Here is a 72,089-nt window from a genome sequence, read left to right as displayed (position 1 = left end):
TGTCTTTGACTGAGAATCATACCCAAGACTCTTTGGTTCATGGGCGGATGACCTAACTATTGAAACACACCCTCTGGCCAGGTCAGGGGGTGGTATTTTTTTGATTGCTTTTGAGGGGCTGGGTTTTCATATGGACTACCCTAATGCTTAGTACTCTTTGGCTATTTATAACCCTCTTGAAAGAGGCTAAAGCATTTTAGACTGTGTTTATGGGGATGGTAACTGTCAGGCCTGGCAAAGATGTGAAAATCCTGCATTGGCTGGGCCTTCTCCAAGTGAGGACAGTGTGGTTTTGCTCCGAGCACACCAGCTGTCAGCAGGACCACTGTCTCCCCCAAGAGACAGTTAGAAGTATCAACACACAGTTTTTTGTTTGTTTTTTAATATATTTTTTATTGATTTCAGAGAGGAAGGAGAGGGAGGGAGAGAGAGAGAGAGAGAAACATCAATGATGAGTGAGAATCACAATCGGCTTCCTTGTGCACATCCCACACTGGGGATGGAGTCCATAACTGGGGTATGTGCCCTGACCAGGAATTGAATCATGACCTCCTGGTTCATAGGTTGATGCTCAATCACTGAGCCACACCAGCTGGGGCCCATGATCATCCTTTAGCAACAGTAGGCTGCAGTGCCAGAGCAGAGCATCAGATGAGAGAAAAAGGCCACCACAAGGATCAGAGCAAGAAGGGGCAAATGTGGGTGCTGGCAGGGGGTGCAGGACACCCCTCATAAGGTTTTATTTATTGATTCATTTTAGAGAGGGAGGGGAGAAAGAGAGAGAGAGAGAGAGAGAGAGAGAGAGAGAGAGAGAGAGAGAGAGACTTGTTGTTCTGCTTACTTATGCATTCATTGGTGGACTCTTGTATGTGCTCTCACTGGGGATGGAACCCACACCCTTGGTATATGGGGATGACACTGTAACTAACTGAGCACCCAGCCAGGGTAAGGGTGCCTCTCTCCTAGACAGTGGCACTCACATCATCCTCATACACCTTGGATGTCGCCAGAGGAAACCATGTGTCTGCACTCAACTATCCCAGGCAAAGTCTTTAAACATCCTTACTATTGAAGTTCCCCCCTTTTAGAAACCCAATTCCTTAGCCTTGATGAAAGTCCATCTGGCAAGTCCTGACCTTGTCCCCTACCTTGTCCTTTAGCTGCCTGTCTCCCTGGCTAGTATCCTTCTGAGGGAGCCATCATTTGTTGTAGTCCTGGGTGCCGGGTGATCGTGGGTTGGTGCCCATAATTGAGGTTCTGGCATTTTTACAGGAGAGAGGAGCCGAGCGTGCCTTCAGCCATGTCCCTGGCCACCAATTCTGCATACTAAAGCACATTGTCCCCCAAGGCAGAGCTGCTGATTAAGATGAAGGACCTGCAGGAGCAGAAGGAGCCCGAGGAGGACTTGGGGAGTGACCTGGACAATGATCTGTCTGTGAAGAAGGTAGGACAGCCTGGGTTCCCCATGGCAGTACCCACAGAGGCAGGTGGGGGCCTTTCCACCAGAATGTTTGCCACCTTTTTGTAATGAGATCCATTGTCAAACTAGCTAATGGACACCATTCTCTTTCTTTTCCTTTTTAATGTTTTTATTGATTTTAGAGAAAGAGGAAAGGAGAGGGATAGAGAGATAGAAACACTGATCAGCTGCCTACTGGGGATCAAGCCTGAAACGGGGGCATGTGCCCTAACCAGGAATTGAACCCATGACCTCTTGGTTCATGGGTCAAGGCTCAACCCCTGAGCTACAGCAGCTGGGCGCATTTTAAATTCAGCTGATATGTCTCTTTATCCTGTTTAAAATCTGGGGAAATAATTGTCTGCCCTTCAGAATATCAAGTTCACATGTCTGTAAGCAGATGATCCCAACTCCAGCAATGGGCTGGAAAGTGCTTGCTTAAACAAACAGCATTGTTGGATCAACTCCAAGACCCTCCCCACTGCCCCATCAATTCCCTCCCTCACCCCCTGCACTTGAGGGTATGGCCATGGACAGAACCAAATAGAGCACCTTCCTTGGGGGTTCTCACAGGACAGGTGGGGTGGCAACCAGCACATAGACAAAGAAACATACTACATGAGGCCAGCTCACACGACCTTGACCGGAATCAAACCTGGGACCCTTTGATCCATAGGCCAACAGTGCTCTATCCATTGAGCCAAACCGCCTAGGGCTTAATGCCACCATTTAACAGTGGGTAAGACAGTAAATTTTATGTTATATCTAGTTTACATTAGAAAATTAGTCCTTGATTTGCATTTTGGTCAAGTTGAAATCAACAGACTTTTAAGTTCATTGATATCCCTTTATTTGTCTTAAGTTTTCATTGCTATGCAGAGTACATTTTTAAAATATTTTTTTAAAATATGCTTTTATTGATTTCAGAGAGGAAGGGAGAGGGAAAGAGAGATAGAAACATCAATGAGGAGAGAGAATCATGGATCAGCTGCCTCCTGCATGCCCCCTACTGGGAATGGAGACTGCAACCTGGTCATGTGCCCTGACCAGGAATCAAAACCATGACTTCCTGGTTCATAGAACGATGCTCAACCACTGAGCCATGCTGGCCAGGTCAAGAATACTTTTTAACCATGGAATTGAGTACTGGCTGTGAGACTCAATTCCCTCAGTACATGTAAGCCTTGAGATTGGGAACTTCCAAAGTAGGAAATATAAAGATTCACATAGACTCTGAGAATTCCTGCAAAGATTCAGGTTGAAATGAGGTTTACCATATGTAGCCTGAAGGGACCCCCTCCTGCATAACCCAATAGGACTTAAGAGGATGAGCATAGGTTTCTTTTATTTCTAAATTGTCAGTGATTTAACCAGGAGTCATTATCCTTCCTTATGGGCTTGTAAATACTCTATATTTTTTGTTTGTTTGTTAATCCTCACATAAGGTTATTTTTCATTGCTTTTCAAAAAGACAGTGGAATGGGGAGAGAGAAAGAGAAACATAGATATGAAACATTAATGTGAGAGAGAGAGACATCGATAGGTTACTTCCCACATGCACCCCGACTGGGTGCGGTGAGAAAACTGCTACCCATTATGTGCCCTTGACCAGGAATTCAACCTGAGACCTTTCGGAGTACAGGCCAATGTTCTAACCACCGAACAACACCAGCCAGGGCTGCTCTATTATTTGATGATGCAAAATGAACTTGCATCTAGTGGGGTGACTTCCATGTGCCAAGGCCCCGCAGTGCCCCCGTAGCAATGGGTGGCCCAAGTTGCACACCCCTGACCCCATTTTCATGCTGCCCTGTGCCCCAAAGCAGGAGCTCATCAACAGCATTGGCCGAAAGCTGCAGGTGCTACAGGGAGCGCGGGAGAGCCTGTTAGAGGACACACAGGCAAACAGTGCCCTTGGGGATGAGGTGGAGGCCATTGTCAAGGGCGTCTGTAAGCCAAATGAATTCGACAAGTTCTGCATGTTCTTCGGGGACCTGGACAAGGTGGTGAACCTCCTGCTGTCCCTGTCAGGGCGCTTGGCCCATGTGGAAAATGCCCTCAACAACTTGGACGACATCAGTTCTCCTGGCGATTGGGTATATATGACCCATGGGACCTGGAAATTGGGAGGGCTGAGGGCTGTGGGGGGCTGGGGGAGGATCTACAGGGAGGTTCTCCTTGGGCATTTGAGTGAATGCCTCATGGTGCAAGACGCTATTGTGCTCTCCTGGTATAATGCAGTGATGGTGTGGTCCTCCGGGTATCAGGCTGCACTGCCTGCCCAGCATCCCAAGGCCCATTGCAGAGATGCAGAGTGGGTGGGCCAGCCATTATCCCCTAAGCTGTGCAGGGCTGAGGCAACTCCCCATCTCATTCCACCCCCTCATTTGGTGCCACTCAGTGTCCAGGTGTCAGTATAGCTGGTGGTGGATGAGAACCTTGTGTCAGGCATGGAGAAGCCCAGGCTTTCAGACGTGCTAATGCAGTAAAAAGCATGGCACCAAGTTGTAGAATGTGCCTTCATGTTTTCAGGTAGAAAATTAACATGTGGACAGAGAAGGGGAAGGTGGGGGGGTCCTGCCCCCGATCTCAGCAGCTTTGAGCCCAACTGCTTTGAGTATGAACCAAATTTGTAGAATTGGTTACGATCCGCTTCCCTTTCTGTTTGGAACCCACTGGCTTTGCTTCACCTCTTTCTACCCAAGTGCATGGTCCTTTGTTTCTCAAGTGCCTGGGGCCATGGTGTCCCAGCAAGGTTGGTGGGATATACTGACCCCAAGCTGCCCACAAGCCAGGAGCTGGCTGTTTGCAGCCAGGTTGAATGTCAGCTCTCCTTCCCTGAGCTCTTCTCTGTGTCAGCTTTTTTGCAACGTGCAGCCTCAGTCTGGATGCCACCATGTAGCCCTGCAAAGCAGCAAGATGGCAGGGAACCTGTGTCCAAAAGTCCCACAGAAGGAAGGGGTTCCTTGCACCCCCAGCCGACAGGAACATGATGCATTTGTCTCCTCCTTTCTTCTGATCCTTACACTGGGAGAGTATAGAACACAACTGCATGCTCTGCAGACACAGAGGGCGAGAGTGAGAGCCATGTCTGGCAGTTGGTGGTCTTGTAAGGGGGGAAGGAACCTCCCCACAGCACTGCATGTATCTCTTACCTCCCTGCATCTTTGTCTACAACCACTCTGGGCTCTGTGTCCTCCTGCAAGAAGGATTTAAAATCCTGCCCTGAATTTCTTTAGAATGTATTCCCTTTGCCACAATGTTGTCATGGGAAGGATGCTAACACAAGTAGGATGACTAAGTCCTTGGCACCTTTTTATTTTTTTTTAATTGCTCATATATTTGGAAAGCAACAGATAAAGTGTGAAAGATGCAACCAGGATGGCTAGGGTTCAGGATCTGGAGAAGGGCCATGCACAAATGAAGGCACTAGACAAGAAATAGAAATTTGGAAATCACAGAGGGCCAGGCAGAACACCCTTCTCTAGAGAAAAGGCTTCACTGGGGCCCAGGCCCTGTTAGCTTTTATTCACTTTTAGAATACATATGTTGCCCTTAGGCAGGCAGACAGTCTGGTAGCAGACAGACTATCTTAAAGGTCAGTAAATATTAGTGAAGATTTACTTTGAGACCATTAGGTCAGGAAATTCCTTGAGCCACCATTGTCTTAACAGAACAATCTGTGTATAGCTTTTAGCCCTTGCTAAAGCTCTAGGTATGTCAGCCTCCCTGTTTGCACTTTCATGATATTGTAGACAATGGATAGCTTCAAGAAACAAGGGTTGCCCTGGCCGGTTTGGCTCAGTGGATGGAGCGTCAGCCTGCGGACTCAGGGGTCCCAGGTTCGATTCCGGCCAGGGGCATGTGCCTTGGTTGCGGGCGCATTCCTGGTGGGGGGTGTGCAGGAGGCGGCTGATCGATGTTTCTCTCCCGTCGATGTTTCTGGCTCTCTGTCCCTCTCCCTTCCGCTCTGTAAAAAATCAATAAAATATATTTTTTTGAAAAAAGAAACAAGGGTTGTTTTTTTTGTTTGTGTGTGTGTGTATGTAAATGTACATATACATATCCTATATAAAAAAGAGCTAATATGCAAATGGTCATCATGCCATCATGATGTAATGGCTCAGACACTCAACACTGGGAGAGAGGAATGGGGACCAGCCAGGCACAAATGAGATCATGAGAGGAATGGGGATCAGCCAGGTTGCGGCCCAGGAGAGGTACAAGCTATTTGCCTCAAAGTCCTGGGCTCCTGCGGCCTGGGAGGGGGACAAGCCGCCCACCCCATGGTCCCAGGCGCCAGCGCCTGTGGCTGCAGCCCAGGCAAAGCCACCCACCCATGGTCCCCTATGTCTGTGGCTGGCCCAGGCAAAGATGGCCTGGGTCCTGTGTACCTGTGGCTGGCCAGAGGGAGGGAAGCGTGGGTCTCGGGTGTCTGCAACTAGCTGGGTGAGGGAATCCTGAGTCCTGGGTGCAGGGTGAGGCAGAGGCAGTAAAGGGAAATTAAGGCCGGTAGTGGAGCAGTTAGGGGTGAATAGGCAGGCAGACAGAGGTGGTTAGGGGAGATCAGGCAGGCAGAGATGGTTAGGGGTGATCATGCAGGCAGGCAGAGGGGTTAGGGGCAATCAGGCAAGCAGGCAGGCGAGTGGTTAGGAGCCAGCGGTCCCAGATTGTGAGAGACAATCCACATACCCCAAGGGGTCCTGGATTGGAGAGGGTGCAGGCCAGGCTGAGGGAACCCCCACTCCATGCATGAATTTTGTGCACCTGGCCTCTAGTGTGTGTGTGTGTGTGTGTGTGTGTGTGTGTGTGAGTGTGTTATTGATTTCAGAGAGGAAGGGGGAGGGAGGGAGAGGAACATCCATGATGAGAGAGAATCATGGATCTGCTGCCCCCTGCATGCCTCTTATTTGGGATAGAGCCCACAACCCGGGCATGTGCCCTGACTGGGAATCTAGCCTTGACCTCCTGGTTCATGGGATCAATGCTCAACCACTAAGCCATGCTGACTGGGCCTTAGCACCTTTTGAGTATCCCAGAATTCTGTCTCTCTCTCCACAGCAATCACTGCTTGAGAAGCAGAGGGTCCTCATTCAGCAGCACAAGGGCACCAAGGAGCTCAAGGAGAACCTGGACCGCCAGGAGCGTGTGGTGTTCGACATCCTGGCCAGCTACCTGAGCGACGAGAGCCTGGCCGATTATGAGTACTTTGTCAAGATGAAGTTGGCCATCATTATCAAGCAGTGGGAGCTGGAGGACAAGATCTATCTGGGCGAGGAGCAGCTCAAGTGCCTGGTGGACAGCCTGCAGCCCAAGAGGAGCAAATGAGTGGTCTCCTGGGGGCAGAGCTGGGCCTGCGTACCACCTTGGGTGGCGGACCCCAGCCTGGATGGATGTCCAGTAGTGAGAACCCTCTCATAGACATGGCTGTTAGAAAAGCGATAATTAGTGTTTGGGGTGATGCATTGGGTATTTAGTTTTCCTTTGGATGCTGAGCAGAGTGGTTCTCTGTGCGGTCCCATGTAGCACAGGCTCTGGTTGCTGGCGAGTTTCTTCCTCAGAGACCACAAGCTCCATCCCATGCAGCATGCAAGAGCCCCTTGGAAGCAGTCGCTCTGGCTTCCTATATCTCCTGCTGCTGACCTAGCCACTCAGGCAGAGCTCAGAGAGTTCCCAGGGTGCATGGGAGGGGCACTTGGCTCACAGCTTCTCTTGTGATCCACGGTGAGTGTCCTGCCATGTTTTATCCATGTCCACCCAATGCTGTTAGTGTTCACTGTCTCATATAATGTGCTCTCTGACCCAGCACAAACCTGTGATGGTGATGATGGTGGTGACAATTCATTAACATAGTAGTTTCCAAGTGGTTAGAAACCAACTGTGAAATGCATAGCCTGTGTGTTGTCATTCTAAAAGTGCCAATGGAGTCGTGTGCATGCCTTCAAACCCACACACCAAGTGGACAGCTTCAGTCTGTCTCACCCAGCGGAGCGGGTCAGGTGAATTTCTGCAAAGTGAAATGCCTGGTAAAAGGTGTGTGCGGTAGTCCTGTGCTTGCTAGGTGTTTCCCGAGACCAATGGATGGTTCTTAAATTCCTTTCTCCCCAGAGCATTTGTGTCATGTGCATATGGTCATTAGTGGTAATTGGCCACTTTCCTCTTTTTTACCTCTTTCAATCTGTCAGCATGCCCTGAAGGCCCATTTTGTTTCCTAAGAGCCTGCCTCTGACTTCCGGAGCTCTCTCTCGAACTTTGCCACAGAGTTGACTGACTCCAGGCCCTTTTTATTGGTTGACATTGCAAGATTCTGAAGAGTCTATTCACTTAAAACAACAACAACACTGTCACGGTATCAATTTGTAGTTGACAAGTCAGGCTGGGAGAAATGATTTGTAAATCAAGTATGTGACAAAGGAATCATCTCCAGAATATATAAGGAACTCTATACAACTCAACTGCAAGAAAACCAACAGTCCAGTTGAAACGTAGGCAAAACTTTTCACCAAAGAGGACATATGTGTGGCAAGTAAGTATAGGAGAAAGATGGTCAACTGCCAATGGCTGGATGGTAACTTATTTTTACCTAAATCACTGTGGAGCCAGTATATTTCTTCTCAAATGCCCATGTGATTCAATGTGTGGTTAATGGTGAGAGATCCCCTTGGATGAGTTCATGTCAGGGTAGCGTGGACATTTGTTTAATAGAGGGGTTATTTGAATCCGTTTCCCCTTATTCCCTATAAAAGAAATTTTCCAGCAGGTGGGGAGACCTCTCTGTCAGCAGTGACTGCCACCTAACCAAACCACACACACACCAGTGTTTTAGGACCATGGTCCATGCTTCCTGAGCCACAGGCAGCGAGCCAGGCTCTCAGGATGCAGTCTGGATGTCGACTTGCCATGTTGAAGGGTCTGCATGGGCCAGCTTCAGGAGCATAGACAGTCACCTCTCTTTTTGGCAACTGAACCATGCCAAGAAGACAAATGCCTTTCCAGGAGTGTTCACTGCTGTTAGTTAAGCTGTGATGTGGGAATCCTACCACTTGCAGTGAAAAGTGGCCACGTCGGAGAAGGTCCAGCTGGCTGCTCGCAGACCCCTGTGGTCCTCTCTTGGGGGACCACAGCCATTCTGTGTGTTTGATTTTTAATTTGGACAAAGCTTTTACCTGTGATGCTTTCCCCTCCAATACAGTGTTGTGGCCGTTTTGATGCTATGTATGTAAATATGAATATAGAAAATGTGTGTGTGTGTCTGTGCCAGCCTTTTGATGTCTTTGAGGACTTTCTTCTCCATGGGAATATGTAGTGCAATTTCCCCTTTTAGCAAAGCCCTTGTGCCCACACCATCCTGTCCAGTCCCCATATGCCTTTTCAGTGTCTGGTTGGCAGGACCCAAAGATCCAGGAGTCCGTGTACATACTTTTGTATATAGTAATATCATCTATAATAATAAAAGTGCAATATGCTAATTAGACCAGATAGCCAAACGACCTTTTCGACCAGTGGTTCTCAACCTATGGGTCGTGACCCCTTTGGGGGTCGAATGACCCTTTCACAGGGGTCACCTAAGACCATCGGAAAACATATTTTCAATGGTCTTAGGAACCAAGACACGGCTCCTCTATCCATCTCCAGGTGGGTCTGCCCACATGCATATACACCTACATATGAGTACCTGGCATGATGACATCATTGCGCCAACCCCATCACATACACCCCATTCAAATACAGGTGTATGGGAGAGGGTTGGCACCATAAGATACTTATGCGGACCAGTCACACATGTGTAGAGAGCAGCTACTATGTAGAGAGTAGCTGCTGTGTTGAAAGCAGCTACTCTGTTGAAAGCAGCTACTGTGTTGAAAGCAGAAGTATTGGCGGTAAAACGACACTTCATGAATTATAATTACTAGGTAAATGTAAAATCATGTACTGTAAAAATAACTACTGCAAAAAAAAAAAATATCTGTACCATGGGAACTTAATCTGGATGCTGATCGGTTTTTTTATATTCAGCTGTGGTTGATGTGAATACTGCCCCCTTGTGATAGTAACAGGTATGTAAAAAAACCCAACAAGAATGGTAAATCATAGGAAACTTTAATGAACTGTATTGACTGAACTATGCCATGTATTGGCATGCCCAGATTTCAAGATCCCCAAAGAACCAACAGGGAGCACTGAGTCCGATGCAAAATCATAGAGCCTTTATTCAAGCTCAGCTCGGTCCCTCTGCCTCCATTACCAGCGCAGCAGCAGGATGTGAGAGAGCCCCAAGTCTTGAAAGAACAAAGACTTTATAGGGATTGGGGTTCGGGGGGGTGGGGGGGCGGGTGAGGGCCCACTCAGACTACTGATTTGGCCAATTCCGGTTGGTTGAGTGAGGTCTGGGGGCTAGTGATGCAAGGGCAGGGTGCAGCTAGGGCAGGGTGGGCAAACTTTTTGACTCGAGGGCCACAATGGGTTCTTAAACTGGACCGGAGGGCCGGAACAAAAGCATGGATGGCGTGTTTGTGTGAACTAATATAAATTCAAAGTAAACATCATTACATAAAAGGGTACAGTCTTTTTTTTCTTTTAGTTTTATTCATTTCAAACGGGCCGGATCCGGCCCGCAGGCCGTAGTTTGCCCACGGCTGAGCTAGGGTCTGGTTACACAAAGACAGGGGGGTGGTCAGCATACTTTTGGCCTTGGGTTTGTTTCCCTTGCATTCCCATTGGCTGAGATAAGGGCAGGCTGAGTAACTGATACATTCTGTGGCTTTTTCTTGGAAGAGGGGTCAGGGACACAGCTATCAGTCCCATTCTGTCCTTTCAGTATCATCTTTTGTATTATTAAAGCTATTGTTATATATTTTCATTAGCAAACCATCCCATGACAATGGATTGTGTAGAGAAGAACTTTAAGAAAGGAAAATATAGTGAGGATTGTTTACAGTATGGTTTTACCTCAATAATTACAACAGGAATTGAGAAACCGTAATGTGTTATTTGTTGTGAAGTTCTATAACTGAATCGATGGAGCTGAACAAACTAAAATGCTATTTTGATAGCAAGCATCTGAGCTTTGCCGGCAAGGATACCAACTATTTTAGAAGCAAAGCTGATGGACTCAAGAAAGCCAGACTTGACACTGGTGGCAAGTACCACAAACAAAACTTAGCAGCCATTGAAGCTTCATATTTGGTGTCTCTCAGAATCGCGAGAGCTATGAAACCTCACACCATTGCTGAGGATTTACTGTTGCCAGCGGCCAAAGACATTGTTTGAGTTATGATCAGAGACGAATTTGTTATGAAATTTTGTGCAATTTCCTTATCTAACAACACTGTCCACAGAAGAATAGATGACATGTCTGCTGATATTCTTGATCAGGTAATCCAGGAAATTAAATCTGCTCCACTTCCAATATTTAATATCCAGCTTGATCAATCTACAGACATTGCAAACTGTTCACAGTTACTGGTTTACGTGAGGTATATTAATGATGGTGACTTTAAAGATGAGTTTCTTTTTTGCAAACTTCTTGAAACAACAACTACTGCACGTGATGTATTTGACACAGTTGGTTCATTTCTGAAAGAGCATAAGATCTATTGGGAAAAGGTTTGTGGTGTTTGCACAGATGGTGCTCCAGCTATGCTAGGATGTCGATCTGAATTTCAATGTTTGGTACTGAATAAGTCACCAAAAGTCATCAGAACTCACTGTACGATTCATTGGCAAATATTAGCAAAGAAGACGCTGCCACAAGAGTTACAAGAAGTAATGCAAAGTGTCATAAGTTGTGTCAATTTTGTAAAGACAAGCACCTTAAACAGTTGACTGTTTTTGCAACTGTGCAATGAGTTGGATGTGCCAAACAATGCTCTGCTATTTCACACTGAAGAGAGATGGTTGTTGAGAGGAATAATTTTAAAATGTGTTTTTGAGCTTCATGATGAACTCAAAACGTTTTTTAATCAGAAAGAAAGACCGCAGTTCAAAGCACTTTTCAGCAATAAAAGTGAACTGCAGAAATTAGCTTACTTGGTTGACATGTTTGCCATCTTGAATGAGTTAAATTTATCACTGCAAGGACCAAATGCAACATGCTTCGATTTGTTTGAAAAGATCTGATCATTCCAAATGAAACTTTAGCTTTGGCAAAAAATATTAGATGAAAATAAAATTTACATGTTGCCTACCTTATCTGCTTTCTTTCAGGAACATGACATTGAACCAGAGAAAAGGATTATGATGATAATTTCTGTGAAAGAACACCTGCACATGCTTGCAGTCGAAATTTCATCGTACTTTACAAACCTACCTGACACCCCTTTTGCACTTGCCAGAAGCCCATTCACAGTCAAAGTTGAAGATGTTCCTGCTACAGCACAAGAGAAGTTCATTGAACTTATTAGCAACAATGAAGCAAGAACTGATTTCTCTACAATGCCAGTTACAACATTCTGGATCAAGTGTTTGCAGTCATATCTTGTTCTGTCTGAGACTGTGTTGTGCATTTTTCTTCCATTTCCAACAACATATCTTTGTGAAACAGGGTTTTCCAGCATGTTGGTTATCAAATCTAAATACAGAAGTAGACTTGTTGTGGAAGATGATCTTCATTGTGCTCTTGCAAAGACTTCCCTGAGAATATCTGATCTGGTGAGAAAGAAGCAATCTCAACCTTCTCACTGATATTGACTTTTTACACATACTGTCACAAAATGTAGCAATGGAGTTTACTGTTGTTATATTAAGACTGTTACCCATGATACAACATGCTTCAAGACAAAATTTCATTTATTTCTAATTACAAATAAACATTCCACAATATATAATTACACTAGACCCCTGGTGCACAAAAATTTGTGCACTCGGGGGGAATTCCTCAGCCCGGCCTGTGTCCTCTCACAGTCTGGGACCCCTCGGGGGATGACCACCTGCTGACTTCGGCCTGCTCCCCGGGGTATTGGGCTTAAGCTGGCAGTCAGACATACCTCTGGCAGCCTGGGAGTCCTTGGGGGATGTCTACTTGCCAGCAGGGACCAGGCCTAAGCTGCAGTCAGATATCCTTAGTGCTGCTGAGGGGGCAGGAGAGGCTCCCACCACCACCACTGTACAGGCAGCTGTCAGCCTGGTTAGTGGCTGAGCAGAGCTACCCCTGTGGGATCACACTGACCACCAGGATCAGCTCCTGCATTGAGCATCTACCCCCGGGTGGTTAGTGTGTGTTATAGTGGCCAGTCATTCCCAGTGGTTCTGCTGTTAGGGTCAATTTGCATATTACCTTTTTATTATATAGGATAGAGGCCTAGTGCATGGGTGGGGGCAAGCTGGTTTGCCTTGAAGGGTGTTCTGGATAAGGGTAGGGGTTCTGTTGAGGTGCCTATCCAGCCTGGGTTAGGGGCTGAAAGCCATTTTCAGACTGTCCCTTCAGAGTGGAGGGTCCTGCTGGGGTGCCTGGCCAGCCTACATGAGTGGCTAATGGCTGTTTGCTGGTTGGCCACAACCCCTTCAGGGTGGGGGTCCCCTCAGGGGTGTCTGGCCTGCCTGTTTGAGGGGCTTATGGCTGTTTGCAGGCTGGCCATAGCCCCTTCAGGGTGGGGGTCTCCGCTGGGGTTCCTGGCCAGCCTGGGTGAGGGGCTGATGGCTGCAGGCTGGCCACAGCCCCCAGCCACCCCCGCTCCCAGTGGAGGCTGGCTGGAAACAGGTATCTGGGATTTATTTATCTTCTATAATTGAAAATATGTTGTTTTGAGGAGACCATAGCTGGCCAGGGCAGGCGGGAAGCTTGGCTTCCTCCATTGTCAGGGCAACCAATCCTCCTGCTTGCTGCAGCTCAGTGGCTGCCAGCAGCCATCTTGTTTGGGTTAATTTGCATATAGTTGCTTTGATTGGCATGGCTTGGGTGTAGTGGAGGTGCAGTCAATTTGCATGTTTCTCTTATTAGATTAGATATTGTTTTTGTGATCAATCACTATGCTTTAATTATGTTCAATTTGTAACAATGAAAATACAGCCTGCATATCAGATATTTACATTATGATTCATAACAGTAGCAAAATTACAGTTATGAAGTAGCAACAGAAATAATTTTATCGTTGGGGGTCACCACAACATGAGGAACTGTATTAAAGAGTCACGGCATTAGGAAAGTTGAGAACCACTGTTCTAGACAAAGCTGAATCTAAGAGAGCCGAGGCAAGCTTCTCTGGTTGTGAGGGCCAAGCCCCTTGCACAAATTTCATGCATAGGGCCTCTAGTCCTATATAATAAAACTAGAGGCCAATGCACAAAATTCATGCATGGGGGGTAACCCTCAACCATCCTGCACCCTCTCCAATCTGGGACCCCTTGGGGGATGTCTGACTTCTGGTTTAGACACAATCCCTGTATAAACTGGCATCCCTCTCACTGTCCAGGACCACTGGCTCCTAACCGCCTGCCTGATTGCCCCTAACCCCATCCCCTGATGGCCTGATTGATGCCTAACTGCTTCCTGTCTGTCCTGATCTCTCCCAATGCCCTCCCCTGCTGGCCTGATCTCTCACAACTGCCCTCCCCTGCTGGCCTGATCACCTACAATTACCCTCCCCTGCCAGCCAGATCTCCCACAACTGCCCTCCCCAGCCAACCTGATGGTCCCCAATTGCCATCCCCTGTCAGCTTAATCACCCACAACTGCCATCCCCTGCCAGCCTTATTGCCCTCAACTGCTCTCCTCCCTGTCATACCCCGCCTCTTCCGTGTGAGCTGGCAGAGATGCCTGGACCAGCCTCCTCTGCTCCTCACAGAGCCATGGGACCCCCAGGCCTCACCATGTGATGCAGCCACTGGGGCCTGCCTCTGCTGTGTGTGCAGCCATCTTGTGTGACATTGTACAAGGGCATAACACCACCTAGGCTTTTATTATATAGGCTAGCCTAATGTGCTGAGTGCCCAGTCGTAAGGTCAACCATTCAACCAATCAAAGCGTAATATGCTAGTGTTATGCTAAGGCCTCTCAACTGCTTGGTATGATATGCACTGACTACAGGGGTGCAGACACTCCACCAGTAGGTTAGCTTGCTGCTGGGGTCCAGCCAATCGGGACTGAGCGAGATGGGCCAGACACACCCTGGAGCCCTCCCATGGTCTCTCCCCTTATGGCCAACTTCCCACATCCCTCCCTGGCCCCAGTGGGGTCTCTGGGCCTGGCCTGCACCCTCTTGAAATCCAAAACCCCTTGGAGGATGTCGAAGAGCCAGTTTCAGCCCAATCTTGCAGGCCAGGCTGAGGGACCTCAATAGTACATGAATTTGCACACTGGGCCTCAAGTTGCAGATAAAAACTGTCTGGTGCTAACATTCTGCCCTCTGCACATGGGTGGTGGCTGTTCCAGACACTCTGTGAAGCTCAGCCATGGAATCCCCTGAGTCGCAAGTTTCAGCCAGGCCATCACTTGCAGTTAACTGTGGAAATGTGTACAGATTCGTGCTTAGGGCTGACCACTTACCTCGCAACAGATCATCCTGCCTGACTTTAATGAAATAAATAGTGTCTTTGAGTGCATGGAGCCTGTCTTTGATTTACCTATTTTATCACAATTTTTGTTTTCATTCTTTGTGATTCTCATCCAAGGATATTTTTTTCCATTGATTTGTGGAGAGAGTGGAAGGGAGGAAGGGAGAAAGAGAAACATCTATGTAAGAGAGATACATCAATTAGTTACCTTTCATACATGAACCAACTAACAGGGACTGAGAATTGAGCCTGTAACCTAAGTATGTGACCTGGACTGGGAATTGAACTCACGACCCTTCAGTGCTCAGGCCGATGTTTTGTAACCACTGAGAAACACTAGTCAGGGCTATTACAACATTTGTAAAGAATCAGAATGTCATATCAGAGAGACAAGATGGTGGGGGAATAGATGGACGTGTCCCAAGGTTTGTCCCAGAGCAAATAGAATGAGCAGCTGAAATGAACAACATCCACCCTGAATTGGCAAAGGAGACTCAGCTGGTGAGACAGTTTGCATCCAGGAAGGGCAGAGTTCCCCTGGAAAGGTAAAAACCAGGGATCTGGGCAGGAAAGTTTGCCAGATCTCTGAGCCCACAAAGTCATAGGGAAACCGCACTGCACTCAGCCATGTCCTTGGGACGGGCAAGCCTCTGACTGGGGAAAGGACTTCTGGTGCCAGGGTATTTGAGATCTGGGTTCCATAATTACTGAAGACTGAGCCAAGAGGGGGAAGCCTTGAAGGGCTGACCAGACCACACAGTGCCAGTAAGAGAGGATCTCACAGAGACTCAGTTCTTCCTGTTTCTGTGGCCGGCGATTTTTTTTTTTCACTGAACTCTGTTCATAGGACATTTCGGATACAGACACTCACCTTTACTGAGGTGCAGGAGAAGGTGCGGACGAGTGGAATCTGGGGAGAGGCTGGGGTCCAGGAGAGGTGGCAGCAAGTTGAGTGCTGAGTCATGGCTGAGCCCAGAACCTGGGCAGTCATTTTCTCCTGAAGATATAGCCCCTCCCTCCAGTCTCCAGGCAAGGAATATAGCCAAACCCAGATTCCACTCTGAATGGTACAAAGGATTAAAAAAATTTGATTAGTTTCTGGTAGTTAATAGGATCTGGCCTATACAGACACCTTCAGTTCCAGCAACAGAAAAAAAAAAAAAAAGTCTCAGACATTCCAGAAACCTGGGATGTTAATCCAGTCAAAGGAACGACATTTCAATTTTTTGTTTTTATTTATTATTATTATTTTTTGGCTCCATTTTTTTTGCTCTTTTCTTTCTTTTCCTTTTATTAGTTTGTTGCTTTATTTTCTAATTCTTTTCACATTATTTTTCTAACATTCAATTTTATTTTATTTTTACTTGCTATTTTCTATTTTTATATCATTTTTATTTATTTATTTATTTATTTATTTTTATTTTTTAAATATATATATTTTATTGAGTTTTTACAGAGAGGAAGGGAGAGGGAGAGGGAGAGAGAGTTAGAAACATCGATAAAAGAAACATCAATCAGCTGCCTTCTGCACACTCCCCACTGGGGATATGCCCGCAACCAAGGTACATGCCCCTGACCAGAATTGAACTTGGGACCCTTCAGTCTTCAGGTCGGCACTCTATCCACTGAGCCAAACTGGTCAGGGCTTATACCATTTTTTAAATCAATTTTTTTGTAAATATATTATTTTGTTCCCCTTCTTTCTCTGCTTATCCACTCATCCCTTTTCTACTTCCTCTATACTGAGTTGAGGTCCTCCCCATATTTATCCAATTCTTAACCTTATTTTCTGTAAATCAGCTCAGCCTCTACAGATCCTGCCCCCACCCTTTTTACTGGGTGTTTGGTGTTTGTATTTGTTTGGTTTATCTATTGGTTCTGTGGTGTTTTATATATATACTACAGGCCCGGTGCACAAAAATTTGTGCACTCGTGAGGAGGGGGACCCCTCAGCCCAGCCTGTGCCCTCTCGCAGTCTGGGACCCCTCGGGAGATAACGACCTGCTGGCTTAGGCCTGCTCCCGGGTGGGAGAGGGCAGACCCAATCCCTAGGTGCAGCCCCAGGTCGGGCTCAGAGCAGGGCTGATTGGGGAGCTGGGGCACTGCCCCCTGTCATCCACAGAGCAGGGCGATCAGGAGGTTGTGATTCCACCCTCAGTCATGCTCAGGGTAGGGCCGATTGGGGGGTTGGGGCACTGCCCCCTGTCACACTCAAGGCAGGGTCGATGGGGAGGTTGCAGCGCCACCCCCTGTCATGCACAGAGCAGGGCCAATCAGGGGGTTGGGGCGCCACACCCTGTCACAGACAGAGCTGCAGGGCGATCAGGGGGTTTGGGCGCTGCCCCCTGTCATGCTGATCCCGGTGCCGGGAGGCATATTACCCTTTTACTATGTAGGGTAGAGGCCTGGTGCATGGGTGGGTGTCAGCTGGTTTGCTCTGAAGGGTGTCCTGGATCAGGGTGGGGTCCCCATTGGGGTGCCTGGCCAGCCTGGGTGAGGGGATGATGGTTGTTTGCAGCTGGTCACACATCCTTCAGGATGGGATTTCCCACTGGGGTGCCTGGCCAGCCTGGGTGAGGGGGTGATGGCTGTTTTCAGCTGGTCACACACCTTTCAGGGTGGGGGTCCCCACTGGGGTGCCTGGCCAGTCTGGGTGAGGGGCTGAGGGCTGTTTCCAGCCTGGGGGTGACTGAAGCTCCCAACCACTCCTTTTTTCTTTTTCTTTTTTATTCTGGGCCAGCTTTAGCTTTGAGGCTTGGCTCCAGCTCTTAGGCCTCTGCTGCTGAAAGTAGATTTCTGGCCTTTGCTTACAATGTTGCAATCCTGCTGGCTGAAGCTCGGCAGGTTTCTGGGGTTTTGTTTAGCTTCTATGTTTGTTACATAGTTGCTTGCAGCTTAGAGGCCTGCAGCCCAGGTGGGGAATGTTGGAGTCCTCCATCACTGAAGCAAGCAAGCCTCATGTTAGTTTCAAGCTGCCTGGCTGCCGGCCACCATCTTGGATGACAGTTAATTTGCATATTGCCCTGATTAGCCAATGGGAAGGGTAGCGGTTGTATGCCAATTACCATGTTTCTCTTTTATTAGATAGGATATTTTCTCCTTTTTCTTTCCTGTCTTATCTTTTTTCCCCTCATAGATATCATTTGTGCTCTCTTTTCTCTCCCCTAATTCTCTTTTCTCAGGTGGTCACTTATATTGGGGTTATCAGTGTTGTGAGTACATTCACTCTTTGTTCTCTTTGGGTCATGTCTTGTTAAGGTGAATTTTATCCTGTCTGGCTAAAGTGCTAGAGAGTGTGCCACATAACCAGACATGTGGAGAGGAAACTTCATCCACGAATGGGTCACACACCCTAGACCTAGCTACAGAGGCAGGAAGAAGGGGGCAGTGAGGGAGCAAAAGAGGAGTGTGTGGTTGTGATGTGTGTGTGGCACAGTTAGACCCCTCAGGACCTTCAGGGGAAGGCTAACCGGGCTAGCCTAAATAGGCAGCCTCCGCTACCATTGCAAACAGTACCAGGAGACCAGCGCTTCTTCAGAGGCCTCACCTTTTCAAAGGGGAGAGCTGATGTAACTGAGAGGCCAGCCTCACCTCCACCCAGGGTGCCCTCAGGTAACACCTGGATCTCTACAGCCACTCATGCCAGGGACCTGCTACCTCAGCTGTGGTCCCATGGTCACTGACTCTTCAGCCACTCTGGGTGAACTCTCCTGTGAGTTCTGAAGCATGTTCCCCTATGACAGGCCCAATGCTTTCGTCCAGGGCACTGCAACCACTTGATCAGCAGACACGTGAGCAGCCCGCTCCAGTCCAAGGAGCATCAGCCTTCCCCAGGCCTAACAGCAGCAGCCTCATGTGGCCTGACACAATCCAAGGAACAGCAGCCACGTGAGCAGTACGCCCCATTCCAAAGAGTAGCAGCTGTGTACAGCTACCATCCATACAAGGAACAGCAGCCTTGTGATCAGCACCCCCACTGTCTGAGGAACAGCAGCTGTGTGAGAAGCTTCCCCCCACCAGCCAGAGGAGCCACCACAGCTGCGAACAGCACCCAACAGAGGAGCTGCTGCCAACTGAGGAGCAGCTGCTACCTCAACTTCCTGAGGAGCAACCGCAGACCGAGGAGCCACTGCCACCCAAGGAGCAGCCCCTGAATAACTCAACATCTAGATCTGTCAGTGAGATCAAACATGGGTAGACAAAGAAACACCCAAAAGAAAGGAAAGGAGGACTCATCAGAAAAGCAGCTAAGTGAAAAAGAGGCATGCAACATGACAGAAAAAAAATTCAGATTAAGGGTGCTAGAGTGCATAAACTGGATGGAGGAAAACATCAACAACTTATGCAAGAAGCAAGAAGAAACAGATGAAAAAATCAATAAATTATGTAAGAACCAAGAAAAAATGAAGAGCGATATAACAGCAATAAAAAATACCATTGAAAGTATCACTAGTAGACTAGGAGAAGTGGAGGACTGAATTAGTGAATTAGAAGACAGGGAAACAAAACACACACAAACTGAACTTCAATTGGAGAAAAAAATTAAAAGATGGGTGGAGAGCCTAAGGGAGCTATGGGACAACATGAAACAAAGGAACATATGAATAATAAGGGTGCCAGAACTACAGGAAGAGGAACAAGGCTTAGAAAACCTATTTGAAGAAATATTTTCTGAAAACTTCCCTGATATGGAGGGAAAAAAAGTCACACAAGCACAGAGTCTATCGAAGAAGATGAACCCAAAAAGACCCACAACAAGACACATCATAATTATGATGGCAAATGTTCAGGACAAAGACAGAATCATAAAGGTTGCAAGAGAGAGACAGAAAGTTACATACAAGGGACCTCTGATTCTATTATCAAATTATTTATCAACAGAAACACAACAGGTCAGAAAAGAATGGAAGGAAATTTACACAGTGATGCAAAGCAAAGGACTGAATCCAAGAATACTCTATCCAGCCAGGCTATAATTCAAAATTGAAGGGGAAATAAAAAGCTTCACAGACAAAAAAAGTCTAATGGAGTTTATCACTTCCAAACCAATAATTCAAGAAATGCTAAAGGGACTGGTTTAAAAGGAAGACATAAAAAGGTAAGAAAGAACACAGGCACAAAAAATAAAAAGGATTACAAACAAGTGCTTTTCAGTAATAACTTTAAATGTAAATGGATTAATGATTCAATCAAAAGACACTGAGTGGCTGAATGGATAAAAAAACATGTCCCATATATACGCCGTCTACAAGAAACCACCTCAGTACAAGGGAATCACACAGACTGTAAGTGAAGGAATGGAAAATTATCTTTCAGGCAAATGGAAATGAAAAAAAAAGCTGGGGTAGCAATACCTATATCTGACAAAATAGACTGCAAAGTGTAAGAGATAAGGAAGGCCACTTCATAATACTAAAGGGATCAATACAACAAGAGGGTACAACCCTGATAAACATATATGCACCCAATGCAGGAGCACCCAAATACATAAAAAAAAAAAAAATCAACTACTGCAGATATCAAAGGAGAGATCGACAACAATACACTCATAGTAGGGGACTTTAATACTCCCCTGACATCACTGGATAAATCCTCTAGACAAAAAAATCAGCAAAGAAACAGTAATCCTAAATTACTCACTAGATCAGATTGACTTAATTGACATCTAAAGAACATTTCACCCCAAAGGTGAGGAACATACGTTCTTCTCAAGTGCACAAGGGGTATTTCAAAAATAGAAGACATATTGGGTCACAAGCAAAGTCTCCACAAATTCAAGAAGATTGAAATCATACCAAGCAACTTCTCAGACGACAAAGACATAATAATAGAATTAAACTACAATAAAAACAATCCAAAACACTCAAACACTTGGAAGCTGAATAGCATGTTATTAAATATTGATTGGGTTACCAATGAGATCAAAGAAGAAATTAAAAACATTCTGGAAACTGATGACAATGAAAACACAAAATTCTAAAGCCTATGGGACACAGTGAAAGCACTCCTGAGAGGGAAGTTTATAGCTCTACAGGCTTACCTCAAAAAAAAACAAGAAAAATTGTTAGTAAATCATATAACTCTACAACTCAAAGAATTAGAAAGAGAGCAAGAAGAAAAGCCCAGAGTGAGCAGAGGAAAGGATATAACAAAGATCAGAGAAGAAAAAAATGACATAAAGACCAAAAAAAACAATACAAATGATAAAGGAAACCAAGAGCTGGTTCTTTGAAAGAATAAACAAGATTGATGAGCATCTAGCCAGGCTCATAAAAAGCAAAGAGAGAGGACCCAAATAAACAAAATTAGAAATGATAGAGGAGAAATAACAACAAACCCCACAAAATACAAAAAAAAAAAAATGTTAAAGAATACTATGAACAACTCTACTCCAACAAACTAGACAACCTGAAGGAAATGGACATATTCCTAGAAAAACACAATCTTACAAAACTCAATCAGGAAGAATCTAAAAATCTCAATGGGCCAAAAAATGTGGAAGAAATTGAATCAGTCATCAAAACGTGCCCAGCAAACCAAAGCCCAGGAGAAGACGGCTTCACAGGGGAGTTTTACCAAACATTCAAGGAAGAACTAAAACCTATTCTCCTCAGATTCTTCCAAAAAATTCAAGTGGAAGGAACACTTCCCCGCTCATTCTAAGAAGCCAGAATCACCCTAATACCAAAACCAGGTAAAGACAACACAATGAAAGAGAATTATAGGCCAATATCCCTCATTAACATAGATGCCAAAATCCTGAAAAAAATCCTCCAAATTGGATTCAGTAGTACATCAGAAAGATCATACACAATGACCAAGTAGGATTTATCCCAGGGATTCAAGGATGGTACAATATCCACAAATCAATAAGTGTGATATGTCACATAAACAAATTGAGAAAGAAAAAAAAAAAAAAAAAAAAAAAAAAAAAAAAAACCATGGTCCAATCAATTGATGCAGAAAAAGCATTTGACAAAATCCAACACCCATTTTTGATAAAAAACTCAACATGGTTGGAATAGAAGGATCATACCATATATAATAACCCCACAGCCAACATCATACTCAATGGTCAAAAACTAAAATCATTTCCCCTAAGAACAGGAACAAGATAGGGATGCCCACTCTCACCACTCCTTTTTGACATAGTACTGGAAGTACTAGCCATTGCGATTAGACAAGAAAAAGAAATAAAAGGCATCCAAGTTGGAAAAGAAGAAGTAAAACTGTCCTTTTTCGAAGATGACATGATATTGTACATAAAAAAAACCCTAGAGACTCCATAAAAAAACTATTAGATTTAATAAATTAATTTGGCAATGTAGCAGGATACAAAATTAACACCAAGCAATCTATGGCTTTTCTATACTCCAATAGTGAACTTACTGAAAGAGAGACTAAAAAAGCAATCCCATTTACCATCACACCAAAAAAATTAAGATACCTAGGAATAAACTTAACTAAAAAGGTAACAAACCTCTACTCAGAAGACTACCGGATATTGAAAAAAGAGGTAGAGGAAGACTTAAACAGATGGAAGAACATACCATGTTCATGGATTGGTAGAATCAACATCATTAAAATGTCCACACTACCCAAAGCAATCTATAAATTCAATGCACTCCCCATTAAAATACCAATGGCATATTTCACAGACCTAGATCGAACTCTCCAAAAATTCGTCTGGAACAAAAAAACACCCCGAATAGCTGCAGCGATCCTGAGAAAAAAGAATAAAGTAGGAGGGAATCACAATACCACATATCAAGCTATATTATAAATCCACTGTTTTCAAAACTGCCTGGTACTGGCACAAGAACAGACATATAGATCAATGGAACAGAAAAGAAAACCCAGAAATCAACCTGAAGCAATATGCTCAAATAATATTTGACAAAGGAGCAAAGAACATACAATGGAGTCAAGACAGTCCCTTCAATAAATGCTTTTGGGAAAATTGGACAGATACATGCAAAAAAAAAAAATGAAACTAGACCACCAATTTACAGAATACATAAAAATAAACTCAAAATGGATAAAGTACTTAAAAGTAAGACACAAAATCATAAAAATACTAGAGGAATCCAAAGTCAACAAAATCTCAGACATATGCCGAAGCAGTTTCTTCACTGATACAGCTCCTAGGGCAATGGAAACTAAAGAGAAAATAAACAAATGGGACTACATCAAAATATAAAGCTTCTGCACAGCAAAGGAAACCATCAACAAAACAACAAGAATGCCCACTGCATGGGAAAACATATTTGCAAATGTTATCACCAATAAGGGTTTAATCTTCAACATTTATAGGGAACTCATACAACTTAACAAAAGGAAGATAAACAATCCAATCAAAAAATGGGCAAAGGACCAAAATAGACACTTTTAAAAAGAGGACATTCAGAAAGCCAAGAGACACATGAAAACATGCTCAAAGTCACTAATCATTTGAATCTGAAAGATGCAAATCAAAACAACAATGGGGTACCATCTCACCTCTGTCAGAATGGCTATCATCAACAATTCAACAAACGACAAGTGCTGGAGAGGATGTGGAGAAACAGGAACCCTTGTGCACTGCCAGTGGGAATGCAGACTTGGGCAGCCACTATGGAAGACAGTATGGAGTTTCATCAAAAAGTTAAAAATGGAACTCCCATTTGACCCAGTGATACCACTTCTATTAATATTCCAAGGAAACAGAAACACCAGTCAGAAAGGATATATGCATCCCTATGTTCATAGCAGCACAATTTACCATAGCTAAGTTCTGGAAACAGCCTAAGTGCCCATCAGCAGATGAATGGTTTAGAAAACTGTGGTACATCTACATGATGGAATACTATGCTGCTGTGAAAAAGAAGGAATTCTTACCATTTGCAACAGCATGGATGGAACTGGAGAGCATTATGCTAAGTGAAATAAGCCAGTCAGTGAATGAAAAATGCCACATGATCTGACTCATTTATGGATAATTAAAACCATTATAAACTGATGAACAAAAATAGAGGCATAGCAACATCAAGCAGACTGTGAAACTAAAATGGAAAGGCTGGGGAGGGTTTGGGGGTTGGGGTAAGAGATCAACCAAAGGACTTGTATGCATGCATATAAGCATAACCAATGGACACAAGACACTGGGTGGTAGGGATGGCCAGGAGAAGGTCAAGGGGAGAAAATAAAAGGAGACATATGTAATACTCTTTGTAATACTTTAAGCAATAAAACAAAATTTAAAAAGAAAAAAAAAAGGAATCAGAATGTCTTCACCCTATGTAAGGTTCTTAAGCCATTGATGAATTGTGGGGAATGGTTAATGTGTAACTATTCATGCCAGTTGCATATGGCCCATCAATGAGCAGTTGGGAAAAGTCAGTGATATGGTTTATACAGGTTAGCGGTGGCCACGGTCATGCTGCATAATGAACAGGTGTAAGGTCTTGGTGGGTCCAGTGAGAAGTATTTCTTGAGCTCATGAACTTGAACATCAGCAGGCTCTGCTCCATGTGCCCCTCATACTCCTCCTGGGACCAGAAGTTGTGTGTGTGTGTGTCGGGGGAGGGTGTCAATGGCAGGTGTGCAGCACAAGACCAGCAACAGAGATACTGTTGATACCTGTGGTCCTGTCACACCTGCTAAGCTTCCACAGTCAAAGCTCTTCTCACAGCCCAGCCCGAGATCCAATGGGATGTGCTGCTCTGCAGTGGGAGGAACCGGCCAGGCACATGGCCAAGTGGCTACAGGGAGATGTGAAGACAGGGTTGTCCCAAGGCTTCATCCTGTACACATTGCCCACTCCTGCCATGAGGCTCTCATGTGTCGTGACCCAGAAGATAAGTTCCTGGAGCAAAGTCACTTGAGACCTCAGGGGCTTAGTCTCCACCAGCCTCAGTTTCTTTCGTTGTATTTGGAGAAGAGCTGCTGTGAGATCAGGTTAGCTAACACATGTTCCCGTGCTTGGGACCTGCTTCAGAGAGTGTGAGGGTGCCCCTCGATTTTCATCACTGTAGCCTGGACCTGGGGGAAACTTCCCCACCTCAGAACTCCCAGAAGAAAGGCATGTTTTCGGTGGGTGAGATTAGGAATATTTCTGTGATGGAGCAGGTGGTGGAACTAGAAGGTGAGGGAGGGATTCTTTAATAAAAACTTCAAAATAAAGTATAAGGTTGAATTTTTTTTAAAAAAAATATTTTTATTGATTTGAGAGAGGTAGCAATATCAATGATGAGAGAATCATTTATTGGCTGCCTCCCGCAGGCACCACACTAGGGATCGAGCCCACAACCCAGGCATGTGCACTGACTGAGAATGGAACTGTGACCTCCTGATTCATAGGTTGACATGCAACCACTGAGCCATGTCAGTTAGGCGAAGATGGAATAATTTAAATGGGGGATAAATTATATATTTTAAAGAGTGGACAGATACCTCACAGCTTAGTGCTATTTTGGCTTTAGCCAGACCTGAGTTCCTCTTCATACAGTTCTGAAATCATCAGTTAGGACAGGAGGTTATGACATCTGGCTGTGAACCTGTGTGAGATCCATGGTCCTGAGATCCATTGATGGTTAGGTGCAGGGGATTGTCCTCAGCACCTGTGTGACTACATCCCATGATAGTAAGTAAGGTACAGTGGATAGTCGGAGCAACTGCTTGACCCACATCCCTCTTCCATTTTTTTTTTTTAAGAAACAGGATTATATAATCACATATTTTATATATACACTAGAGGCCCGGTGCACAAAAATTTGTGCACTCAGGGGTGGGGGGTCCCTCAGCCCAGCCTGTGCCCTCTCGCAGTCTGGGACCCCTTGGGGGTTGACCACTTTCTGGCTTAGGCCTGCTCCCCGGGGGATTGAGTCTAAGATGGCAATCAGACATCCCTCTGGCATCCTGGCAGTCCTCAGGAGATGTACACTTGCCGGCAGGGAGCAGGCCTAAGCTGCAGTCAGACATCCTTAGTGCTACTGAGGAGGCAGGAGAGGCTCCCACTACCATCGCTGTACTGGCAGCCATCAGCCTTGCCTGTGGCTGAGCAGAGCTCCCCCATGTGGGAGCACACTGACCACCAGAGGGCAGCTCCTGCATTGAGCGTCTGCCCCATGGTGGTTAGTGTGTGTCATAGTGACCAGTCATTCCCAGTCTTTCTGCTGTTAGGGTCAGTTTGCATATTACCCTTTTACTATCTAGGATAGAGGCCTAGTGCATGGTGGGGGCTGGCTGGTTTGCCCTGAAGCATGTCCTGGATCAGGGTGGGGGTCCCACTTGGGTGCCTGGCCAGTCTGGGTGAGGGGCTGAGGGTCATTTTCAGGCTGGCCAGCGACTGAAGCTCCCAGCCTCTCCTTTTTTTCTTTCTTTCTTTTTTTTTTATTCTGAGATGTATTTACCTTCTATAATTGAAACATTGTTGCCGTCACTGGCACTCCCAGCTCTGAGGCCGTGGCATGCTGAAAGCAGGTATCTGGGGTTTGTTTAGCTTCTATAATTGAAACATTGTTGCTTTTGGGCTCAGAGCCAGGCTGCGGCAGGAAGGGAACCTTGGCTTCCTCCATCACTGGAGCAAGCAAGCCTCATGTTTGCTTCAGCTGCATGGCTGCTGGCCGCCATCTTTGTTGGCAGTTAATTTGCATATCACCCTGATTAGCCAATGGGAAGCGTAGCGGAGGTACAGCTAATTACCCTATTTGTCTTTTATTAGTTAGGATATGGTTATATAATCACCATATCTCTTGGTTCTTAGGTCCACGCTCAACCACTGAGCCACATATTTTTGAAACCTGCTTTTTACTTAAGATTGGGAACTTTCCCCCCACAATTATTCTTCAGCATAAGGTTGAATTTCTGTGTAATAGCCCACTGTAAGGACACATGGTTTACTGACTGTATTCTCTAAATGGGGTTGTAGGATAATTTTACTTGTCCCTCAGGTATGAAGTCCATTTGGTGTGTTCCTGTATGCATCCTTGCACATCCCCATTTGCTGGAATAAGCTCCTTATCACAGGAACTAAACAGAAGTTCCTGCAGAACTTGACTCCTGTGGGCAGAGCTCAAGAAATTTATCTCAGTGCTGTGGCCGATGCAATGCTGTGAGCACACTCCAGCAAACATGCTTCCTTGGCACACCAGGAAGTGGCAATGCCTGCCTGAAAAATCTCTAAGAGCCACTCTTAGCCCCGACCCTCACGCTCATTGGATAACACAGCAAGCGTGTCCCTGTTACACTATTGGCTGCTTACCCCTTTTTATACGATTGTACTTCCTCAATAAACTTAGATCTGTGTCTCTGAACCTAGTCTCCAGAGTCATGCATGCAAATGCCCTAGCGTGGTGGGCTCTGTCATCCTCACCCCCGAGGGACCCCCCTGTTCCAGACTCCCACATAAAATTTGGTCCTAAGTGTGGGCCGGTGGACCCCCTGACCCACATGTGCCTTTTGTCAGCCTCATTCCTCACAGAAGCCCCATCTGACACATTCCCCTAGCTGGCCAGCTTCTCCCAGTCAGGAGTGACCTTCACCTTCCACTGCATCTCACTCATGGGTGCCACGTTCACAATGCTGTCACCTGAGGTTCAGTGGGAAGGTCTTTGCCCACAGCTCCAGGGTCTTTCCTAACATGTTGGCTATCACTGGGCTTTCATAGATAAACCTCACCCATGCGGGGCCACTGCTGCTGATGCCTGTTTGTTTATTTGAATCCTCACCCGAGGATATTTTTCCACTGATTCCTTAGAGAGAGGGAAAGACACAGAAATATTGATGAGAGAAAAAATTATCGATTGATTGGCCCGGCATGAGCCTCAACCAGGGCCTGAGCCTAGGAGGATCCTACCACCAAGGTACAAGCCCTTGACTGGAATTGAACCTGGGACCCTTCAGTCTGGGAGGCCGACACTCTATGCACTGAGCCACGCCAGCTGTCATCTTTGCTGTTTGCAGGTCATTTCCTCCAGGTGGTGTGGGAGAGACCATTTCTGGGGGACAGAAGAGGGACTGGTTATGACACCCGGCTACCGTCAAGCAGAACTTGAAGACTCCAAGGTCCACACTTGTGCAATCCACCCGGGAAGCAGGTAGAGAGGGTGCCTGATGAGGCAGAGAAAGCCTGGTGGTCAGTGAGCAATGGATGCTGCCATGTGTTCCACACCCGGCAACAGAACCCTGCTGGTCAGGACAATGGGAATGGAATGTGGCTATGGACTGGAGGCTGAAGAGAGGGCTTGGAGTAGTGTGCCAGGCCCTCATGTGGCTGAGGCCTGTGTGGCCAGGTCCCACAGTGTGGCCGGTCCCACATAGCCAGGAGCCGGCCGAAGGACCCTCAGAGGAGCCACGTGTGCCTCGGCAGCACTTCCTGACCTGCTAGTTGCTCTTCCCAGACACCCACTCCTTTGGAGACACATCCCTGGTCAGTAGGGGCTCAGCCTCTTTCTTGTATCTGTTTTATTATGGTAAAATGGGTATAACAAAAAAGTTGTGTACTATTAGGGTCGCTGAAGGAGGAACACACTAGGTCAAAAGGGTTTAAGGATTATGAATGTATTAGGTCATCTGGGAACCAGATGCGCTGATCCCCAAATGGCACCAGCCACCAGGAACAGGAGTCAAAGATTTAAAGGACTCTGGGTGGGCTTTTTCAGCGGGGAACTCTCTGGGCTGGTCCAGATCCTGAGGAACTCCAGAGGGGAGAGATAATGGTCTTAGCAAGTGGAATTCGGTCTCATAAGCGGGATGTGGTCTTACAAGTGGGATGTGGTCTGGGCCAAAGGGAATGCCTGTTGTGAAGTGGCCTAAAGGGCAGATCCCAGGGGAGGGGTATTGATTCAATTATTTGATCAAACCTAACAGTTACCTTTTTTAAGTGTATAGTGCATTGTCACTAGGGACCTTCACAATGTTTTGCTGCCATCACCACCATCATCTCCAGAACTTTTCATCTCACCAAACTATTGTACCATAACTCAGCAAGTTAGATACAAGATGCCTTAACAATCCAATTAATTAGGAGTCTTGATTATGCGCAGGCTCAGAGGGAGGTGTCTCCTAATTCCCTGAGCAAAGATCTAGAGGAAGTTTTCTCTATTTACACCTTTTGAGCACTTTGTCTGCAGATTTTACAAAAAGCTCTGTATAGGTTATTTTTGCAGACAGTTTGTAATCTTTAATACATAATGAACAAACACTTGGCATGAGAATTGGGAATTATCAGCATTTGCCTATTTCGTTAGATGGCTAGCTTGCAAGGTCAGACAGTTAAGTTTTTATCTTTTTCTATTATTCAAACTAAAACAGTTATTTTACAAAATAAGGGACTATCTAAAAATAACAGAGTTGACCTATAGAACAAGGGACTGTCTAAGAATAACAGAGTAGTTCAAACAGCAGTTTTCCAAAGCAGGGATTTACTATGCCTCAAAACCAAAACTGTCCCCATCGAACCCTCTACTTCCTGGCCCCTTGCACCCACAGTTGCTTTCTGTCACTGTGAGTGTGGCTACCCTAGGGACCTCAGAGAGGTAAATGATACAGTACTTGTCTGTGTTGCTGGTTTGTTCCATTCGGTAGAATGTCTTCATAGTTCATCCATGCTTTAGTGGGTGTCAGAATATCCTTCGTTTTCAAGGCTGAGTACCATAATATTCCATGGTATGGGTGGACCACATGTTGTCTGTGCACTCATCCAACATGAACATTTGGGTTGGTTCTAGCCCTTGGCTGTTTTGAATAATGCTGCTATAAACATGGTGTGCAAATATCTGCTTGAGTCCCTGCTTTCCCTTCTTTGGAGGATAAATCCAGAAGAGGGATTGTTGAATCTTGAGGTAATTTCATGTTTAATGTTTGGACTCTATGATGAGATATAATTCGCACACTAGTCATCATTTTGAAGTGTACAATTCAGTAAGTTTCTCTATATTCACAAGATCATGCTACCATCACTGCTAATTCCAGAATGTCCTCATCAACTAAACAGGAATGCTCTTTTCTCAGTCCTTCTTGTCTATGTTTTAACTGACTTTTTGGCTACTTCAGTGTTTGTTCCACTCACTGTCAGTGGTTAATTGGCTGTGTCTTCTTTACATTTTGATGCTCACTGAATCTGTACATTTCAAAATGGTGAATTTCGTGGTGTGTGAATTCCATCTCAATTAAGCTGTTTTAAAAACAAAAGATATGCTGCAATGGTAGAAATGTGCCCAGGATATAGGGAAGCAATGAGGTGGGTGCCCATAAGACCCACCAGGAAGACAGCTTCTGCTCTTTTTTTTTTTTTTTTTTTTTTTTTCAGAGAGGAAGGGAGAGGGAGAGAGAGATAGAAACATCAATGATGAGAAAGAATCATGGATCAGCTGCCTCCTACTGGGTATTGAGCCTACAACCTGGGCACTCATCTAAAGATCTAAGGGATTTCTTGTATCAGTCTGGGAGATCTCTCGTCCTGTCCCTCCCACTGGGGGCCTCTCAGAATAAAGGCCTCCCAGTGCTCAAGTTGTGTGCCCTGATCCAAACTGTAACCTCCTGATTCATAGGTTGACACTCAACCACTGAACAACCCTGGCCTGGCAGCTTCTGTTCTTCATGATTCTCTGAGGTGGTCCCTCACTTGAGAATCCGTATGTAACCCATGAAATGGCTTTACTTTACACTCTGCTCCATGTTTCAATGGCCTTATTCCAAACTTTTCTAAAAGGGGTTTAAGATGCTAAATAAGTACATATGTAGTTTTCCAATGGTACACAAGTGATCCATAGAACTGTGATGAGGTGAACTCTAGACCAGTGGGTGACAACTGGTGGTCCGGAGACCACTGTTGGTCTGTGAGGTCCAAAAGATTGGTGACCACTGGTTTAGGAAACCTTGGGAGCAGCTGTCACCAACTGGTGGTCCAAGGATCACTGGTGGTCCATAAGGTCCGAAAGGTTGGCAACTGCTGCTCTGGATCATCACAGGGGTATCCTTTAAGGTAGCATTGCTTTTGTCAGGTGGTGAGAAGTGGGCTACTGAGCTGGGCAATATGTGAAGGGAATGGCAAGTTTCTGGAGTGCGTAACCACAGAGGGAGGGCTAGAACTGATCTCTACTGGAGCCTAAAACAAATATGTCAGTTTCTCCATCTTTCTCATGTTGGGTCTTGGAGCTTTGTAGATGAAAGGTTCGGAGTGGGCCGGAGTCACATACCTATGATGTGAGGCCATAATGAATCAAAAGAGATTTTTATTTCAGGCACCTGGTTGCAGGTAGGCTGAGTCCAATAAAGGAATCAGTGGAGACTGAAGGGGGAGGCAGACTTTTCTTAATCCTTGATGACTGCAAGCTGCTCTGCTAATGTAAGGGTTAGGTCCGTCCTTAGCTCCTCCCAATGCCAGGTGTCTTCTGGTTATCTAAACTATGCAGCGCTCAAGGCTGCAAGATTTTTGCAAGATATCTGTTAAGCACAATACGTTTTCTCTACCCCATTTTATTCTCTTTAACCCTTTCAGTAGAGTTTCTATGAGAGCCAGAAAGAAGTTGTGTGCCTCATGACGATGGGACATGGGTTATACACACTCTGGGGTTCTTTGTATGAAGTTCTGATTTAACAGGTCATTGGCACTGAGCAATGTTTTAAATAGTTAAAAATCATTTTTAAGTGGATGTTACAATTTACGTGAGCACTTTGCATGGTCACTTCGGGTCTTCTGTTCCTTCTATTCCAGTATACATTCTGGGTGTGCACCATCACACATGCCCCCTAGCTGTCTTCACTCCTACCACTCTCCTTGCCTGGGGAAACCACCTGACCCAGTAGTCACCAGTCATGTGTCACTGCAAATCCTTGTTTCATTGGGTTGCTCAGCAAGCGATCAGGGCTGGAGCACCAAACTGTTATGAAGAATGCTCTGAGCTGAGGACACAGTGACTTGTGTCATCGGGCTTTGCTAATGTCCCAGGACTGCTCAGCCTTGGAGTGTGTGCTACCAAGTGTGCTCCTGGGATTCAGAGGGAGGCCATGACTTTAACACCTTCGTGAAGTTTTATGTTCTTCCCGGTATTATTGTCATGAGCATACTGTGCGAAAGGTGGGGAACTTGCCCCATGCCCGTCAGCACAGGCTGAGTGGCTGCTTAGTGTGTGCCAGCAGGGCCAGCATGATGTCTTCCCCACACTTCAGCTTCCCCTTGAACCATACATTCCATGACCCTGAACTGCCACTCCGTCCCTCATGGCCCAGGACCCAGCCCCCACCAGCAGTCCCTACAATTATTTCAGAAACACTCAGCCCATGAAGCTCACTCAGCCTGACCATCTAATTCCAGCCAGCAGGCCATTTATTTATTTTTTTTTTTAATTCTCACTGAGGCTATTTTTTCTATTGTCTTCTAGAGAGAGAGTGGGAGGGAGGGAGGTAGAAGTGGGAAAGAGAAACATCAAGGTGAGAGAAACACATAGATTGGTTGCCTCCCACATGCTTCCCTATTGGAGCTGGGAACCTGCAACCCAGAAATGTGCCCTTAACTGGGAATCGAACTCACAACTTAGTCCACAACTGAAGCTCTAACCTCTGAGCCTAACCAGCCATGACCTGCAAACATGCCATGTATCTAATTTTTTAAAGTATTTTATTAATTTAAGAGAGGAAGGGAGAGAGAGACAGAGATAAAAACATCAATGATGAGAAACACTGATCCATTGCCTACTGCTCCCCTCCTATTGAGGATAGAGTATCCAACTTGGGCATGTGCCCTGACCAGGAATTGAACCTTGACCTCCTGGTTCAGAGGTCGACTATCAACAACTGAGACACACCAACCAGGCCCAACATGCCATTTAAAGTGTTCCTTCCACATAATTTTTTCAGGGTTATCTGGCCCCAAAGAATGATCTTTATAAATAAGGCATCTTCCCTGAATATCTGGCCATGAGAAGGGATTGCTTGTATCAGTCTGGGAGATCTCTCGTCCTGTCCCTCCCACTGGGGACCTCTCAGAATAAAGTCCGAACCCCTCAAAGCTCTCCATGCACTGGCTTCAAAGTCCATTCCTGTTCACCCTTTATTCATTTCTGTGCTTGTATCACTGTACAAGCCCCCATTTTTCTCCAACTTAAAATATAAAAATATTCCTGGTAATCCTGACAGATGCATCTCGTTTTATCTTCCCAGTGTATTTCAGGATGGGCAAAAATAAGATCCTGCTACATACTTATAATTTTCTTATCCTCATTTTGTTTATTTTTAATTTTGTATTATTAATTCGTAATTGATTTTTAGAGAGAGAAGAAGGGAGAGGGAGAATAGACAATCATCTATCAGCTGCTTCCTGCATGCCCTCTAATAGGGATCATGCTGGCACCTCAAATATGTGTTGTGACCAGAAATCATACCAGCAACTTTTTGGTGCACAGGACAATGCTCACCCAGATACACCACAATAAGCAATGATCTTATTTTCATTTTAAATGCAACCCACTATGACCTCTTCCCATGGTACTGAATACTCTCCTCCTCTAATGTCTGCTGGGTACTATAGGGAATGAATTACTTTAATACTAGGTATTGCAGAATATTTGTGTACCAGAATTAATCCTCCATTGCTTCTCGTTTTTTTTTTTTTTTTTATTGTTTTTATTTCAAAAACTTTTGCTCATGACAAATAACTGAAAGTTTTGAACACCCAGAGATTATTTAAAAAATCAGCCCGGCTGGTGTGCCTCAGTGGCTGAGCGTTGATCTATGAACCAGGAGGTCATTGTTCAATTCCCATTCAGGGCACATGCCTGTGTTGCGGGCTAAATCTCCAGTAGGGGGCATTCAGGAGGCAGCTGATCCATGATTCCCTCTCATCACTGATGCTTCTATCTCTCTCTTCCGCTCCCTCTCTGAAATCATAGTTTGAGGTCATAGAGCAAAGGAAGCCATTAGCACACGAATGCTGAGGGCACAATTCCTGTCTTGAAAAACAGGCAGAAGGGAACCAAGATGTTTGGGGATTCCTGCTGAGGTGGGAAACTAAAGACAAGCAAGAAAGCAGAGATATTATCGCTCTTAAGGTGAGTGGTGGCGACAGGGGTATTTACCCCTTGACAGTTCATTGAGTTGTACACTTAGATTTTGTGCACTTTTCTATATGAATGTGATTCTGCACAATACTTATAGCTTTAAAAACTCACCTTCCCTCTGATCCCATTTTCCGTACAAGTTTGTAACTTGTACTTGGTATATTGTGGACATCTTCCCTTTGGTCACATTACTTTTTTTTTTTTAATTTCCCTTTATGGTTGAAAGTATTACAGATGTCCTCTTTCCCAGTCCCATTAACTCCCTCCACACTGCACCCACCCCAGGCCTTCACTGAACTATTGTCTATATCCATGAGTTATTCATATACATTCTTTGGTTAATCTCATCCCATTTCCCCACCCACCGCCACACACACATACACACACCTTCCCTCAGAGATTTGTCAGTCTGTTCTATGCTTCCATGTCTCTAGATCTATTTTGCCCATCAGTTGTTGTTGTTGTTTTTAATCTTTATTGTTGAAAGATTACATATGCCCCACCTTTCCTCCCATCAACCCCTCCAGCCCATCCTGTCCCACACCCCAGGTCTTCAGCACCCTAGTCTATGTTCATGGGTTCTGCATTTGCATACAAGGTCCTGAGATAATTACTCCCACCCCCACACCCTCTCTTGCCTTCCTTCCAGGACTCTGCACTGTTCCATGCTTCCATATCTCTGGATCCACTTCATTCATCAGTTTATTTTATTCATTAGACTAGTGGCCCAGTGGACAAAATTCATGCACAGAGGTGGGGGGGGGGGTTCCCTCAGCCCATCCTGCACCCTCTCCAATCAGGGACCCCTTGAGGGATGTCCGACTTGCAATCTGGGACTGCTGGCTCCTAACCGCTCATCTGCCTGTCGGCCTGATCACCCCTAACTGCCCTCCCCTGCTGGTCTGATCTCACTTCCAACTGCTATAACCTGCCAGCCTGATCTCACCCCCAACTGCTTCTGCCTGCCTTATCTCCCCTCAACTGCCCTTCTCTTCCAGCCAATTTGGTTCTAATTTGTCAGTTTCTATGCCAGTCAGTGTTGAAAGCTCTGCCTCCTAGGCCCAGGCAACCATTGGTTCTTTACACTTCACCCATATTTGGTTCTGATTGGTCAGTTTCTATACCAGTCAGCATCTCTGGGCCTATCAGCAGGGCCTGATCAGAAAGGCAGGGCTTATCAGCAACCCTGGTGGAGACAGGAGAGAAATCGACTCTCTGCTGCTGGCCAGACTGGGAGAGAAAGAGAGAGGCAAGTGCTGATCAAAAGCTGCCATAGAGGCAATGGACAGTCCCTGCTTCTCTCTTCAGGCCTCTTTCTGGCCCTGATTCGCAGCCCCCTCAGCAGTTAGTGCTTACTGCAGGATTGACTTCTGGTTGTTTGAGCCTTGGTAGTTACCAGTTGTTAAGACCCAGGGTTTTTATATAATAGAATTCTACATTGGAGTGAGATCATGGGATACTTGTCTTTCTGTGACTGACTTATTTTGCTTAGCATAATACATTCCAGGTTCCTCCATGTTGTCTCAAAAGGTAAGAGATTCTTCTTTTTGATGGGTTCATAGTATTCCATTGTGTAATCAAAAACTGTTAAATGTTGGAGAAGGTGTGGAGAAACTAGAACCTGAATTCATAGCTGGTGAAAATGTAAAAAACTCCCAACAGGCAGTTCCTGCATTCATTGCAAAAGTGTAGCCGCTTGGAGAAAAAGCTTAGTACTTTGTTCAAAGTTAAACACACATACAGTTACAGCATGACCCACGGGTCTCTCTCCTAGCTAGCCACACTCTGTAAATGAGAACATACACCCATTCAAAATTTTAGACACATGTTCACAGCAACAGAATTTATGAGCACCAATACTTAAAATTAATCCAAATGTTCTCAAATTGATGAAGGGATAAACAAACTATGGTATATCCATACAATTGAAGACGGCTCTTCAAACTGAAAGGAAAAATCTGCTCCCAGGGGCCGCAATGTGGATGACCCTTGAAAACATTATGTGAGATGAGAAGGGCCAGACAGCAAACATAACACCAAGTACAACTTGGCTGCACTTGTAATGTTGGTGTAGAGCTCGATTGTATGGATGTAGCTTAAATTATTTCACCAAACCCTATTGTTGGGTTTGACATGGTTTCCTATTGTTCAATGTCACACTGTGCTGTGATACCCATCTCTATCATATCTAGCCAATCTTACTTGGGTCTTTCAACAAATGCCTAGAAGTGGAACTGCCTGTTTGAAAGTTTGAACATATTTTTGTTGATTTTTGAGTCAGGGAGGGAAGGAGGGAAGGGAGAACATGAATTTGGTGTTCCACTGACTGATGCATTCATTGGTTGCTTCTTGTATGTGCACTGACCAGGGATCGAACCAGCAACCTTGGCCTGTTGGGAAGACACTCTAACCACTTAGCAACCCTAGCTACCCTGAAGGGTGAAAGTCTGTATATTTTAAGGCTTTCAGTAAAAATTGCCCATGGACCCTTCACCAGCAGAGCATGGGGGTCAAGTGTCTCCATTCTGGAATATGGCATTTCCCTCTCCAATATAGCGCTGCTCACCCCCGCGGAGAGGGAGGACGGGGGGGGGGGGGCGGTGGGGGGATCCAGGTCTTGGGTCCCACCCTCATGATGCCCTCTATTCGTTTGCAGTTCCCCTGGATACATGGCCATGACCTCGCTGGTCAACAGTGCCAACTGCCAAGTAGCGGGTTTCGCTGTCACTACCGTAGGATGGATCTTCTCCATGACTTGCATGGGCCTGGCCGAGTGGCGGGTGTGGTACGTGGACAACAGCTCCGCCCCCTCCCCGGGGCTGGCCTGCATAGGGATGTGGAAGGTCTGCACTTACCAGCTCACCAACCTCCACAGCAGGCCCATCTCGTGTCACCGCTACACCTACAGTGACACCTACCTGCCGCTGGATATCCGCATCGCTCAGAACCTTCTGCTGGCCGCCAGCCTGCTCGGGCTCCTGGGGAAAGTGCTCATGGTCATGGGCCTGTGGAGAGTGTACGTGGGAAAGCGTCAGGATGACAACACCTGCAATCTGTTATTTGCTTGTGGTGTCCTGAGCATCACAGCAGGTGCATTTATCTTCATTGTTGTAATCTGGAACTACCACTCCGTGATGAATGAAGAGGGCATACCCTTCCCTCCATCCTTCCACATCCCCTTCAAGCCAGACCGGCAGGAGATCGGCAGCACTGTGCCAGTGGCAGTTCTGGCTGCCTTCCTCATGCTGTTGAGTGGGCTGCTTACCATCTCTTTCCAGCGGCCCCCCAACAGCCAAGTGTACCCCGAGGTCTCACAAGTGTGAAATTCCTGGTTGCATAGTTTTGCAAATCCACGAGAGCAGTTTATGGGGGTGAAGTAGTGTCAGGATGCTCTATGAAATAGTTCAAGGACTCATGACCATGGCAAGGCCATTTTGACCAGAAAGTGGCCATTTCCTTTATGTCCAAATTGGACTCATTGATTGGTTAATTAACTTTCATTAAAAAAATCCCAAAAGACTACTGTCCACCTGTCTTCATTATTATTGGGTAAATAATTGATGCTATACATCTACTGTGTGGAAATGAGAGTTGCTGGGATTCTCACACCTGCCTCTCAAACTTCCACTAAAAACAACCAGCCTGACCTTCTATGGTATGGCCCTAACACCTCTCCACATGTACATGCAATTTCCCCAAATGTGCAAAAACAGAATAGTGGAAGGAACTCCCCTTTCATTACCAAACTCAACAGTTATCATGATTCTGCCATATCCATTTTCTCTTTTCTTTCTTCCCTTCTTTTCATCTATTTTTCTTTCTCTGAAGAACTTTAAAGCAAACGCCAGACATTGCATTTCTTCATCCTTATACACTTCAAAATTAGTCTCTAAAAAAAGGACATTTCCTTGCATAATCATAGTATACTTTTAAAGTTAAAAACTTTTTGTTGTTATCATCAAATACTTAACAGAATTTTTAAATGCTTCAAACGTCATTGTACAATTTTATTTATTTTATTGCTTAAGATATTCACTCTGCCTCTTAAGTCTCGATTTAAAGGACTCACCCTCCCATACCTCAAATCATTACATTGCAAAATCATGCTTATAGGCAAGTCAGGAGAGACAACAACTTCAGCTCATTCACTCACTAATGGCTTCTTTCAGCTAATATTAACTAGATGTCTTTCATGTGGGAAGTGCCTCTAAAAACATTAAATAAAGAACACCTGACCCACACCCTCTGCACAACTGCTCACAGCGCCTCAGAAGTTTAAAAGGACTCAATACTAAAAAAATAACTTGGGGAGATCATTAATAGGTTAAAATTGAGACAGACTTGCTTTAATTTAGAGCCACAGGAGAGAAATCCAAGGGCTGACAGGAAATAACTTTCTTCTCAAAGAGTATTTAAGTCTCTGAGAGCACAGTGTTGGAAAAATTCCCCCCTGGGGCATAAGTTTATCAGGTATTTAAATATGTGTTCCAAACACGTTGCCTGTGGACCCTAGAATGTTCAATGGAAACTTTGCCTCTGGGCTTTGAATCCGATTTGTGGGCCATGGATTTTTCCCTCTTCCTTCTGATGGAAGAGTGTAGTGGTGGAAGCATTCTTTAGGAAATGTCCCTTTTCTGCCTGCCATTTTTTGCACACTGTCCTAGGCCTGGGAGGAAGTCACAACCTCTGCATTGAGTTAGAGACCCTGGCTCCCCACTCAGGGGTTTGAAAGGAGCCCCTGCTTCCTGTGGGAAGTTCAGGGCTGGCCTTGGGCGAAGTCTTATCCATTCTCCATGCAGCTCTGGGATGGCTGGGAAATGGTTCCTAGGGAAACACCACATTTCCCCCAATGAAATCTGTTCTGAAGTAGGCCTCATTAATAGACGAACGATACATATAAGTTTGAAAGAGGATGTGTGTTATTTAAGTGAGTCAAACCTCTGGTTATTTGAAAAAAGAAGCTCTTGGGAGACATACTTCTGATGAGGGCTGGTTTTTGGAACCCGATACCCTGCGGAGGGCAGCACGCCTGCCTCCTGCTAGTTACGCTGGGGAATGATGGAACCACTGGGGCTGAGGAAAGTGGTATCTTGACCCCTCTTGGCCTTCAGTGTCAACAGAGAGCAATCTGACAGGTCATGAGGATCAGACGCAGAAGGTGAGGCGGCCACCAGGCGGGGTCTGCTCTGGGGAAGCGGGGAAAAGGGTTCCACGCCCCTATCAAGGGTGCTTTGGCAATGACTGTTTAAGGGACTCACTTTATTAATATTTCACAGGAATAAGGCAAGAGAAGGTGTCCTGCGCATTCCCCGCGAGTGCAGCACAGCGAGGGTGCCTGAGGCCAGTGGCATTACTTTCCTTCTTCTCCTCCCTGGGAATCCTCCCAGGGCGCCCAGGAGCCAGAGGCTGCCATGTGGCCTTTGGCTCAGGGCCAGCGTTAGACAGTGCCAGGCCTTTTGCTAGGGGCGCCAGGCAGGGAGGAGTCTGGTGACAGCACTCGCGGAGGGAGATCCGCTGCCGACAGCAGCAGGTGCCTGTCACGGTGCCCGGTGAGCTGAGTGTTGAGTCGCTTGGCCGCTGGGCAGCCATGGAGCAAACGCAGGGTAGACTTGAGCACCAGGAGGCATGGCGTGCTGTGGCAGCTCTCTGTGGACAGAGCAGGTGGCTCCTGCTTCCACTTGCCTGATTGCAGAGAGAGAGTCTAAGTGGCTTGGTCCTGGTTAGAGGGGCGCTGGGACAAAATTCGGGGTCTTCTGACGCAGTCCTCTGTCATAATAGTCAAAGTGCCATAACAGTGTTACCTGCTTCAAGTCTATTTCCGGTCTCTGAAACGCATTGTTCACCAGACTGAGGAGTCTGATCAAAGGTGTAAAGACCATCTCAGATGTGTGGACATCATCACAACGTTCTGTGAATGTTCTCCTGAGGACGCCTGCACTGATGGTTCCCTGGGGTTGCCTTTCCTGGGGACATTTTCTAAGAAGGAAGCTCCCCCAGCAGAGAAAAGCAGAGGAGCCGCGACCATGTGCGTGGGTCTCTGAGAAATGGGAAAAGTCCCTCTTCTACCATCTGGGGGAGCTCATGTTAGAGACCTAACTGTACAAAGCACACAGTTCCTACTGCTGCTCCAGCAGGACCATCCAGTACAGAGAAAACATCTGCCTTCTTTCTGAATAGCAACCAATACCTCCCATAATAGCTCCAAACTGGGACATCCCAATGGCCATTAGTGGGAGAACGGTATTCAGACTGGGAATATTCATACATGGAATACTATAGAGTCAACACAAAGGGATGACAAGGTCCACAACGCAGGTGACTCTAGAAACCCTTATACTGAGCAAGCAACCCAAAAACCCATGGCCAGGATGAGGGCAGAGGGGCAGGCACTCATGGCTATTGGGGAGTGGGGGAGGCATGAAAGAATTTTGGGGAGACAGGAATATTTTGTCTCCTATTCTGAATGGAGGTTATGAGAGACTGATGTGAAAATTACTTGGGCTGCACACTTCATGGTAGTATGTCACACTCTCTGTAAAGTATACCTCAAGTAAAACCTAAAACAAAAAGAAGTAAATAGTGAAAATAAAAGCACAAGTTTTTCCCTCATTCTCACTGTTTGCTACCTCCCTTTGGTTCTTTCTTCTCCTCCCAGCCCACTTCCATCCCCAGCTCATGTGTCCCATGTGAGTTCCTAGAAGGAACTCTTTCAGGGAGACAGTAACGTCCAACTGGAAGCAGAGTCGGCTGACAGCCAGGACCCAAGTCAGTTTCTCCCCAAGGCCCTGGTCCAAGGACACTTCAGGGAGGCCACCCCATGGCGTGGCCCTGGCTCCCTATCATGACACTTTCTCCCCAACACTGTGGCCCTTCTTCCAGGCTTTCTACTTAAGACTCTGATGAATTACAGTGAATATCTGGTCTAAGACTTCAAAAAGGACATTTCTATTATAGAAAAACCTCAACTTTTTAAAAAAATATATATATTTTTATTGTTTTCAGAGAGGAAGGAAGAGGGAGAGAGAGAAACATCAAGGGTGATAGAAAATCATGGATTGGCTGCTTCCTGCAAGCACTACACTGGGGATGGAGCCCGCAACCAGCACATGTGCCCTTGACCGGAATACAAACTGGGACCCTTCAGTTCCCAGGCCAATGCTCTATCCACTGAGCCAAATGCGCTAGGGCAAGTATTAAACTCTTGAAGACTTGTTCCGTGACTCTGGCCCTTTAAGGAGACTATTGTCTCAAGCCTGAAGATCAGCCCTGGGGGCCATGGAAACATAAGAATGTTTGATTTCCTTATCTCTGTTGCAGCTTGGCAGTGGCTACCATTTGTACCTCTGAGACGTTCTCCTCCTGCCTTTTTGTATTGGTTGAGTAACTATTGCACTTTATTCATCACCCTAGTTAAGAGGAGCCCTAAGATTTCTTGCGGGGGGGGGGGGGGGCATCGCTTTATTTGATCCTTCTATTTGCTCTGTGAACAGGTTAACTGTCATCGGCAGTCCTACAGAGAGGTGAACACAGGCCAACTTTATTTGTTTATCATTTATGTAAGACTTGTCTTTTTTTAAAAAAAGTTTTTATTTATTTTAGAGAGAGAAGAAGAAAGAGGGAGAGTTAGAAACTGTTATGCCCAGAGCTCGGGGTTCCCAACAATCCACCACCAGGGAGCCTCCTCCGATGCAAAAGCAACGAGTCTTTATTGATCAATTCTAGAATTGACTCCCAGCCTCTATCTGGCGCAGCGGTGAGGCGAGAGAGCGTGTCCCAGGAGAACAAAGGTTATATAGGGCTAGCTATTTGGGGTGGGCTTTAGGGGTGATGTGAGTTACAGAGATTGGTCAGGGTTTTACAGCATAAGGGTCAGGAAGTGACCATCACATTCTGAAGGTTGGAGCTGTCCTCCACGATAGCCTTATTAGGACTGTAGCTACATTTCTGGAGCTTCATTGGTCCACTCAGGTGGGTGGTTGGGAGAGTTCGGACAATACCAGCATTCTTGTGGTCAGTCTCGGTGGGTGGGGCGCGGCTTGGGCTGAGGGCCCAGCCTTGCAAGACAAGATAGAGGAGAGGGAGAAGAGCATGTCTCTGCCTCATCCTTGAAGAGGGAGGAGGGTGCATTTCTGCTTAGTTCTGCTTAGTTCTTTCAAGTTCCGTTCTGTCCCTTCATTCCCCCCTTGTCTTGGAACTTCCGGCTCAATCATGAGATGGACTGAACTATTAACTGAATTACTTTTATACGTTCCTTGACAAATTGGACTAGTCTGTTGATAATGCAAGGGCCGAAAGTCAACAGCATCAGGAGGGTTACAAGGGGTCCGCCGAGGTTTGCTGTCTTCTTGAGGGTGATCTGCAGTGGGTGTGTCTAGTCAGAGGTCACCTTCCAGTCAGGCTCCCTGCTGTCCTGGGCACAGAAGGAGCTGGGCTTGTGACCTGGCAGAGACAAACTATAACAACTGGTTTGGTGGAAGGGAAAGAAGCTTTAACAACTTCTATTGAAATAGGATTTTTCTTCTTAAAATTCCTCTATGGCTATCAAAAAGCCAAATCAAGACCAATTTATCTACGGTATTCAATTTGGCCTGATGTTTGCATAAACACAAGAAGAATGGTAACTGACTACCTTTGCTGGAATTTCATGATTGAATCTTAATGTGCCCCGTAGGGCCAGAAGCCAAGCCATCCAGCTGCCATCAGGCCTGCCTGCAGTATCTGCTGGGTTAGGTGAATCCCTCACCTGTACGAACTCCACCTGAGCCCACGCTCTAGGCTTTAAGGCCCATCTCAGTAGCCCTCCTACTCGTTGCAGCCCAGAGTGTGTGGGGGTTCCGCAGGGATGCAGAGGCATCCTTATTGCTCCCCTTCTACTCTGACCAACCGCCAGTGATGGTAGGGCATGGACCTGACGCTCCAGCGCCAGCCATCTTCAGGGCTCCCAAGCAGGATACCAGGCTTTTCCTGTGGCACTTTTTTTGGCTTCAAGTCTTCAGAGCTCAGACAGGTTTCTTTAAAATATGATACTCCAGTCAAAGTTTCCGGTTAAAAAAATCACTACTGAAAACCGGTCTTATTGATTTCATGCAAAGAAATGTTATTGCCATGACTTACTTAGCATTGCCAAATTTCAGAGGAATTATATAAGGAGAAAAACATACTGATCTGCTTTAAGATATTCTGATTTTTCTTGTTAGTTCTTTCTCATGGACTCTTCCGAGTTATAACAAAACAGTAACTGCTGGATTTCTTTTATCAGTTCTTTCTAAGTACTTTGGCATAGCTATTTACCCTCTGTTTAGTGAGGCAGAATGTAAGTTATTTACTCTTTCTGACTTACTGGCCTGTACCATTTAATTTATTTTCCTTTAACATTTCCCCCTTTTTTTTAATTATGTATACAACTTTTATAAATTTTGTACTTTCAAACCAGCCATTAAACCTTCTTCCTATGTTCTTTAGAAATGCATAACCATGCCTCACACCTGCTATTCCAAACAGGCTTTTCCCAGTTTTCTACAGTAGAGGTTTTGTGCCACCTCTGACATGGCATGGTCACACAAGCCTACAAGATATTATACAGGCTGCCAACTGTCAACTGTCTCTCGATAGAGACTAAAACCTGATGGGTATTCTCCTTTGCCCAGTTGGGCACCTGCCCTCTTGGCAGCTAGACACCCTTTACTTTTGGAGGTCACCCCACATAGTCCCCTTCCAGGACAGCTAACACATAGCTATAGCAATATTCCTCAGTGTGGGAGACTGGACATTTGCCAGTTACAGTTACATTTAAACCTGTAAGAGAATTGAAGGTTAATACAACACATTAATACAATGGAACATAATATTGGCATCATGGCCTCTTCAGACAGTCAAATCCTCCGCTACTAAACATGAGATATGACAGGGCTATACAAACATTTTAGGGAGGTGACTAAAGTCTACTCTTTGACCTTTCTATATAAGGTAAAATTGTCCTTGCCTTTCTGAAGCCATGTTTATGAAGATGCAGGCATCATCTGAGTCTATTTTCTGAGTACAATTTTCTGAGTACAATTTTATGCAGGTATAGTCCTTTTCAAGTTGGGGTGAGTCCTGGGGTCGTGAACTTTTTTTACCCATATGGAGTCCTCAGGCTGGAAAGGATGTAGAGAGTCCGAGGTGGCACTGGCAGGGCATCTCGAACAAGCTTATGAGTGGCTTGTAATTTCTGTAAGAGATCACGTCCAAGTAAGGGGTACAGGCATTCTGGCATGACTAGAAACGAATGAGTTACCGTGTTCTTTCTGAGGTCCACAGTCCTCTTTGATGTCCAAGGAAAAAGGCAGTTTGTCTGGTGGCTTTCAGAACTGGTGTCTTTTTAGATGTTACTGGTCCCATTGGCTCTGTCAAGACTGAATAGGCTGCTCCAGAATACACCAGGAAACTAACCGGGGGTTTTACTTATCTTACAAATATTTATACCAAAGTAGATATATAAATATTAAATAAACATTTACATTACCTTTTCTGTGAACAAGTACTCTTAGAGTCTTGGGGAATTTTGGAAGATAACAGAAACACTGCCCAAGATCCCTGATGGGTCCTGACAAGAACAGATGTGGGGTCCTTTGGCTGGGGGGTATAAAGTCTTCATTCTTTCTCTCTTGGCACTGCTAAGGACAGGATCATTGGCGAGGTCTCTTCACCTAGGCAAGGCTGTGCTGAGCCATCTGGGGTAAAAGTGGTTTCTGCTTCCATTTTGGCTAAAAGGTCTCTGCCCATTAGAGGGACCAGGTCAACTGGTAAATATAGGAATTCATGAACCACTTGATGGCCGCCTCACTGACATTGGCGGGGGTGGCAGAACAGTCTGCAGCTGTGGTACTGTACCGGTAGCTCCAATATTGGTGACTTCCTGTACTGAGAGGGGAGCTACCTTCGAAGTAACTACCGAGTGCTCTGCCGCTGCATCAATCATAAAGTTCCCAGTCTGGCCCCCGATCTTCATTTTGACCATCGGCTCATTGGGGCCCAGTTGCAAAAAGCCCAGTCTGTCCTAGTCAGAGTCAGCTGTTGCCAGTCAGAGGAGGTCCGCCTCAGGCAGCTCTGGCCAATAGCGGCTGGGTGGTTTGGATGGCCTTGCCAGCTTCTTCTGGCCTTTACTCTGTCCCTTCTTACACATGCAGAACTGGACCCAAGGCAGCGAGGTTTGAGCAATTTTAAAATTCCTTAACATACATTTTATCATTTATGTTGCAGGGAGGGACCGGGTTGGCTCCTCCTGAATAAAGGAACTAATCAAAATAAGGCTTATTTTCTAACTTCATTTGTCCCTGGGTGTGGACAACAAATGATACTAATCAGATTGACATAAACGATTTAACCTTTGTTTTAGGGAGGCAAATGCAAAGCATTTACTCCCAAGTGTTATTGGTTTAGGGAAGATAGGATTTCTGCTCAGTTTCCCTATTTTACTTGTTCCAGCTTACTGGCTTACTGGTTTATCATGCATTCAATTTTCTTAAAATGTATTCTGGCACAGGAGAAAGTTGTTTTGCTGTACAAGGTAGCTTAATCCCTATATAACTGGGCTTGGACCTCTGCCCAGCAAACTGCAGTCTATAAGTTCAATATGCAGCCTCCGGTTTTTCTAACCCAGGGAGGTTTTGTCCAGTCTGAATCAGACTCCTCCTCTCTTGGAGAATTTTAAAGTCCTGATAGCTCCCAGGTCCAGGGAGAGTGCTTTTTTGTTAACCCTTAGGGCCCTGCTTTTTGTCTTTTTACCTGTTCCCTTTGTGGCAGAGCAGCAACCAGGCCTCTTTCAAGGGAGTGCACTGGAAGGAGATATTCACCCCTCCTCTTCCAGCCTAGGGTCTCCCAGGGGCCCAGCCAGAGTGTCCCCCAGCAAATCCCGGAAGCTGCTGCCCTTTTGCAATGGTATGGACTCAAGCAGGGGTTCACTGGATGTAGCCACCAGCGAAGCGCTCACTGGCTTCTGCCTGCAGCTGCTCCTGCCCACAAGCTCTGCTCTGCAGCACGCAGCATGCGCCACACCATCAGCTCCATCACCTAGGTGCCCGCCAGCAGCTGCTGCACCTCCTGTAGGCTCTCCTTGACTGCACGCAAGCCTCTTCTCCAGCAGGGGCTTCCAGGCCTTGTGGGCAGCTCAGGCATTCAGCCCCCACTTCATTGACCTGGCTCTCAGGGGCTGAGTCTGCCTGGCAAACAGTTCTAAATCAGCAGGGGGGGCTGCAGATTCTAGCTTTGTGCCTCTTTGCTTTTCTAGTGGGAGTTTATTTGTTTTTTTTTGGTTTTTATTCTTAGAAACCTTGATCCTTTAATGAATACCAAAAGTGAACATTCAGCAATTTTAGATTAATAGTTATGAACATATTTTAAAGGTACTTTTATTCTTAAGGTATATCTAGACCTTTTGTGATCAAACTAAGAGAAGGTATTGGTCTAATTCAGCATTTGAGGGGTTAAAAGAACAAACCAGGGCAGAGAAAGACTGTGCTTACAGTTATTTTTTGTAACCTTTAAGTTCATTGATAAGACCTTTTAGGTTTGCAGCCAGCAGCATAACTTCCAACCCTCCCACTTCTCTCAGCCCAGGCTGCTTTTCCTCACAGATTTTTCTTTTACTCTTTTATAAGCAATCTTAGAACTAAGCAATCTTGGAATTACAGCGATTTACAACCCAGGTAAGAGCAACTGATAGACAGAAATTTATATTAACTAAGTGGGCTGATTCCTTCTGTAGTGGCGAGCAAAAGACTCTGAGAATTGCCAGAGATTCTTGCAGCCCACCGCGGGTCCAGTCCAAACGTTCAGCCAGATGAATTAATAGAAATGCAAAATAAATCAAAGTAACTTTCACTTTACACAGACTAGTAATGAGCAGCCAAAATAGATAAACACTCGTATTCACACTCTCAGTAGACTAGCCCTGACTGCAGCTGAGCAGATAAACAAAACAATGCACAACTCCCCAGACAGGCGTGGGGGCACTCCTGGCACCCATGTCCCAGAACAGAATTCTTGACCAATGTTTTGGTGAGAACCTACCAGAGGAGTTAAGACTGCGTCCAATCACCCCTCTTGGTAGCAAATTGGCTAGTTCCACACAAACAAACAGCTGTTCACTCATGCTTCCTCAGTGTTTTAGCATTCATTTTAATTTTACAATCTCTATTGTATTCCTTTAAAAAAAATTCTTTTTAAAGTGTAATTAAGAACAGCAGGTTTACTTTGTCCCGACCTCATGATGATCGGTGTCAGGAGACAGATAAGGGAGGGGTGACCTTTTTTCACAGATCTTCACTCAGGTACCCGCCTGACCAAAGTTGTGGAGCCACACAAAGGAGAGGAGAGGGCAGGCCCCCTCCCTCCACACTCGCACACTTTCACCAGACATTCATTCAGCAAAGGCATTTAGCTACCACAACACAAAGTTTTTCTCAATCAGTAACATTTTTAAGAATAACCTTCCAAAATGCAAGACATAAGTTTTTTATCATTTGAATTCAGTAAGCTTCAAGGTCCCAAGTTCTCAGCAGTTCTGGAAAACCACTCCTGAGGCTGGCAAGCAGGTTTGGCCCAGCCCTTGCCTTTAAAACGACCATAATGCTTAAAGGAGTAGTTTGAGTCTGTCCCATAGCGTCCGTCCAGTGAGTCCACAAAATCAAACAAAAGAACACAGACACCAAACAAACAAAGACACCAAACAAACAAAGACACCTAAGAACAGCCTTCCGACCCCCGCGGAAGAAAAACTGAAAAAAAAAAGCCAGATGGGGGCTTTTACACCCCGCCAGATGGGGGCTTTTACACCCCGCCAGATGGAGGTGCAAGACGTCCCTTGCCTCCTCCTGCCCGATACCCGCCAGTGCGTCCACTTAGATCTTTACCAGGCCAGATTACAGAAGCGAGCTCGCGTAAGACAGAACAGATAACACATATACACTTACCTCGGACAGCAGACTCTCGGAGTGGTGTCCCTCGTGGGTTTTTCTTGGGGATCGCGGACGCGCCCCCAAAATGTTCTGCCCAGAGCTCGGGGTCCCCAACAATCCACCACCAGGGAGCCTCCTCCGATGCAAAAGCAACGAGTCTTTATTGATCAATTCTAGAATTGGCTCCCAGTCTCTATCCAGCGCAGCGGTGAGGCGAGAGAGCGTGTCCCAGGAGAACAAAGGTTATATAGGGCTAGCTATTTGGGGTGGGCTTTAGGGGTGACGTGAGTTACAGAGATTGGTCAGGGTTTTACAGCATAAGGGTCAGGAAGTGACCATCACATTCTGAAGGTTGGAGCTGTCCTCCACGATAGCCTTATTAGGACCTTAGCTACATTTCTGGAGCTTCATTGGTCCACTCAGGTGGGTGGTTGGGAGAGTTAGGACAATACCAGCATTCTTGTGGTCAGTCTCGGTGGGTGGGGCGCGACTTCGGCTGAGGGCCCAGCCTTGCAAGACAAGATAGAGGAGAGGGAGAAGAGCATGTCTCTGCCTCGTCCTTGGAGAGGGAGGAGGGTGAATTTCTGCTTAGTTCTGCTTAGTTCTTTCAAGTTCCGTTCTGTCCCTTCAAAACATCAATGATGAGAGAGATTGATGGATCAGCTGCCTCCTGCACACCCCCTACTGGGTATCCAGCTCACAACCCGGGTATGTGCCCTGACTGGGAATCGAACCATGAACTCCTGGTTCATAGGGCAAGGCTCTACCACTGAGTCACACCATCCAGGAAAGGCTACCTTAATTAGAAACGATCACCATCACATTTGCAGGCTGGTCTAAAAGCCTCTTCACTGTTAGCTTTGTCAAACTATAGGGTCTTGCACCTTTCATAAATCAAACACATCTTTATTTTTATAAGGATCAGCTTTTTTATGTACTTTTTAGGTTATAATACAACTAGAAGCTTTGTGCACGGATTCATGCACATTGAAAGGGAATTAATTAGAAGGTGACTGGCAGGGCAGGACTGGGCGAAACAGGCCGGACATGTTCTGGAACCAACTTCCCATGGTCCCTCCCTAGCTGGCCACACCCTGGGCAGCAGCAGGACTCAAAGATCATCTGCAGATTGAGCGACATCCCTCCAGCAGGTGGGGTACCTTGGCCTGGCCTGAGGGGATCAGGTCAAAACTGACAGCCTGACATCCCCCAAGTGGTCCTGGAGTGCAAGAGGGCACTCTTCAAAGTTGCTATCACTTGGCAGCTCCTACATTGTTTGCACCATGGCAGTCAGTGCATGTCATACCTACCAGCCAACTGGTCAGCCAGTCGGCTGGTTGCTTAGACTTTTATATGTATATACTAGAGGCCTGATGCACAAAATTTGTACACAGAGGCAGGGGGAGGGAGCCCTCAGGGGATGTGCTACTGACAGCTTGGGTCCACTCCCCATGGTTCTCTGCTCTCTGTAGGGCCTGCCTGCTCCACACCACCAAGAAGGGAAAGCAGGCCCTGCTGGGTGCTGCCTGCGGCCCCGATTGCCTTCTGGGCTCATGTTGCTGGGGTGACGCCTCCAGCATCCTGCCCTGCCTCTTGGCGCACCACCATATTTTGTCATGGAGTGATGGTTAATTTGCATATTACTCTTTCATTATATAGGCTATAGACTAGAGGCCCAGTGCCACAATGAGGGCTATTGAGCCAGGCCAGTGGAGCGAGGGGCCATGGGCAATTGGCTGGCCATCCCCACACCCAATCAGGGTGTTGGGGCCAATTGGGGATGGCCAGGGTGCAGGGGGTCAATCAGGGCCCAGATCAGGCTGGTTGGTTGCTGCAGTGTGCATCATAGCCACCAGTCATTCCAGTCATTCTTGTCACTGGATATCCTATCTAATAAAAGAGAAACATGGTAATTAGCCGTACGACCACTACCCTTCCCATTGGCTAATCAGCGAGATATGCAAATTAATTGACAGCCAAGAGGGCGGCTAATTTGCATATGCCATCCCCAAGCCTCGGACTGAGGCTTTAGGCTGGGGCCTGGGTGGAGCCATCCAGTGATCGGCCGTGGGGAGCTGGGGGTGCCCCGGCCGAGGCCTAAACCCTCAGCCTGAGGCAATGGCCTGGGTCAGGGAGAAGCCAGCCACCAATCGGTGGCGGGGTGCTGGGGATGCCCAGGTCCAGGTCTAAAGCCTCGGCCTGGGGCTTTAGGCTTGGGCCGGGGAGGAGCCAGCCAGCGATCGTTGATGGTGGAGGCAGCTGCAGGGAGCTGGGGGGGCCCTGGCCCAGGCCTAAACCCTCGGCCTGAGGCGTTAGGCCTGGGTCAGGGAGGAGCCAGCCAGCGATCATTGATGGCGGGGAGCATGGGGGTGGGGGGTCCGGCCCAGGCCTAACACCTCATCCAGAGGCTTTAGGCTTGGGCCGGGGAGGAGCCAGCAAGTGATCTTTGATGGCGGCTTTGGCAGGGAACCGGGGCAGAGCCAGCCAGTGATTGGTGGCAGGGAGCTGGGGGTGCCCCGGGCCAGGCCTAAAGCCTTGGCCAGAGGCTTTAGGCTTGGGCCAGGGAGGAGCCAGCCAGCAATCATGAGCCAGCGATTGTTGATGGCAGTGGCTGCAGGGAGCTGGGGGTGCCCCGGCCCAGGCCTAAACCCTCAGCCTGAGGCATTAGGCCTGGGTCAGGGAGGAGCCAGCCAGCAATCTTGATGGCAGGGAGCATGGAGGGTGTCCAGCCCAAGCCTAACACCTTAGTCAGGGGCCCAGTGCATGACTGTTACCAGGGGGCCAGTGCATGAAACTCATGCACTGGGGGTGTGGAGGGGTTGTCCCTCAGCCCAGCTTGCACCCTCTCAAATACCGGGAGCCCTCAAGAGATGTCCTAGTGATGGCTTAGGCCCGCTCCTTGCTCCCCTTGGGGATAGGGCCTAAGCCACAGTCTGGCCTCCCTTTATGGGAGGTGACCGGGCTGATCAGGGGAAGGCACCAGCCCCATCACAGCACCGCTGCAGCCACTGCTAGTCACCACAGCCAGTAAGGTTTTTTCATCGACATGAATTTCAGTCCTTTCACCATGAAAAAATGGCAACTTTCTTTAGGTATTTTCAAGATGTGTCTTTCATATAACAATAATTTTTTATTATTTATTTTAATCCTCACATGAGGATATGTTTCCATTGATTTTTAGAGAATGTGGAAGAGAAAGGGAAAGAGAGAGAAACATAAAAGTGAGAGGAACACTTTGGTTGCCTCCTGCATGAGCCCTGACCTGGGCCCTGGCCAGGGAGGAGCCTGCAACCTTGCTACATGCCCTTGGACAGAAATGAACTCAGAACCTGCCATTGGCAGGCCAAGGTATTATCCACTGAGCCAAACCGGCTAGGGCAGGATATGACATTTCCTAGCCCTCTGGCATTAGACCTTTGTTTTTTTTTTCGCCAGGAGTGTGGTGAAAAACCCTAGATCATGTTTTTGGATTCTAATTCCCCAAGTTACTAATAATATTACCAGTAGAATACAGGGAGCTAAACCAATGAGCAGTCAGAAAAGGTGTTTTCTCTGTAGTTCACACCAATCGCCAGCTGGTCCAGGCTTCAGGCTTGGGCAGGGGACCCCCATCTGCCCCCATCACCAGCTCTGTCCGCCGCCCAGGCCTGACACCTCTGACCCAGGCATCAAGCCTGGGCAGGGGACCACCATCTCCTTCTGGGCACCAGATAGTCTCTTCGCTGAGGCCTGACACCTCTTCCAGAGGCATTAGGCCTGAGCAGGGGACCCCCAGACACCTCCGATTGCTGGATCCACCCTCTGCCCAGGCCTGACACCTCTAGCCCAGGTATCAGGCCTGGGCAGGGGACCCCCCAGACCAGGGGTGGGCAAACTTTTTGACTCGAGGGCCACAATGGGTTCTTAAACTGGACCAGAGGGCCGGAACAAAAGCATGGATGGAGTATTTGTGTGAACTAATATAAATTCAAAGTAAACATCATTACATAAAAGGGTACGGTCGTTTCTATTTTTAGTTTTATTCATTTCAAACGGGCCGGATCCAGCCTGCGAGCTGTAGTTTGCGCACAGCTGCCCCAGACCCTTCCGATTGATAGCTCTGCCCCCAGCCAGGCCTGACACCTCTGCCAGAGGCGTCGACCCCCATTACCCTCTGATCACCAGTTCGGCCCCTTGCTCAGGCCTGACGCCTCCACCATAGGTGTCAGGCCGGGGCAGAGGACCCCCATCTTCTTCTGGTCGCCAGATCGGCCACTTGCTGAGGTCTGACACCTCTGCCGAAGGCATCAGGCCAGGGCAGGGGACCCCAAGGCCCCTCCCATCGCCAGCTCCGCCCCTTGCCCAGGCCTGATGCCTCTGCCAGAGGTGTTAGGCCTGGGCACGGGACCCCCATCTTCCCCTGATCACTGGCTTCTGGGCAGCTTCTGAGGCTTCTGGGGCCAGCCTGCAGCCAGGGATGGCAGCTCGCGCTGGCGCCTGCGCTGTCCTGCCCTGCCTGCAGTATGCAAATTAGCTGCCGTCTTTGTTGGTGGTTAATTTGCATATCGTGCTGATTAGCCCATAGGAGGCGTAGCGAAGGTACGACAATTACCATGTTTGTCTATTATTAGATAGATTAAGACTAAAAGCAATAATTCTAATATATAAAAACCCAGGGTCTGTAATGACCAAAGCCTCGACTGACCCAAAGTCAATCCTGCAGTCAGTGCTGAGTTGCTGTGGTGACCCAGCATTGACTGCAGCTGCTGTGGATGCAGCAACCCAGCACTGACTGCTGAGGGGGCTGTGGATCAGGCCTGGATAGAGGCCTGGAGAGAGAGGCAGGGTCTGATCCGCAGCCTCTGTAGCAGCTATTGGTCAGCTGTTGCTTCTGTCTTTCTCTCTGGGCTTCTCCAGCAGCCATGCCTCTGTTTCTCTCTGAGCCTCCCCAGGGGGCTGCTGATCAGCCCTGCCTCCCTGATCAGGCCCGGAGATAGGCCTAGAGATGCTTAGAAACCGACCAATCGGAACCAAATCTGGGAGAAGTGCAAGGAGCCAATGGCTGCCTAGGAGGCAGAGCTTTTGACACTGACTGGCATAAAAACCAACCAACCAGAACATAAACTGGGTGAACTGCAAAGATAAAACCTAAGGTGGGGGCTGAGGAGGGGTTTTAGGGGCAACAGCTGTTTGGTGTAAGGTGCAAGAAAGTGGTTCAATTTTTTAATGACTGTTTTGGCAGTATTGTGCATATGGCTGCCTATCAGTCCAGATTTACGGATTATGTATTTTTGTCTGCGAAGAGCATCTCCTCCTGATGAAAAAGGCTCCCCCCTCATTTAAGCAATCCTATCCTATATAATTTATATATACTAATAAAAGGGTAATATGCTAATGAGACCAGGTCGACCAGCCATCTTCCAGATGTCTGACTTCCTTCTGGACAAAGCCATGGTGGTGGGGGCCGAGGCAGAGAGGGCAGTTTGGGGTGAGATCAGGCCAGCAGGGGAGGGCATTTGGAGGCCAGCAGAGTGGCAGGGGAGGGCAGTTGAGGGCAAGATCAGGCCGGCACAGGAGGGCCATTGTGGGCAAGATCAGGCTGGCAGGGGAGGGCAGTTGGGAGCAACCAGGCTGGCAGGGGAGGGCAGTTGGGGGCGAGATCAGGCATCAGGTGTGGGCAGATAAGAGCAATCAGGCAGGTAGGCAGAGAGGTGAGGAGCAATCAGGCAGGCAGGCAGAGGCAGTTAGGGGTGATCAGGCAGGCAGGCAGGTTAGTGGTTTGGAGTCAGAAGTCCCAGATTGTGAGAGGGATGTCTCTGATTGGAGAGGGTGCAGGCTGGGCTGAGGGACCTCCCCAACGCCGTGAATGAATGTCATGCACTGGGCCACTAGTCCTATCAAATAAAAGAGAAACATGGTAATTAGCATACGATCACTACCCTTCCGGGCTAATCAGGGCAATATGCAAATTAACTCCAGCCAAGATGGCAGCCGGCAGCCAGGCAGCTTAAAGTGAACATGAGGCTTGCTTGCTTCACTGACGGAGGACTCCAACATTCCCCGCCTGCTGCTGCTGGCCACTGAGCTGCAACTCTAAGCAACTATGTTACAAATATAGAAGCTGAACAAAACCCCAGAAACCTGCTTTAGTCGCCGGGCTTCAGCCAGCAGGATCACAACATTGTTTCAAATACAGAAGGTAAACAAAGGCCAGAAACCTGCTTTCAGCAGCAGAGGCCTAAGAGCTGGAGCCTCAGAGCTAAGGCTGGCCCAGAATAAAAAAAAGGAGCGGTTGGGAGCTTCAGTCACCCGCCAGCCTGAAAACAGCCCTCAGCCCCTCACCCAGACTGGCCAGGCACCCCAGTGGGGACCCGCACCCTGAAGGGTGTGTGACCAGCTGCAAACAGCCATCATCCCCTCATTCTGGCTGGCCAGGCACCACAGTGGGGACCCCCACCCTGTTCCAGCACACCCTTCAGGGCAAACCAGCCGGCCAACACCCGTGCACCAGGCCTCTATCCTATATAGCAAAAGGGTAATATGCCTCCTAGCACCGGGATCAGCGGAGCCGTGTGGCCTGCTGGCACTGGGATCAGCGTGACAGGGGGCAGCACCCCAACCCCCTGATCTGCCCTGCTCTGTGTGTGACAGTGGCCGTTCCCCAACTCCCCTATTGGCCCTACTCTGTGAGTGACAGGGGGAGCTCCCCAACCCCCCTGTTTGGCCCTGCTCTGTGCGTGACAGGGGGTGGCACCGCAACCTCCCCATCTACCCTGCCTTGAGTGTGACAGGGTGCGGTGCCCCAGCCCCGCAATCAGCCCTACCCTGAGTGTGACTGAGGGTGGCATCACAACCTCCCGATCTGCCCTGCTCTGTGCATTACAGGGGGCGGCGCCCCTACTCCCCAATCAGCCCTGCTCTGAGCCCGACCAGGGGCTGCACCTAGGGATTGTGCTTGCCCTCTGCCACCTGGGAGCTGGCCTAAGCCAGCAGGTCGTTATCTCCTGAGGGGTCCCAGACTGTGAGAGGGCACAGGCCAGGCTGAGGGACCCCTTCCCCTCCCCCGCTAGTGCACACGTTTTTGTGCACTGTGCCTCTAGTCTATACAATAAAAGCCCAGGGACTGTTACAATGGAACGACCCTAATGACCGGTTGCTATGACACACACTGACCACGAGGGGGCAGACAATCAACACAGGAGCTGTCCCTGGTGGTTAGTGTGCTCCCACAGTGGGAGAGCCGCTCAGCCACAAGCCAGGCTCACAGCTGGTGAGTGCAGTACTGGTGGCAGGATCCTTTCCCTCCTCTGCTTCAGCACTAAGAAGCAGCAAGCCAAGTGGTAAGGAGCAAGCAGGCAGGTGGTAAGGAGCAGCGAGACAAGCAGTAAGGAGCGAGCGGGTGAGTGTTAAGGAGTGAATAGGTAGACAGGAGTGAGCAGGTGGGCTGTTAAGAGCAAGGGATTCCAGATTGCGAGAAGATGCAGGCCGGTCTGAGGGACCCCCTCTGCATGAATTTCATGCATCAGGCCTCTAGTACATTTAATAATAACTTTAATTCTTCAAAATTTCTAGGTATATATTCAACAGTCAACACATATTGGTTGTTGCTGATGCCACTGTTACTGATAGATATTTGGTTGTTTTTACTTGATCTTTGGTATGAAGAATGCTACCCCAAGCATCCTTTTATTTCCCATCGTGGTCAACTTGTATATTCCTTGCTGATTCACAGGACTTTAATTCATAGGTCTCAATGGATTACAACCCAGGGCTTAGATCACAGTACCTCTTTTCTCTTTTTATAGAAAATATCAAAGTGTAATCAGCTGAAGGCAGAGAAATGTTAGCTTGATCTTCAGAAAGATAAAGAAGCAAATGATGAAATCTGAGAACTGGTAAACTTGAATTCAATAATCCTCAAAATACTAGGAGATGATAGTTGTATATAATTTATGAACCCTTAAGATGATGCCAATCTTTGAGGACTAACAAGACTTTTACAGGAACAATTTAGCTAATTGAAATTCTAGTTACCCTCAGATAAAGTGCTGCGGAGATTGGTACTGCAGACACAGTGGACTACAACCCGTCCTGAGATTTGAGCAACTAAATCTCTATGGAGAAGGAGGAAGATCTTGAGAGAGCAAGGGCTAGGAACAGCGAGTGATGTCCCCAAGTTAGTTCTGTGAGGTCACTCTTTACCCTCAAAAACTTCCACCCCCAAATAAGGAGAGCCCACTGTATGAGAGAACATATTAGTCAATGATACATTTGATAAGGTGTTAATTTCCAAAATATATAAAGTACCCATATAACTCAACAAAAGGAAGATAAATAATCCAATTAAAAAATGGGCAGAAGGCCTGAGTAGACATTTCTCCAAAGTGGACATACAGATGGCCAAGAGACATGAAAAAATGCTTAAAGTTACTATCAGAGAGATGCAAAGTAAAATGATCTGTTAGAATGGCCATCATCAACAAAGCAACAAATGACAAGTGCTGGCAAGATGTGAAGAAAAGAGAACCCTAGTACACTGCTGGTGGGAATGCTGATCGGTGCAGCCATTCTAGAAAACAATAAGGATTTGTAGGAAATGGACCTCTGTAATCCATCTCCAGCATGGTCAGCTATTGACGGAATTTACTGAATACCCCCGGGGCAGAAATAATGTAGGAAGAAGGGAAGAGGAGCAAAGAACATCATGGTGGAAACACCTGAGGTATCTGCCTCAGCTAGACAAGGGGAGGTGGAGGTAGCTAGAAGGCCCAATTTTTTTAAATGGCCCAATGAGAGACAGCAAGACTTCAGTGACCCATGAGGAAACATAGTACTCAGCCAATGAGGAATCATAGGAGGGACTTAATAAATAGGCTATGTTTGCTTCCGAAGGTGTGCCTAAAACAAATGACACCTGCTCTCAAGACCATATTAAAAGTCTCATTTTTGCCATACTTTTGTCTCCAAGTCTGTCATTTGAATCCAGACAGGTGGGCATTTTATCACAATTTTGGAGCTCGTCTGGAATTTCTGTGCACACAGAGACGGAGGGGCTGGTTTAAGGGGAAACACATTCCGCCTGATTTTGGGTGGCCTCTTTGCCTGAGTCTCATTTCTTCATGGACAACAGAATAGGCCCAAGCCTGTTTTTTTTGTTTGTTTGTTTGTTTGTTTGTTTGTTTTAATATATTTTATTGATTTTTTACAGAGAGGAAGGGAGAGAGATAGAGAGTTAGAAACATCGATGAAAGAGAAACATTGATCAGCTGCCTCCTGCACATCTCCTACTGGGGATATGCCCGCAACCCAGGTACATGCCCTTGACCGGAATTGAACCCGGAACCTTTCAGTCTGCAGGCCGATGCTCTATCCACTGAGCCAAACCGGTTTCGGCCCAAGCCTGTTTTTCTTCAGAAGATGGGGAAAATAACACAAGGAGGGGTACACGCATGGCAACCAGGCAAACATCATGCATGGGCAAAGGTGGGATATTAGGATATAAGTACTGCCTTAGTGGTTGGGTATCCTAAAGGTTGAGTATTTGTAACTAAAATGTGTCTGGGGGAAAAAGCGAGTGCAGAGTTCTAATCTGCAAATCCGTTCTCCAATGAGGGAAATGGCAGAGAGGAGTGAAGTAGATTTTGAGGAGTGTGAGAAATTTCTAGTATAAGGAATTGAGCACATAGTCACAGGGTACACACTGAGGATGGGAAACAAACATTCTAGGCCTAGAAAATACATTTCCCCTAATAGTCCATTGGAGAGAATGCTGAGGTTCTGGGAAGGGGCAGTTGCTTAACCAGGGACAGGAGACATTGCTCTGCTTCATTGGTTTTTTTTTATGCAGAGCATTCTGTGGATTCTGTGGCAGGACAGACAAAGAGCATGGTGTGAAGCTCTTATTTGTGGGGTGTGTGGGCCTATCAAGATTGTATATGAGTATTTCTGTTGATGTTTTGTGTCTCTTTGTTGTTTTAATTTGTTTAAAGTTAGAGCACATCCTGCTTTGGGGTCCCAGCTATTTGTGGAAGGCTGAACCCATGGCAGAGATTTCAGGAACATCCCAGCAGCTGCCAAGAATCCTTAATGTTGGGGACTCTTCCTGCTCTCCCTCAGGGTGTCAGCCACTTGAAACTCTTAGCTAATGAAAGTTTTGTGAGGTTTTTAAAAATATATTTTTATTGACTTCAAAGAGGAAGGGAGAGGGATAGAGAGATAGAAACATCAATGATGAGAGAGAATCATTGATTGGCTGCCTCTTGCATGCCCCCTACTGGGGATGGAGCCCACAAACCAGGCATGTGCCCTTGACCAGAACTGAACCTGGGACGCTTCAGTCCCAGGCCGACACACTATCCACTGAGCAAACTGGCTAGGGCTAGTGAGAGTTTTAGTCTGTGTGTCTGTAATGCAATTTTACCTTTCTATCTTTTGGGGACTTAGTTTGCTCTTTGCTGGTTTATGAACACAGGGACTCCTCTATCTCCATTTTTTGGCTTTATACCACTTAGAACCAAAGGCCATTTGCTGTGCTGGGTTAGTTGTGAGAAAAGAGCCTACTGTAACCAGACAATCAATGGTTCATGCTCTCTGTCACTAGTTGAACCAATTTAGCAGAGACAGGGTTGAATCCTATATAAGTGTTTATTCTAATACTGCAGGCAGTATGGGAGAGCAGAAGGTCATCCACAAAAATCTTTTCTGTCCCCCTCCCCCACCACAAACTAGCTGCTTATATTGGGTAGAAGGACAAATATTACATAGGGAAGTAGGGATCATAGGCATGGAAAGGGAGGTAATGTGGGCTGGGTTGGGACTACATTGATTGGGCAACAACATTAATGTCTCCATAACAATGGGCAGTTCTTGAATGTAAATGGATAGCATTCCAAGGTTGACTCCAAGATCCTGCTGGTGTGCAACTCCCAACCCAGTCAGTATGTCCTTTCTTTAACCAACACAAGGCCATCATGGTTAACAAAACATCATTAATATTTTCCCTAACCATAGCTAGTTCCCAATATTCTATTTTTGCCCCTAACACTAGGAGGAGCAGATCTGCAGAAGTGCCCTCCAGCAAGTTGTAGCAATAGCAGTGTGTGTGTGTGTGTGTGTGTGTGTGTGTGTGTGTGTGTGTGTGTGGTGGGGGACACTACTGTTTTTATAAAGGACAATAATATAGTACTTTCACATTAAAGCCACTGAAGGCTTGTGAGTTATTTCTGTTACAAAATTGCCAAGAAAATACCCTGCGTAATAAAAGTTAGCTTTGAAATCTCAAAGTTATAATAAATATAAAAAAAATAAAGAGTAGCCGAAACCGGTTTGGCTCAGTGGATAGAGCGTCGGCCTGCGGACTGAAAGGTCCCGGGTTCGATTCCGGTCAAGGGCATGTACCTGGGTTGCTGGCATATCCCCAGTAGGGGATGTGCAGGAGGCAGCTGATCAATGTTTCTCTCTCATCGATGTTTCTAACTCTCTATCTCCACCCCTTTCTCTCTGTAAAAAATCAATAAAATATATTTAAAAAAATAAATAAGTAAAGAGTATATGACAAAGCTTTTTCAGTGATAGATATATATATATATATATATATATATATGCCTAAACATAGTTTTACAAAGTCTTTGGTAACTTAAAACTGGAGTTTGCTGAGTTAAATAGTAAAAATTATTAAATATCTAGGTATTTTGAAATAACAGGATACTGAAATATTAATCTGCATTCGCCAACTTTAGATTTTTATCACGGAGAATCTAGAAGATAGATTTGAATCTATTAATGAATACATATTGTATTTTATTTGAAATATATCTCTTAAAAATGTGACTATATTGCTAACTGAGAAATGCTAAGTACTTAACTTGCCATGTAAGTTTAAAAGTTAAAAATTCTAAATAATTAGAAAGAAATGATATGGTTTTGGTAATAGAAGGCATGAGGTATAGAGATGCATTTTTTAAAGAAAAAGAAAATTAAATTGTTTAAAAGCTAAATAAATAAGATTTGTGAAAATTATAGAAGTTTTATGAAGAGAAATCTTAAGTAATCTGAATAATTTACTTTGATAAGTGAATCTAAAGTAAGCTAATACAGAATTTGTTAAGTTCTTTTCCAGGGAAAATGTTTTCTGTCAAAAGGGAAAAAGTTTTACCTGTATTTATCTAGGAAGCAAAAGTTCCATAAAGTATTGAAATAATTATGTATTGTGTTCTTATAATTAGGTACTTATTTTTTTAAAAGTTATCTTAATTGTGGGAACTGAAGTTTTGCTAGCTTATGTTTGTGTTTAATACCCTTTGTCATGTTCAGTGAACAAATAGTCTAATACTGTTTCATGGTAATAATGATGATATATAATCTTTTGGTAAAATAAGTTTGAAAACCTTCCTAGGATTTGAATTTTAGGAAACTTACTTTGACCTAAGGTTGGTTTTAGGTCATTCCAATAGGCCCTGGAATGCCTTAAGGGTTTGTTTTCTCTTTATGAAGGAAAATGTTATACTGAAAGTACATGGGAAGCTTTGTCAAATAAAGAAATAATAACTATATTCCATTTACATATGAATATTATTAAACTAGATTCTGATATGCTTTCAGTTGTAACTAATTGTTATCTACACTAATAAAAGAGAAAGATGCAAACTGACCATACCCCCAAACGCTTCCCATTGGCTAATCAGCAGGATATGCAATATAACTGCCAACCAAGATGGCATCCGGCAGCCAGGCAGCCGAAGCAAACAGGAGGCTTGCTTGCTCCAGTGATGGAGGAAGCCAACATTCCCAGCCTGCGGCAGCCCAGCTCTGAGCTCCAGATACAACAATGTTGCAATTATAGAAGCTAAATAAAGCCCAGATAGCTGCGTTCAGCCATCAGAGGGCTCAGAGCTTAGAGCGCCAGTGGTGGCAACAGAGTTTCAATTATAGAAGATAAACAAAGCCCAGATAACCTGCTTTCAGCAGCCGAGGCCTCAAGCTGGAGCCGGCCTCAGAGCTAAAGCCGGCTCTCAGCTCCAGTGACAGCAATAGAAGGCAAATAAATCCCAAAATAAAAAAATAAATAAATAAATCAATAAAAGGAAAAAAGGAGAGGTTGGGAGCTTCAGTCACCTGCCAGCCTGAAAACAGCCCTCAGCCCCTCATCCAAATTGGCCAGGCACCCCAGTGGGGACCCCCACCTTAAGGGGGTTTGGGCAGCCTATAAACAGCCATCAGCCCCTCATCCTGGCTGGCCAGGCACCCAAGCAGGACCCCCACCCTAACGGGGGTGCAGGCAGACTAAAAACAGCCCTCAGCCCCTCACCCAGACTGGCCAGTCACCCTAGTGGGGACCACCCCCAAAAGCCTCAGCAGCCGGTCTTGCCTTGAGGCCCAGGAACTGCCCATCAGCGAGTCCAGGCTACAAGGCAAGGCCCACCTCCAGAAGCCCCTGAAGCGAGTCTTGCCTTGAGCCCCGGGATCCGCTCATCAGTGGGTACAGGCTGCAAGACAAGGCCTTCCCCCAGAAGCCCCAGCTACTTTAAAAATAGAAGGATCTCCTTTTGAACCAATCTGTTTAGATTCCTGATTAGTAAAACAGTATGGAACTAATGAAATACAGTGACAGGAATTAGGAAGTGTGACTCTGATGGTTCTGGGCATGTGAAGGGTGAGGGACATAAGGGTATACATGGCCTTCCCTTCAGTTCTGCTGGAGAGATGAGCTCTGAGGGCCGGAGGAGGTGGGTGTGTTCAGTGGCTCTGTTACAGAACTTCTTGCCAAGCAGAGACCTTACCTGACCCACAGGAACCTTTTTACTCCAGAAATCAGAAACAGCCAGCTCCCAATGTGCATGGGAAAACCAGTGTACCCTCCTGTGCACGGTGTCCTGATGGAGTGATGGGGGAGGTGGGCGAGGGGAGCAGTGCAGAGTTGTTAGGCAGCTGGAGTGGGAGTGGAAATGTCATGAAATGTCCACAGTCCTGGCTGTGCCCACGGCCTGGGCAGCTCCTCCAGGCACTGGCTGAGGGATTAGGGCTGATTTTCTCAGGAAGGGAATATTCCATGGGTTAAAGATTTACAGGCCTCAGGGTGGGTCATGTGTTAGTTTGGGGCAAATTCCTCAGCATTCCTGCTGCCAAGCCCTCAAAGGAATGAGGCAGAGGTACCCCTCACCCCCAAGACCCCTTCGTGGACATTTTAGCATCTATGATTTTTAATCCCTTCAGGGAGACTTTCTATCCTGCAGTCCCATCCCACCCCACTGTTGCTGTTTGTCTGCCAGCTGGGTTGAGCATCAAGGGGAAAGGGGGTTAATATTCACTGAAAGAATACTGATCCTACCGGGAAACCAACCTATTTACTGTACTGTTGTAAATATCATACCCTTTATATCCTGTTTATTGGCTTCTTTTAAATAAATTTAAATGTCTTAGAAAAAAAGAAGAAAAAAAGGCAAGGCAGGGCGAGACCCAGAAGACCCAGAAGACCCAGAAGCCACCTGATATGGTAGTAACTCTATCAGTAAGCACTCTGAAAGTCAGTGGCATAAATGCACCAATTAAAGGACAGATTATGAGGGTGAATCAAAAACAAAACCCACTTTAAATATAAAGACAGATATAGATTAAAAGTAAATGAATTAAGCTGCAGCCTGTTTTGCTCAGTGGATAGAGCATTAGCCCATGGACTGAAGGGTCCCATGTTAGATTCCAGTCAAGAGCATATACCTCAGTTGCTGGTTTGATCCCCAGTCCCTATCAAAGCATGTGCAGGAGGCAACCAATAAATGTGTCTCTCCCTTTCCTTTCACTCTCTCTAAAATTCAATGGAAACATATCCTTGGATTAAGATTAACAACAAAAAAAAAGTAAATGGATTAAGTAATATTAAAGAGATTATAAGAAAAATATATTCCAAATTCTGTTAGTTGTATAATGCTTATGTTTAAATTATTAACACCTAAGAAATTGGGTGAAGGGCACATATAATATGCTGTAATATTTTATAGTTATTTTTAGCTATATGAGATTATTTCAAATTAAAATATTAAAAAATTTAAAAATTAATAAAATATTAATTGAAATGTATCTGCATTACATGAAAAATCTCCTAATTGCTTCTAGCATAATTTATTAAATTGCGCTAAAATTTACAAGGGTTCAATTAAAAAGTATATTAATTCTAAATGACATAATAGAAAATATATAATAGTGCAGTTATAAGCACTTATCTGAAAATACAATTTTAAAGAAATGAATTTAAAGAAGGGATTAGCCAAAGAAAATATATGCACAACCCATGGACACAGACAACAGTATGGTGATGGCAAGAGAGAAGTGGGGGGCAAGAGCTGGGTAGCGGGGGCAAAAGGGGGGAAATAGGGACATCCTATATCCTATCTAATAAAAAAGAAACATGGTAATTAGTGTACAACCGCTACCCTTCCCATTGGCTAATCAGGGAAATATGCAAAGTAACTGCCAGCCAAGATGGCGGCCGGCAGACAGGCAGCTTGAAACTAAAATGAGGCTTGATTGCTTCAGTGACGGAGGACTCCAACATTCTCTGCCTGCAGCTGCAGGCCTCTGAGCTACAACTCTAAGCAACTATGTTACAAATATAGAAGCTGAACAAAACCCCAGAAACCTGCATTAGTTGCAGGGCTTTAGCCAGCAGGATCGCAACATTGTTTCAAATAAAAAAGGTAAACAAAGGCCAGAAACCTGCTTTCAGCAGCAGAGGCCAAAGAGCTGGAGCCAAGCCTCAAAGCTAAAGCGGGCCCAGAATAAAAAAAAAAAAAAAGAAAAAAAGGAGCGGTTGGGAGCTTCAGTCACCCGCCAGCCTGAAAACAGCCCTCAGCCCCTCACCCAGACTGGCCAGGCAACCCACTGGCGACCCCCATCCTGAAGGGTGTGTGACCAGCTGCAAACAGCCATCATCCCCTCACCCAGGCTGACCAGGCACCCCAGTGGGGACCCCCACCCTGATCCAGGCGATGCCCCAACCCCCACCTCATGGGCCCTGCTCTGTGTGTGATGGGGTAGAGCCATAACCTCTCCATTGGCCCTGCCCTGAGTGTGACAGTGGCGGCGCCCCAACCCCCTGATCGGCCCTGCTCTGTGGGTGATAGAGTGTGGTGCCCCAACTCCCTGATCTGCCCTGCTCTGTGTGTAACAGGGGGCGGTGCCCCAACTCCCCTATTGGCCCTACTCTGTGAGTGACAGGGGGGAGCTCCTCAACCCCCTGATTGGCCATGCTCTGTGCGTGACAGGGTACTGAGCCCCAACACCCCTGATGGGCCCTGCTCTGTGCATGACAGGGGGCGGCGCCCCAACTCCCCAATCGGCCCTGCTCTGAGCCTGACCAGGGGCTGCACCTAGGGATTGGGCCTGCCCTCTGCCACCCGGGAGCAGGCCTAAGCCAGCAGGTCGTTATCTCCTGAGGGGTCCCAGAATGCGAGAGGGCACAGGCCCAGCTGAGGGACCCCCCCTCCCCACCAAGTGCACAAATTTTTGTGCACCGGGCCTCTAGTAATAATAATAAAAGGCTAATATGCACATTGACTGAACCGCAGAATGACCGGTTGCTATGATGCACACTGGCCACCAGGGGTCAGATGCTCTATGCAGGAGCTGCCCCTGGTGGTCAGTGCACTTCCATATGGGGAGTGCCACTCAGCCAGAAGCTGGCTCATGGCTGGCCAGCGCAGTGGTGAAGCCAGGAACCTCTCCCACCTCCGTGGCAGCACTAAGAATGTCCAACTAATGGTTTAGAACTGATCCCTTGGAGGCCTAAGCCTTTAGTCGGACATCCCCAAGGGCTCCCTGGCTGCTAGAAGGATGTCTGACTGAAAGCTTAGGCCTGATCCCCTAGAGAGTGGGCCTAAGTCAACAGGTGGACATCCCCCAAGGGGTCCTGGACTGTGAATGGGTGCAGGCTGGGCTGAGGGACCCCCCCCCCACCCCGAGTGCACAAATTTTTGTGCACCGGGCCTCTAGTTAGTTACAATATTTTTTTACAGAAAGGACAAGATTCCATGTCATTTTCATTGTAATGAAATCCATAACCCTGTCATTTTAAATTTGGAGACAGTCATTATTTTCTTGTAATGGAAAGGACTCTGACATTTTCAGATCTTCCCCTTCAACCTGGATGAAAATTATTAGAACTCTATAGATTAATCTGAATTTATAAAAGTACTGGCAGGAAATATTGATTATGGGATGGAAAGAACTGAAAATATACAGTTTTTGTAACTTTTGTTGAAAGTATTGCTAATTTTTATTTATTTTTAAATTTATTTTTATTGATCTCAGAAAGTAAGGGAGAGGGAGAGGGAGAAAGATAGAAACATCAATGAAGAGAGAGAATCATGATCATGCCCCTTACTGGGGACTGAGCCCACAACCCTGGCATATGACTTTGATCAGAATCAAACTGAAGACCCTTCAGTCCACAGGCCAACACTCTATCCACTGAGCCAAACCAACTGGGGCTATTACTGGTTTTTAAAATCTTTTGCTTTTTCAGATATAAGTATTTTTAAAGCATTTTGGTAAATTATATTTTTCTTTCTACTGCAAACATGTCAAACTCACATGCCTTGTTCAGAGCCCTCCAGCATTTGGCAATTCTTAATGAGTGATTCATGGCAATATGTTTCTTTGCATGAATTCAGTAAGACCAGTTTCCAATTATTATTTTATTAACAAGGGCTTTGGAATGTCAAATTTAACATGCTTGGACTCTTGTAGTCACCAGAAAGCTTTAAGTAATGAAGCCAATAAAAACATCTTGAATAAATCCTGGTACCTTGCTTGGTCACATGGCCCATGGCAGTCTTTCCAGGTAAGGAATGAAAGTTACTTTTCTGAAATATGGCAAGGCAGGAACTCAAGATTTCCTAGGGGGCCCCAATAACCAAAGTCTACAGGTATTGCAGGCAAGCTTGATGGCAGCTAGGTGACTCAGTTTCTTTGCCCTATGGGCCAATTAAAGCTTGACCATGAAATTCCAGGAAAGCATATATGTTTTGTAAAAGCCTATGTGATAAACTGTTATTGTGTTCATCTAAATGATCAAGCCAAACTGAAACTAGACAATACAGTAAATAATTCGGTTTTAATTTGACTCTTTAATGAAAATGTGGGTGATGCAGAGGGTAGAGGGAGTTGTATTTCAGTAGGAAATTATGAGAATTGAAATATGGTGGTGGTGGGGGGGGGAGTTTCCTTCCACTAGACCATTTGTTGTAATTTTTGCTGTTCTTACTTTTGCCAAATAATACTAAATTTGATTACAATCTGTCTCCAGGTTACAAGCCCTCCTGCTACTCAGGGAATACCACCTCTAGATATTTGCTTCTGTGTTTGGGCATCATCCCTCTGATGGAGACCAGGGATCTATTGGCTCTGAAAGACAACCTCCATCCCTCCTCAGCATGAAGCAATTTCAGAAGAGTCTCTATGACTCTTTCCCTGAAATATTTTAGAGCCAAGACCCTTGAGGGGATGTGGTAGGCAGTTAGACAGACATGAGCAGAGCAAGGAGGATGGCAGAACCAGGGGAGAATCGGTTGGGACCCTGAAATATGCTTCTCACCACTCCAGCTGCTCTGAAGGCAGCAATGGAGAAACCTGTGTAGACTCTCTCCTTTTCTCTTCCTCTAAGAAAGCCATCAGGTTTTAGAACAGCTAATGAAGATAGGATCAATTAGTGTAAAAAGAAGAGGAGGGAATTTGTAATAAATGGGCTTCTGCAATCCATGATCAGCATAGTTGGGTTTTGAAGGAAATGGTTGCTGAATTCTCTAGGACAAACAGAATGTAGGGATGAGGGAAGAGGATGTAGGAACAAAGAACTGTGCATGTGGCCAGCATCATAGTGGAAACCCCAAGGTGTCTGCTCAGCTAGACATGGGGAGGTGGAGACAGCTAGAAAGGTCTCAGCCCAATATTTTAAATGGTCCAATGGGAGACAGTAAGACCTAGGCGATGTATTAGGAAGCAGGTGGCCCAATAGTAGTCAGCCAATGAGGAATCGGAGGAGGGTCAAATAAAAGGCTATGCTCCCTGCCCTACATGTGTTCCTGTACAATGGATGCCCGCTCTTCAGAGCGTTATTAAGTCTCATGTTTGCCGTTTTTCTGTTTCCCAGTCTGTCATTTGGAATTCGGACAGGTGAGTCATTTCTCACACTGGTCAAGATGCATAGAATGTTTCTTTCTGTCTCTGTCTCTGTCTCTTTCTTTTTCTCTCATCAATATAAACCTATTTTTTAAAAAAGTAAAATAAATAAACAGCAAAAATTATTTTCCTTGGGGATTCCCAGTATTGACTGCGTATTTTTTAATTGACATAAAGTTTACACGTACTGATCCACAGGGTATGTATTCCAAGACCCCCAATGGATTCCTGAAACCATGGGTAGTACCAAACCTTATATATATTATGCTTTTTCCTATACATACACACCTTTCCACTTAAAGGAAGTATTTCTGGCTTCTCTCTGGCATGGTGAAACTGTCAGCATCTCTATTCCTGCACTGGAGGGGTGGAGGATGCTGTTAAGTAAAACAAGGGTGACAAACTCAGGCACTGAAATACCATGGCAGTCAACCTGATAACCATTGGTTAACCAAGATAGCTACTGAGTGAGTGTTGGGTGGTGAGTGTATACAGTGTGGACACACTGGACAAAGTGAGGAGTCTTGTCCTGGGTGGGACTGAGCAGACTATTCTAGATCCCATTACACTCTCAGAATGGCACACAATTTAAAACTTATCAACTATTGATGCCTACAATTTTCCATTTAATATTTAGGGACAGCAGGTAACCACAGTAACTAAAACCACGGTTAAGGATGGGGTTATCTTTCTATATATATATATCTACATTAATAAAAGAGAAACATGGTAATTGGCATACAACCGCTACCATTTTCATTGGCTAATCAGGGTGATATGCAAATTAACTGCCAACTAAGATGGCAGTTAACCGCCAACAAAGATGGCGATTAGTTTGCATATGTAGGCACAATGCAGGGAAGCAAAAGGGAAAGCAGGAAGAAGCCCCCTGCCACTGACAGTGATTGGAAAACCAGGGGGGAGCTAAGAGCCGGGAGGAAGGGCAAAGGTGGCCCTGGGGGCCGTCTTTGCCCTTCCCACCAGCCATGATCAGAGAATCGGGCGCCTTTGCCCCCCTGGCCAGTGATAGCAGGAAGTAGGGGTGGAGCCAGCGATGGGAGCTGGGCACGGTTGAAGCTGGCAGTCCGCAGAGCTAGGGGTCCCTTGCCTGGGCCTAAAGCAGAGCCCACGATAGCAGGGCGCTGCAGCTGCGGGTCCCTGCTGCCCGGGCCGGACGCCTCAGCCAGAGGCATTAGGCCTGGGCAGGGGCAGAGCCTGCAACCGTGGGGAGCTGGGGGTCCCCTGCCCAGGCCTAATGCCTCGGCCAGAAGCGTTAGGCCTGGGCAGGGGCAGAGCAGGAGATTGCAGTGCTACTGCTGCTGTGGGTCCCCGCTGCCCGGGCCTGGCACCTATGCCGGAGGCCTCAGGCCTGGGCAAGGGGCCGATCTGGTGATCGGGGATTGGAGGGTGATGAGGGTCAACTCCTCTGGCCAAGGCATCAGGCCTGGGTGTGGGGCGGAGCCAGCAATCGGAGGGTGCTGGGAGTCCCCTGCCCAGGCCTGATGCCTGGGCCAGAGGCATTAGGCCTGGGTGGGGGGTGGAGCTGGGGCTTGGGGGGATATGATGGTCCCCTTGCCCAGGCCTGAAGCCTGGGTCAGAGGCATCAGGCTTGGGTGGGGGGCGTGGAGCAAGCGATCAGAGCGAGATGGGGGTCCCCTGCCCAGGCATGATTCCTGGGCCAGAGTCATCAGGCCTGGGCGGGGTTCAGAGCCAGTGATTGAGGGGAGATGGGGGTCCCCTGTCCAAGCCTGCCTGACACCTCTGGCGGAGACGTCAGGCCTGGGCAAGGAGCAGAGTCAGCAATCAGAGGGGTCTGGGGGTCCCCTGCCGAGGCCTGACGCCTGGGCCAGAGGCATCAGGCCTGGGCTGGGGGCAGAACCAGTGATGGGGGGAAATGAGGGTCCCCTGCCCAGGCCTGACGCCTCTGGAAGAGGCGTCAGGCCTGGGCAAGGGGCCAATCCTGGGATTGTAGGGTGATGGTGGTCAATGCCTGATGGCTCCCAGTATGTGAGAAGGGGCAGGCTGGGCTGAGGGACACCCCCCCCACCACCCAGTGCACGAATTTCGTGCACCGGGCCCCTAGTATAAGTATAATATGCAAATTGACTGGAAGGCGGAACAATGGTCCCTATGACAAACACTGACCACCAGGGGGCAGATGCTCAACACAGGAGCTTCCCCCAACTCTCAGGCCCTGATTGCCTTATGTGGAATGGGGAACCAGGGGTGGTTTTGGTGGGGATGGGTGGCGCCAGGCCAAGATGGGTGCAGGCCAGTGGGGTCCCAATCACCACAATGGTTGCCCCATACACAGAGGGAGACCTCTGTCATTGACAGAGGGTGGGGCCGGCTGCTGGCAGCCAGGAAGATTGGCCCTGATCGCAGGCCAGGCCTAAGGACCCTACCCGTGCACAAATTTTGTGCACTGGCCCTCCAGTTGTCCCATAAACTTTACCATTTGAAAGTGTATCATTCAATAGTTTTAATATATTTACAGACTGTACAACCATCACTAGGTAATTCCAGAACATTTTCATCATCTCCCAAAGACACTCCATGCCCATGGCAGCCATTCCCATATATCCCTTCATTGCTGGCAACCACTAATCTGCTTTCTGTCTCTCTGAATTTGCCTCTTCTGGGTATTATAAACATACTAGTGGCCTGATGCATGAAGATTTGTGCAATAATGGGTCTTCCTTCCCCTGGCTGCTGGCACTGCCTTCACTCTGGTCTGGAGTTGCCTTTCTGCCTTTGTTCCGTCCTGGAGCTGCCTTTCCACATTCCCACACTTCCCAGAGGCCTGGAGCAGCAGTGGTGCGGAATGCCTGTGTTGTCGCCATGGCACCTGCATATGCAAATTAACCCACCATCTTTGTTGGGTTACTTTGGTACTCACTCCTGATTAGCTGGTGGGTGTTCTGAAGGTATGGTCAATTTGCATCTTTCTCTTTTATTATTGTAGACTAGTGGCCCAGTGCATGAAATTCATGAATTGGGGGGTGTCCCTCAGCTCGGCCTGCACCCTCTCCAATCTGGGACCGCTTGAAGAATGTCCTACTGCTGGTTCACAGGGATCAGGTCTAAACTGTCAGTCGGACATCCCTCTCACAATCTGGGACTGCTGGCTCCTAACCACTCACCTGCTTGCCTGACTGCCTGATTGCCCCTACCCATTCTGCCTGCTGGTCTGCTCACCCCCAACTGCCCCCCCCCCCCCGGTGGCCTGCTTGTCCCCAAATGCTCCCCAGCCAGCCTGATCACCCCTAACTGCCCCCCATGCCAGTGTGCTTGCCCCCAACTGCCCCGCCCTGCTGGCATGATCGCCCCCACCTTCCCTCCCAACTGGCCTGCTTGCCCCCAACTTCCCCCCTGATGTCCTGCTCACTCCAAATTTCCCCCCTTGCTGTCCTGATCACCTCCAACTGGCCCCCACTGATGGCCTGCTTGCCCCCAACTGGCCCCCCTGCTGGTCTGCTTACCCTCAATGGCCCTGCCCCCCATCATCATGATCACCAACAACTGCCATCCCATCCTGGCCTGATCACCCACAACTGCCCTCCCCTCTTGGCCTCTATCACCTCTACCTCAGCCCCGCCACCATGGCTTTGTCCAGAAGAACATCTGGAAGGTCTCCCAGTCTAATTAGCATATTATCCTTTTATTAGTATAGATAGAGGCCTGATGCCTGGGTGGAGGCCGGCTGGTTTGCCCTGAAGGGTGTCCAGGATCAGAGTGGGGGTCCCGCTGGGGTGCCTGGCCAGCCTGAGTGAGGGGCTGATGGCCATTTCCAGTGACCTTAGCTCCCAGCCTCTCCTTTTTTCTTTTTTCTCTCTCTCTCTTTTTTTTTTTTTTCCAGCGCCTCCTTGAGCAGAGGCCAGGGCAGCTGGAAGCAGGTATCTGGGATTTATTTATCTTCTATAATTTAAACTTTGTACTATTGAACAGAGCCCAGGGCTGGCCAGGGCAGGCGGGAAGCTTGGCTTCCTCTATCACTGGGGGCAACCCAAGCCTCCTGCTCTCTCCAGCTCTGTGGCCGCCACCATCTTAATTGGGTTAAATTGCATACTCACACTTGATTGGCTGGTGGGTGGAGTGGAGTGGCAGAGTGATGGTTAATTGGCATGTTTCTCTTTTATTAGTGTAGATGGAATTATGTAATGCATGGCTTATATTATTTCTTATTTTATTATTGTCTAAATAGAAAATATATTTATTTTACAATTATGAAAACACAAAACAATTTGCAAGTTATATGAGAGCAAATTTAATGTTACTTGAAGTGATGGGTGGGTTGCAGGATGCCCAGAGGCCCAAGGCCCAGGCTGCTGCTACAAGGACCACCATTCTCAGCTTTCAGTAAAGCTGTTGGTTTAACTCACAAATAAAAAATAAAGGGATACGTTATGTGGCCTTGTTGAGAGTGAACTATTACTTGTTGCCCAGACACTGCAGTGGGAGTTCTTTTGGGCTCAAATGAAAAAGAGCCTGGAGTCACAAGGGGACTCATCACTTGTGTTTTGACTGACAGGACACAGGCTCTGTTGCTATGCCACCCTGAGGTTTTGACTTTTAGAGCAAGACCTTGGCTTACATATGAGAACATGGACTTTCTCTTTCCTCCCACCAGGCACAATTTTGATCTCTCCACCTCATATACACACACAAGGTGTGGTCATGCACATCACCAAGAATAGTCAGATAAATTTTAAGATTAGCAAGGAAATGAAGACAAAGTTAAAAGGAGAGCAAGCTGCAGGGCAGTGTTAGAGAAAAGCTGAAGGTGGTGTACTTCTCAAGGTACTGCTCTGTCACTCTGCATGCTCCCACCTCCTCTTCCACATTCCCTCCTCTGAGTCCTGCTGCTGGTGCAGGAATGGTGAGCTCCGTGGTGGCAAGGGAAGAAAGAGTGGTGCTTGGGGTCCTCAAAGGAGGGTACAGACACAAAGTGCTCCTTTGAATTCTTGGAGTACATGGAAGTTTTACCCATGTTTAGGATACGTGGATGCCCTTCCT

At 46.7% G+C, this 72,089-nt stretch overlaps 1 protein-coding gene and 1 pseudogene across 2 annotated transcripts in view; both read left to right on the top strand.

Moving 5' to 3' along the window:
- The window catches only part of LOC308512204 (protein Shroom2-like), a 16,153-nt pseudogene extending 9,366 nt beyond the window's left edge, over positions 1-6,787 (top strand). Inside the window, exons 3-5 of the transcript in view lie at positions 1,273-1,444; positions 3,283-3,555; positions 6,521-6,787. The product of the transcript in view is annotated as a protein Shroom2-like (transcript). The remainder of the gene's footprint in view (positions 1-1,272; positions 1,445-3,282; positions 3,556-6,520) is intronic.
- Positions 6,788-36,662: 29,875 nt separating this feature from the next.
- On the top strand, positions 36,663-37,310 carry LOC308512472 (claudin-34-like; the record flags this gene model as incomplete). The annotated part of the gene is made up of 1 exon (XM_081082206.1): positions 36,663-37,310. The coding sequence occupies one exon, from the start codon at positions 36,663-36,665 to the stop codon at positions 37,308-37,310; it is 648 nt and encodes a 215-aa protein (XP_080938332.1).
- Positions 37,311-72,089: the final 34,779 nt, after the last annotated feature.

This window comes from Myotis nattereri, assembly GCF_964212035.1.
Source record: "Myotis nattereri genome assembly, chromosome: Y".
NCBI lineage: Eukaryota > Metazoa > Chordata > Mammalia > Chiroptera > Vespertilionidae > Myotis > Myotis nattereri.
Note: the sequence above shows the minus strand (reverse complement) of the source record. Positions and strands in the feature narration are given on the sequence as shown.